This window comes from Magnolia sinica, chromosome 18 (assembly GCF_029962835.1).
Source record: "Magnolia sinica isolate HGM2019 chromosome 18, MsV1, whole genome shotgun sequence".
Taxonomy (NCBI): Eukaryota; Viridiplantae; Streptophyta; class Magnoliopsida; order Magnoliales; family Magnoliaceae; genus Magnolia; species Magnolia sinica.
Window position 1 is genome coordinate 37,126,403 of NC_080590.1, and position 72,089 is coordinate 37,198,491.

Below are 72,089 nucleotides of genomic sequence, written 5' to 3' on the forward strand. Positions count from 1 at the left end.
CGACAGCCTCTGTGAAACCCCATTCTCGGCTCCCAACGCCCATTCGCCAGGTTCCGATCCTGGGATGCTACAAGGAGAATTTTTCAACATCAGTTTGATTCGTAATAAACATAACCAAAGGCATAACCCATAAACAACAACCACAAACTCCATCACATTTCCACTATGATAAAAAAAACTTTACAAGTACAGTGAGCATAAAGGAAAATACAATGATGATGAATAAAACTCCAAAATAATCTGCCACGTGCTCAAGCCTCAGCGCTGCTGTGCATAAGCTTATAGAAAGCTTAGAGGATGGTGAAAGTGTGTGCTCAAGGTGGTAATGCAGTTAAGCAGTATCAGAGTAATGCAAAACATGCTGATGAAAGCCAAGAATACCATTAGCCGTACCAAGGCCATGCGGTGCAAAGCATGAATAATGTCGGCCATACCAAGGCCATGCAATGCGAAATGCAACTCAAGCATACAAATCCTCATCTAAGTCCACATGTCAATACGGCTCAAATCTAGAATATCACCGGGGTCTAGTACACTCCAAGTCAGATTGCCGCCCCATCGCGCGCAATAAGGTGAGTGGAAAAGACCTCACTATCCGCCTGCCAATATCGGGCTCGGCTCGTCAATAGCTGACCCATTCCTCGAGCTGGTCAGACTCAGCCTAGCATTGCCCCCTACTCTCGGGTGGGTAAGGCCGCACCCCCTTCCAACTGACCATGACATAGTGGAAAGCGCAACCGTCTGGTAATCGACACTCGACGCTCATGCACCCACTCGGTCTAAGCGTTGGAGCAACCTCTTGGTACCATAAGAGTTTAGGGACTTTCACCCAGGAATATCTATAACACCCCATGTAGAATAAGATTTTCGGTATCCAATCCTGCCAATCACGATACGCCTGTGGAGGCTACGACCCTGATGTCGCTAGGGCGTACAGTACCACATCACACAATGCGAATGCATGAATCACACTATCCAATCATGCAGCAATCCTACGCGTATCGTGCGCTCATGCAGGGCAGCACCGCCTATCCGGGAGCCCATAAACAATCTGCCCGAGGGCATATGCTATGATTAGTCACTCCTCATATCAAGCATACATATGATGCGTATGATCGTGAATCATAGGACTATACTAAGCAGGTTATATGGTAAAGGATGCAGTTTATAACGAAGATGGGCTTAGACGGCCTACACATTACATGTACGGGCCTATAATGAGCTCTAGGGAGAGTCATAATGTGGACATTTAACCAACACTATACTTTCAACGTGGACATCAAACCAACATTACTCCCAAGGCATAGCCCGTCATAAACATCATTGCATAAACCATGTTGGGATCACACATTGCAATGGGCCTTAGGTACATCCCATTGGGCCTTCAATATATCAAATGGGCCGTATCACATGGGCCTTACATTCATCAAGTGGGCCGCATTAATGGGCCTCACCAACGGCCTTATGTACATTGCAATGGGCCATAGCCCATGGGCCTTAAAATACATCACGGTAGACCTAATCACATGGGCCTTATGTGTATCAAATGGGCCACACCAATTGGGCCCCATATGTACATCAAATGGGCCTCAACCCATAGGCCCCAATACATCGAATGGGCCTCATAACATGGGCCTTACATCTACATCAAAGTGGGCCCCAATGGACTACCGCAGATAAATTAAGATGGGCCTCATCCACATACCAAGGTTGGGTCCACTTGAGCTATGGATCTGGCTCATTCTTTATGCCTATGCCATAAAATAAACTTTTAAAAAAAAATGGATGGACAGGTTGAATGCAGCACCTGCCTCATGATGGGGGTCCACATGAAGGCCCACCACCCAGTATATTATATATAATATAATATATATTTTAAATATAATATATACAATATTATACATATAATATAATATTATATATATATATATATATATATATATATATATATATACACACACACATATATATATATATATACGCCCATAAAGGATATGGTAGGCTTAGCGACGGGTCGTGACACCCATGACAGGTGGATAGTGCTTCTCATTTTAGTGGGCTCCACCGTCCAGGCGGACGGTGGAAATGAAACACATATATCACTGTGGGCTCCACGCGGGGCCCACCATAATGTTTATACACCATCCAACCCGTTGATAAGGTCACTCAGACCTGGATTGAAGTGGAAAAAACAAATTTCATATTGATCCTAAACTTCTGTGGACCCAAAAGGGGTTTCAATGGTAGAGTTCAATTCACATTGTTTCCTATAATGTGGGCCACCTGAGTCTTGGATGGACCTGAAATTTGGAGGGTGGTCCACTGCCCTGAGAGCCCACCATATGAATTAAACATCAAGGTGGGGCCCACGGCTGGAGCCGTGGGATCCTGTCCATCCGCCAGTTCGCTCGGGCGTGCACAGGCAACGCCTGCTGCCTTCTGACACAGCAGCCGACGCTGCTGTGTATAAATTTTATTTTATTTTTTATTTCAATTTTTTTGTGGTTTTCACATGTGGGGTCCACATCTAGAGAATCCACTCCATCCAATGGCCCTCCATGGCTCCAGACAAGCAAAACAAGCCCAATATTGGGTATATTTCGGCGTATAAAAATATTAGGGAAGGTTTCAACGGTGAAAACCACCATTTGCTACGGTATGGCCCGCCAGGACCTCGGGTTGACACCATTTTTCGGTTCAACGCCTAAAATGAGGTTGGGAACGGAATGGACGGCGTGGATTGAAGACATACATTAAGGTGGGGCCAAAATAAGTGGGCCTCCCCCATTAGCTTGGAACCAAGCTAATATTTGTGGTTTCCAACACACGTCCAGCGTCCCTGGACGCTGGACTTAGCAAATACATTAGAGGTGGGCCCTGCTTAGGTGGGCCACCTCATGGAGGATGGTGTGAATACTACACACACAAAGTGGGCCCCCCTTGTAGATGGTTTGGATAGAATACATGCCTCATGGTGGGGTTCATTTAAGTGGGCCATACAACCATGTTATGATCACACATAAAAAAATGAAACAGAGAGGGAGAGAGAGAGATAGAGAGTGGGACCCGCGTGATAGAGGGAACCCGGCACTATGGGCCCTCCCTTGCACTAAATCATACATCAAGTGAGTCCCATTACATATGGGCTCGTTAAATCAAAATCCAACAATGGAGATCTCTTCTCCACTAAATTGGATGGTCTAGATGACCCTAAGTATGCAAGGAAAATAAACATCATGATGGGGTCCATGGGGAATGGCCCCATCATAGAATGATCATGATGATCCAAGTGGGCCATCGGCCCATCTTAGGGTCCAAAGTGAGATCCAAACTATTGATCGGTTGGCCTCACTTGGCCTATCTTAAAAACATTAAAACTACCCTATCAAAGCACCTACCACTTAATCTTCTTGCTCCCTTGGCTTCCTTAACTCATTAGCTTCGATTCCAACAGAGGAGATGAGGTTTGGATGGTTGAGATGGGAGATGAAAGGGTAGGAAATGGGCCACACTTGAAGCTTGGGAGGAATGGGAGAGGCTTGGACGGATGGTGCTCTCGGGTTGCTTGGATTGTGATTTGAAAATGAAGGAGAGAGAGAGTTGTAAAGAGAGATGGGTGATGTGTAATGGAGTGATGGATGGGAGAGAGAGGGATGGGTGTGTAAGAGACTTTTTTGACTTTAGGGGTTTTTGGTGTAAGAAAGGTATGGGCTTGTAAGAACTTTTTAACTTTTGGGGCTTGCTTGGGAAAGGGTGAAAGGTGATATGTACTTGACATGTACTTAATATGATGGGATTGATTGATGTGACAAGTCGTAGAGATTCTCTCGAAATTCGCACGCGTGGCGTTTTCCTCGCACCCAACGCTGGCCCACATCTCCTGGCCAGAGTATCACATCGGCGCACGAGTCGCGGCATTGGAACCGCGGCGATGACGCGGTCGCTAAGGTACAAGTCTTGGGTTGAGTCGACTCGGGTTGACGGCATGAGAATCAAGGTCACGGGCAAATACCGGTTAAAGGTCGAAGGTTGTCGAAATTCGACCGGAAAGACCCCGAAAATTTATGGAACGGTACGGTCTAGGATACGGGGCTTACAGGTCGCTCGACTCAAAGTCCAGCGAGCTATATGTTTTAGAATCTCATGGTGCTCAACCGGTCGAGTGAGCCACTCAACCGGTCGAGCACCCTGCTCGACTAGTCGAGAGTTATGTAAATTTAGTTCGGATTTGCTGCGAACTGCATAAATTTGATGCGGTTTCGCAAGAGGTGCGAAAGGGAGTTGCCTAAACTATAAATTGGGGTCCTAGGGTTATTTTAGGGTAATGCAAAAGAGTTTCCTAAAGGGTTTAGGACTATCAAAGGTGTGAGAGAGAGAGAGAGAAGAGAGGAACCTTGTGGAAAGGAGATTCTACACGTAAAGGTGATCTACTTCGCAGTTGACGTCTCAGTGCTTCTACGTCCTCATGATCAGTGAGATCTCTCCTTTTTCATTATTCTATTATTGTTCATCCACTCCTGCGTAAGTGAAGAAGGTTTAATCCAAGTGGTGTATGCTTGTGATCGGTTGTAACGTTCTACTTCATAGTGAATTGTTGCTCTGGACGAGGTCCCGTGGTTTTTACCTCTTTGAAGGTTTTCCATGTAAAAATCTCGTATCATATGGTTTGTACTTTGATTTATTTCATTGCTTTATTATCCCATAATTCTGGTGTTTTGAGAGGCTAGATTCTAAGGTTTTGTGCAATGGCTCCCAACAAACAATTTAAATTTTACATGAAAAAACTCTCGTAAAAAAAAAATCACAGTACAAAGCGAAATAATACACTATAAAACCATAATTACCGGAGAGAGTCTTACCAATTCAAACAAGCGTCGAATCTACTTCCTCAAACCCTAGTTATACCTTTGGACCCTTATGAACAAATTAAAAAGCCCTAAAACACCCTCTCCATTCTCAAATCACAATTATACCTGATATATAGACTCACAATTAGAATAGCAAACAAATCCCACACTTATACAACTTTGCATGCACGCTCAATGGGACCTTTGATGGCATCAACACCCCATTGAGGATCTATCGATGGCATCAAATTCCTTCGATGTCATCGAATAGCAACACTTAAAATGTTGTAGCAACCAACATAGATTTTTCCGATGGGATCGAGCATCCATTGATGCTATCAACATCTGCTCGATGATATTGAGTGGTCTATCGATGACATTGATAGACCTTTGTTACTGACATATTTAAGACATCAACAACAATCATGACCATGTCTTCATTCTTCATTCTTTATAGCTACTTATCAATCATCATCTCTAATTCAGACTTTCATCATAGCTCCACCATCGTGTCTTGTGCACACTTCGTCTTCCATTTATATCTTCGCCAAGCCCAAAGAAGTTGCATATAACGTTAGCTTCTATGGAAACCACCTTTGTAAGCATGTAAGTCAGATTCATGCTTATGTAAATTTCTCTAGAGTCACACCTCCTTCCTCAAGCACCCGTCAAATAAAATGATCATGCACATTAATATGTTTAGTACGTGAGAGGTAAACAGAATTCTTAGTCAAATTGATCACGCTTTTGCTGTCATAATTGACTGACATAGCCTCCTACTAAAGCCCCAACTAATTTATGATTCCTCTCAACCAAATACCTTCCTTGAACACTTTTGTCACTGTTATATACTCAGCTTCGGTCGTAGAAAGAGCCACTACATACTAAAGCTATGACATCCAACTGATTGCTCCACCCGCTAGTACAAATGAGTAACCAGAAGTCGCCCTTTTATTATCCACACTGCCTGCGTAAGCTGAATCCACATAGCTAACTAACTTGTCCCATGATTTTTCAAATGATAAGACGTAGTCTTGTGTAACTTGAATATATCGAAATAGTCATTTCACTGCCTCTCAGTGTTGCTTGACAGGGTTAGACGTGTATCTGCTAACAATACCTATCACATATGAAATATTCGGTCTTGTACAGACCATGGCATACATCAAGTTGCTAACTACGATCGAATAAGGCACACAAGAGATAACCCATTTTTCTTCATCTGTTTCAGGACACTGTTCAGAAGAAAGCTTAAAATGAGCTGCATGAGGAACGTTGACCGGCTTCTACTTGTCAATCCCATACTTCATCAATACCTTCTCAGTCTATTCCACCTGAGATAACCATAACCTACTCATCTTCCTATTTCTATGTATGTTAATGCTTAGAACCCTCTTTGCAACATTTAGATCTTTCATCTCGAATGTCCCTGATAACTAAACCTTCAATATGTTCATCTCAGATATTTTATGAGTAGCAATAAGCATGTCATCAATATACAATACTAAGATAATGAATTTATTATCACTTAATGTCTTCTAATAAATACAATGATCATACTCACTCCTAGTAAACTTCTGACTCACAATGAAATAATCAAATTTCTTGTACCACTGCGTAGGTGACTGTTTCATGCCGTACAACAACCTCTTTAACCTACAAACCTTGTTCTATGTCCCTTGTGTTTTGAAACCTTCTAATTGCTTCACGTAAATCTGTTCTTCCAATTCCTCATGCAGGAAGGCAATCTTCACATCTATTTGTTCCATCTCGAAATCGTATTGAGCAACCAGTACTAACACAAATCTGATAAATACTTGCTTTACCACAGGCGCAAATATCTCAGTGAAGTCAACACCTCTCTGAGCATATCTCTTCGTTATCAACCTTTCCTTGTACCTATCATGTTTCTTCTTGAAGATCCACTTGCATTCAATCACTTTTCGATTGATGAAAAGCTCCACTGGCTCCCACGTCTCATTCTTATACATGAAGTTCATCTCATCATGCATTGCTACTTTCTACTTTTCTATATTTACATTGTCAAGAGCCTCATAAAAAGTAGATAGATTCCCCCCATCCATAATGAGGGCAAATCCAACATTCGAGTCATCCATGTATTTCATCGGTAACCTATGATCTCTTAGTGGATTCATTCTCATAGGTGATTGCTTCACCTGCTCATATACCTCATACATCTTTGCATCAGCCGTGTCTCATATCTGTCCAAATAAATGTCCACGACCAACTTTTCGGCTTCCTTATGCTCATCTTTATAGAACAAAGATCCTTTGTCAAATATGACATCACGATTAAGGATGAATTTCCATGTGACCCAGTCATATAGCTTATACCCTTTCACACCATTACCATATCCAACAAAGATGTACTTTCTAATCCTTTGTTTCAGGTTATCTCTCTCGACTGACGGTACATGAGAGTAAGCATCGCAACCAAATACTCGCAACCCTGAATAGTCTGTCTGTTGACCACTCCACACTTCCTCTGGAACTTTACATTCAATGGTCGTAGATGGAGATCGATTCACCAGGTAACAAGCCGTATTAATGGCACCAATCCACAATTCATTGCCCAACCCAGCATTACTGATCATGCATTAGGCCCTCTCCAAAAGAGTTTAATTCATCCACTCAGCCACACCGTTCTACTCTGGTTTGTGGTGCACTGCATTGTATCTCACGATCTCTTCATCCTTACAATATACCGATTGAATTCTCCACCATTGTTTGTCCTCAACACTTTCACTTTTTCACGTTGACTGTTTTTCCACAATCACCTTCCATTGCTTAAAGTCAGTAAAAATATCATATTTATTTTTCATTAAATAAACCCACACTTTTCTGGAATAGTCATCAATGAATATGACAAACCATGACGACCCTCCATTAAAAACCATGGGCCATAGCCCCCATACATTAGATTGTACATAATCTAGAACCCCCTTACAAACATGTTTTCCAAATTTAAAAAACAACCTCGATTGTTTACCATATATATAATGCTCGCATATATTAAAGTTTATACTTTTAAAAGCTGAAATTAAATAACAATTAAAAAGTACCTTCATGCTCCGCTCACTCATTTGGCCCAAGCACAAATGTCACATACGTGTAGACGTGGAATCCGTTACAGACGTTGTTGCTTCACTAGATGAAGCACTCTCAATCAACCTATAAAGGTTTTCATTCCTTTGTACCTTCATAACTATAAGTACCGCCTTTGAAACTTTAAGGACAGAATTAAACCCGGTGAATCTGCACCCTAGTGCCTCAAGTGCACCCAGATATAACAAGTTCTTTCTCAACTCATGAACATGTCTTACTTAAGCCAAGATATGCTCCATGCCATCAAATATCTTGATGCACACCAATCCAACACCAACCATGTCACAAGCAATATTATTGCCCATAAACACCTAGCCAGCACTCACTGTAATTGGTGAACCAACTCCTATAGGGGTCATGCGATACGAAACTCTTATATCCAAAATTCATTCATCGTCGAAATACCTAGGTTTTGATACAGTCAGCACGTCACTACCACTCGCCTCCTCACTGAATTCCACAGTGTTGGCCCCCCTAAAAGAACTCTCTGAATTCTTCTTTTTCCACTTAGGGTTCTAACAATCCTTTTTCATATGCCTGGTCATGCTACAATTCCAGCACTTCAATTTTCCTTTGCCATTGTCCTTAGATTTGGACTTTAATCATGAAGATTCATTATCCCGCTCAGAATTTCTCCCCTTCATAACCAGTGTATCTATAAAAGCACCCACGTCATCGTTTTTCTTTCTCATCGCCTTCAACTGAAGGGCTGTGATAACGATATCAACGCTAATGGTTATTCTACCAATGCACAGAGAGTCCTTGAATGAAATGTACAATGCTAGAAAAGAATTCAACAGTATACATATCTGATGTTCATCTTTCATCATTTCTTACACATCCAATAGCTTGCAAACAAGCCTATTGAAGTTACTGATGTGGGCCTCAACGTCAGCCCCCTCCGCCATCTTTAGATTGAACAACTGTAGCTTCTGATATAAACGATTTTCAAGAGACGTATTCACATAGATGTTCTCTAACTTCTCTCATGTATCCATTGCAATCTTCTCTCTCATAACATTATAGAGGACCTCATCTATTAGACACAACTGAATAGATATATTAACATTCTTATCTAACTTGTTCCATTCTTCTTCTACCATTGATTTTGGTCGCTTTCTAAGAAGAACTTTGTCTAATTCTTACTGAATTAGGATATTGTTCATCTTAACTTTTTATAGTTTAAAATTATTTTTACCGGAATATTTTTCTACATCAAACCTCATGTTAATGCCATTAATACCTTATTTTCATATTCAATCTGCTTCCCAACGTTATCTCTAATACCACTTGTTGGGGAACCGCAGAAGCACACAAACAAATCAAGCAAGGTACACACAATCGCACAACCCAAGCTCAAACAAGAACAATCTGATTTTACGTGGAAAAAACCTTGCAAGAAAAAAAAAGAAAAAAACACGGCACAAAGAGACGAGTAATGCACTATAAAAGCATAATTACAAGAGATAGAGTCTTATCAATTCAGACAAGCCTCAAAGCTACTTCCTCAAACCCTGTCTATGCCCTTGAACCCTTGGGAATGAATTAGAAAGCATTAATACACCCTCTCTATTCCCAAATCCCGATTACACCTGATATATATACTATCACAACTGGAATAGGAAACAAATCCCGCACTTACACAACTCGGTGCGCGTGCTCAATGGGACCTTCGATGGCATTAACACCTCATCGAGGATTTGTCGATAGCATCGAACTCCTTTGATGTTATCAAGTAACAACACCTAAAACGTTTCAACAACCAACATGGATTTTTCCGATGGGATCGAGCATCTATCAATGGCAACGACATCTTCTCAATAACATTGAGTGGTCTGTCAATGGCATCAACAGACCCCGTTACTTACAGATTTAAGACATCAACAACATGGACAACGTATAATCATCATGCTCGGCTCCAGGAAGGTTCCAATGGCGTGTTGCCCACCTGAGTTTTGGATCTCCCTGATTTTGGGATACCTGATCTATTGTGAGCTTCAGAAACTGATGCAAGGAGTGGAGTTCTCACGGGAATATCTGCCGGCCCCACATAGGTTCCCACCACGGGAACTTCCTGTGGTCTGTCCCAGGTCATTCTCACTCATCCCTCCGTCCGTAGTAATGTCGAAGAGCTCGTCTGCAAGAACATTCGGTTCGAGGTACTCAATTCACCACATCTGATTTTTATTTTATGAAGATGGTTGGTTACTAATCATAAGGCCCGGTTATGCGCGCCATTTGTGTACGTCAATCTAGGACATCTTATTATGGGCCCTAATGTGGATGGTGCACAAGCCATAAATTGCAATGATCGTGGGCCTACCTTGATCCCAACAACCAGGCTAACCGACTCCTCCTGTGGGCCATCATATGAATTTTTTGGAGGATTTAATGTGGTGTTTTCTATGGTGTGGCCCACCAGATTATGTAACATGATTTTCAGGCCATCCAATCAACATGGTAGGCTCACTAGCTTGAATGCCACACACAACACAGCACGCCCAGGTTTTTGGTTGTGCTCATTTTGTAACTACTATCGGAGTACCCTTGAATGAAAATACCCCCTTTCTGATGAACTAGGCCAGGGTCTTGGGCAGGCAAGATCGACTGAGAACCTTATGGGCCACATTACCACAGCAAGCAAGCATGCCATCATTGCGGCGATCATTTGAGCAGACAAGATCGACTGAGAACCTCATGCACCACCACATACAACCCTGGCAAGCATGCAACCCGTCATTGCGGATCAACAACACAGACCAGGCCTCAAAATTCCAATGAAAGACCTCTTCAGGCTACTTGAGCACGAAGATCACGAGCACTCTGTCATGACTGGCACATCCAAGCCTGCTGTGCCCTCATATGCAAAGGGCCATACAAACCAGCCCCAAAAGGCTACAACTGAAATCGAAGCAGTTTCTTTTTTCTTTTTTCTTTTTTCTTTTTGGAGAAATGGCCTTAACCATAGACAATTCGAGTAGCATTTGGACATTTTTACCTCCGAATAGTTTTACAATGCTGGGAACTCTGAATATCGTAAAAGAACTTTCGAAACATTTTAGATGACCTTGGAGTATTTTAATCACATTAAAATGCCGCAGGCCTCCATCTTGTGTGCTATCCATCAATATGTGTTATCCGTCCAGTGAGCTTATAAGAAAGTGAGAAAGAAGATTTTTTTTTTTTTTTTTTTTTTTTAATCTTGTGTTATCCATCAATATGGTTTTGTTTAATGAGAATATTGATACAATGGCCTCAAACAATGGAGCAAACGTTCTAAATTGGTGTACAAATATCAAGGAAGAGTCTAAAACAAGATGTCATTTGGAGCCCTGGAAACAAACGGCTAAGGCTGAATCAGGCCATCAGAGAATCCAACATCTGCAACCTTGCGATTCTTGCGGCCCTTCAAACCATCGGTCCCAAGATGGGTCTGCTGGGCCGTTCGTTCTGCAACAACAATGGATAGAAAAGGATTAGCAGAGCCCAGAAGCAGAAAAAATCATCCTGCACGCAGACCGCTATGAGCGCAAGTAGATTATTACACTGGGAGGAGCGGGTCCGGTCTGTTTTCAACATTCGGCAGCAATCTGGTGACACCAAACGAAATTCAGTCCCTAAAAATGGATAATAGATGCAATCAATCACAAAAGTACACGAATGGGTAGCTATCTATATACATATTCTCATACATACTCCTGACATGCAGCCGAAACCCTGTCCGTTCTCTCGAGCTCTTCCAGCTCACCCTGCGAACGCATTTATAAGCACAAGGGTTAAGAGGCATGGTCTAAATTTTCTAAGATACCATAAAGGCAGCAAAATGGATGACACCATAGACAAATACTTCAATTAGCAAATGTGTGTGTGTGTGTGTGTGTGTGAGAGAGAGGGGGGGGGGGGGGGGAGTGCTCTAGCTGATGAGTTGAACGGTTGGATCGAGCACCAAAAGAACCTACCTCAAAGAAACTGCATGGACAGTGTATATCAGTCTATGGCCATATACTCGAGGGATCTACATACAGTTGAGACTGTAATGGCAATAAAAACATGGAGAACCAATCAACTACAACGGGTTGTATGGTACCACCCATTTCTTCAATGCCCTCTGAATTTTTTTTCCAATTTTGCCCTCGAAAATATCAGATATTTTTTAGGGCAAAATGCTTGTGAAAGTGGGCTTGTAGCCTATGATCAGCTGTAGGTGGTAGTTCTCAAAAGCAAGTATGAGTTGGGTTGGGAAATTGAATGGGAAGGGCAACTACCACTTATGCAACTGCATCCGCACATCTCAAACTACTCTCAAAATGTTATTCAGCCTCTTTTGCACACCTACGCCGCCGTGTGTACTCTGGGGCTCTATCCGTACAGGATATGGACTCAGCTCTAGCCACAACAAGTAAACTATTTGACCACAGTTAACATTATTTAAATTGAGCAGGATGAATTCTTTGGCTCTGGCTTCCAACTCGCCTAGAACACATATCATCATTGTGTCCGTCCTAACCATTTGGGGTCAGCTTTACCTCTTATTGACGTCCTTTTAGGTCTTCCACCCATCCTCCTTTCAGACCCTTCAACCCTCGGTCATAGTTCCCTTCCTTTTCCAGTCCCATCTTGGTCAAGCAAGGTATTCAAAATTGGTTACGTAACGGTCATCACCGTTATGCGTTATGAGGTCAAAATGGCGTAACGGCTGTTACAGAAAAAACAGGCCGTAAAGGCCCAGTAACGGTCCCGTAACAGCCCCGTAACAATCATGTAACAGTTTTTTCAAAAATAAAAAAAGGCCATAACGGCTGTTACAGCCCGTATCATAACGGTAACGGCGGTGGCTGTTATGGCCAGTGTTTTAAATATCGGTGATATCCGCTGATATATCCCTCGATATATCTGGTATCCCACCAGTGCAATATGAAACGCACAAGTACTGCAATACATCCCACATGTTTGATCCGGTGAGCATTTTCGATTTTCGACCCTTTTTTTTTCTTCTGTAAATCATATTAAATTAGTGTCAAATGGTTACGAATCCATTATTTTTCATGTTTTGCATGAAAAAACATGGATTGGGAGCTTTAATTTCGAGATTTGGAGATGGCCGGGTTGCAGAAAATTCATATATATATATATATAGGGAAAAGGTACTATGCGCTCGACCTCACAAGTCCGTCCCATGAGGTCGAGCTGTGTGGGCCCCACCATGATGCGTTTCGAAAATCTACCCCATCAGTCAGATGCACCATTCCATCGTGGGCCTAGGTCTCAAAAATCAAGTCAATCCGTGACTTGTGTGGGCCACACCACATACAGAAGTGGGGAGGGGCCGTGCACCATTAAAACATTCATAATCATTTTTTGGGCCCACCGAGATGTGGTTTGCAAATCCAGCCCATCCATTATGTGTGTCCCACTTGAATGAGGGTTCAGACCAAGTTTCAGCAGCATTCAAAACTCAGGTGGGCCCCACCAAGTGCTTTTATATGTTTTAACGGTGTCTTCACATGATTTTAGATGGTATGGCCCACCTGAGTTCTGTATACAGCTGATTTTTGGGATATCCCATAATTTAGAGGGCACCCATCAAATGCACGGTGTTGATGGTCGACACGCATCACGTTAGGGCCCACACAGCCCGACCTCACGGGAGCTTATCGTGAGGTCGAGCGCATAGTACCTTTTCCCATATATATATATATATATATATATATATATATATATCAATTTCTCGCAAATCAATTGCAAATATGCGTCCAAACATAAAATCAAACATGTATGTAACCTGATTTAATGATTCTTCTTTTGCTTTTAAATGTATTTCTTGTGTTCCCACTCTTAACACGATACCGATATTTCGAACACTGGTTACAGCCACCGTTACCGTTTTGGAACACCTTGTGGTCAAGTCACCATCAAGTCATCTCCAACTGGGATGCACTCCCAGGTTGCTTCAAATGACCTCATCCTTATCCTAGTCCTATTTGGGGTCAGTTTTACCTCTTACCCAAGTCAGTTTCAGTCTTCCTCTTGTCCTTTTTACGGGCTCTTCAACCCCTCATCAAAGTTCCCTTTGTTTCCAGTCCCATCTCCAGTTTCCTGAGCATGTGGGAGAACCAGCTCAGTCAACTCTCCATCATGTTACCCCCAATTTGGCCAACTCCTAGGTTGCTTCGAATGACCTATTTCTTAATTATGTCCTCTGTCTTCCCACCCATCCATCTCAACATCCTCGTCTGTCTTCTTAATTATGGATTTCTTTTTATTTTTTAACATTCCTTTCTATGGATGTTAGTCATAGAATAACAACATATAGAACATAATTGCAAAAGGCATTAGCCAGAGAGAATTTGGGTTTGGCAGCAGCTGTTCTCAAATGTTAGGAATTAAGAATGCATAGGAAGCAGGAATGCGAGCAAGATTTTGACATATTACTATTGAGGAGTTGCACTCAATCCAAATAGAGGATTGGTGCAACAGCTGAAGACAACAAGTTCCCCATCTAAGTGCTTCCACCTTCCACATGATGTCTCCCAAGGGGATGAGCATACAACCACACCATGTTTTGAAAGTCAAATCAGATCGTAAAAATCGTGAGAGGATTGAAATCGTAAATCACAAAATCGTAGGATTTTCATAATCTTTTACATGAAATATAGAAAAACAAAAAAAAATTTATGAAATAATGTTCATAAAATCTAAAAAACTAAAAAGAGAATAAAATATTCATTATTCTATCATTCTACACCCATAATTTGTAGATTTTTTTTTTTTAAGGATAATATGAACCTATTAAAGAGAACAAGACACTACTGACAACAAGGCACTGAGCAAGAACAAACAAATTACTCACTTCAGCCACTCATACAGACAATGGAACAAGTAAAACATCAAAACAAGGAAACTAGACACCTCTGCAGAAAATTGTGGAATATCTTACTACCACACATTGTAGACATTATTTTAATAAAAATTGAGCTAAGTATTTTCATTTCATTAGTTCAAAGGTTTTAATAAAGTCGTTATCAAACCTACCTTAAAAGTTGAAAATTTTGACTACAAATTAAAGAATAACATTGTCAAGTTATTGAGATTATTAGAAGTCTAACAAGATTTTCCAAAAGGCAAGCCCTAGGGACTCAAAAAAAAAAAAAAAGGTTTTCAAAATTGTGCCCAATCATCAATGTCAAGTCTAATATAGATTATATTGAACAATTAACATATCAACTGAAACCCAAAAAAGTATTGCTACCAACGTGATGAATTTCAAAATAGCATTCCATTCGAAACATAACCATGTCATGTTTCAAGGTTGAAGTCGTAAAATTTTAGTTCCTAATGAAGCCTTCAAGACAAAGGAATCAAGTAAAGTTTGAGCTTAAAATCTAATAATGAAACCATGGAAAAACACAGCTTGAATTCAAGAAACTTGACAGACAACAGAGAAATTAAGTATAACTATATAAGTTGAAGTCAACTCCTAACCACCAACGCCACAATACATATAGGTCAACATGATCACAACCATCCATAAAAACATTCCAGATAAGTAATATATTGATTTGGTGTGTTAACAAATTAAGTAAGAAATCATAAAAAAGCTCCACAATTTAAGGTTGAAGAGAAGACCCATCATTTAATTTCTGATAAAAAAAAAAATTATAAAACAATTTGCCCCGTTTCAAAATATTCATAAAGCCCCAACATATTTAAAAACATAAAATGGAGGCCTAATAGAATTTTAAAAAGAAGAGAACAAGTATAATTTGAATTGTAAATAATAGAATCGTAGGATTAATCCAGAAAGGGATTCAAAGTGGGATTCAAATCGTTTTGCCTTAGACTTGACTTAAATCATAAATCACAAATTGTAGGATTTAACAACTATAGGTACACATGAAGAAGAAAGACACGGGGATAACAAAATTTCTTTCTTTTTTCCAATATTTGATCGATGGAATCACAAGGTATCTCCCGGTTTCTCTTCTAAAGAAAGATAATATGACTCCATTGAAGCGTGTATCATTGACCATTCCACTTCCAAGCTCTCCTAGAGATAAATATGAGTAATTCATATCAATGGTTTCCATATCATTATCGTGTAATGTATTGCACCCTTAGGATACGGATACATATTGGTTATCGCACAGGATATATTAGTTGTATCGCGTAATTTATCGTTGTTGTTGGGATACATGGGGAAACATTGGGAAATTGGTTGGATTTTTCAATGAAACTTCGGGGATTACTAAAAGACACCAATACACACTTAAAAAAATAAAAATAAAAATAAAAAAATCACAAAAAAAACAAGTGCACGTAATAGATTTCCTTTGTATAGGGTCCTAATCTATAAGTTGTCTGATTGAAACTAATGCAACTATATTCTAAGTCAATTCATAAAATTTATAAATGTAAGAAGACATTTATGGAAACACCTGCATTAAATTCAAAAGCAAAGGAAGAAGTAGAAAACTAGAAATATACTTGTGGATTTCGAGAAAAAATATTTTTTAACATTTCTAATTATTTTTTAATTAAAAAGTATTTTCTGAAAAAATCCCAAATTCCTAAAGAATTTGTACATTAGATTATATACATGCAATGTTGTCAAAATCGTTATCGTATCGCAAATCGTACTAGGGGTTGAATCATATCGTAAATCGTAAGATTTTTATTATTTTCTTAAAAATTGATTTTTTTTAATTTAAAAAATAATAATAATAAACAAATCAGAATTTTTTGAAAACTCATCAATCTTCCTTTTGCCATCAAATGTGCACTGAGTAATACCATGCCATAATAGTGTTAAAGGAATCTTATTCCTTTTTTTTTTGTCTTTCAAGAAATTCCCCTTAAAAATATATACGAGGGCCCTTTAATAATTTATGCTCTTGTTACCTTTCTTGAATGTAGAATCACGGTGTAAAAGCAGCCTTTGATACTATAGACCAACAAAAAAAGATATTTTTTATTTCGAAATATCTTTCCATAATACATATAAGTTAGCATGATCGTAACCATCCATAATAATATTACAGCAAGTCATACATCAATTTGGTGTTTCGACTAGTTAAGAAGTAAGAAATCACCCAAAAAAATAAAAAAAGCTACATGATTTAACGTTGAAGAGAATATATATCATTTAATCTCTTACAAAGAACAAATAAAATAATTTACCTTTTGTAAACGATTCTTAAAGCTCCCACCAATTTAAAAACATAAAATGAAGGCCAAGTGAAGCTTAAAATAAATGAGAACAAGTACTATTTGGATCGTAAATCGGGATTTAAATCGTAAATTGTAGGATTCAAATTATATAATCATAGGATTCATATGAAAAGGGATTCAAGGTTGGGATTCAAATCGTTTCGCTTAAGATTCGACTAAAATCGTATATCGTAAATCGTAGGATTTTGACAACACATACATACTTGATTTCATGTTTGGACACTAAGATGGTGACCCATTTGGGAAATTTTGGGGAAATTTCAATTTTTTCCCTAATTTTCCGCAACTCAGCCCATCTCCCTTGAAATCGAAGCTCCAAATCCATAATTTTTCATGCAAAACATGAAGAATCATGGATTTCTTACCATTTGACACTATTTATAACATATTAAAAAAAACAAAAACTAAAAAATATGCACTTTTTAGAACCCGGCCCCAAGAAACTTCCAATCACAATTTCGGAGAAATTTCGAAGATTTTCTTCCAACAAACTAGAGTAAACTAATCGAAATCACGTTACAATGGTGTATTAGGAAGAAGTTTAAAGGGAAAATAAATCAATTTTTGTGAATTTTTGAGGATTTTTCCAGACAAATAGAGCCAGTTTCCTTTAATCCCTTCTGATATCACACTCGATATCGATATTCGACATATTGTCCAATACATTAAGAATTCATAAAGGAAGTGTGGATATATTGTACAATATCAGGATATCATGCGATATATTGGACGATACTATAAAAAATAGATATTAAAGCTAGGTTTCATATCGCCCAGCTAAGATAATAGATATATCAGTGATATCACAAGATACCAAAAACACTGCTTCTCAGTAATCCTTATTGAATTTGACAACTGAACTTGTGAATCAACACCCTAATTCAAACTTTCAAAAGTGAAATCAAGGACTGACTAACAAATCAAGTAGAGAAGGAAAATACCTATCTACAACGAGGGAATTTACCACCAGAACTAGCGATGCTTCAAAGCTTGCCACACCAGAAAAGAACATCCTCTTCTATCATTAAGAATTTGTCCAACTCCAACCTTTCCCCTTTTATGTACAAATGCATATATACATAGTTCTATTCTCTCTCCTTCCTGTTTAAAATCCCAACTCCTGTCCAAATCTTTTCATCATCCTCCTTACACATCCAATGAAACTTAATACTTAAGGAGACTCTCTTAATCATGATCCACCCTTCCTTTCTTTTTTGATGTTAAGTTTTAATTTTATACCTCACACAGTTCTCCCATGGAAAGATCTCCAGAGTGGATCGCCAACTAGACTTGCTACCAGTGCCTTCAGGCCATGGGGATGTCGCCCGGCTAAGAGCACTTCATCATCGGAGGGGCCTACCAAAACTACAAATCCAAAGATGGTCCTACTAATAGTTGCAGTGAAGATGTCCAATTGACAGACTAATTTCTTACCTAATAAAAATCCTAATCTTTTTTGTAGTCCTGCTAAACTCAAACTCGGATTGTTGGAAGTTGGATTATGAGAGTTGGATATATAGACAAAGGTCAAGGATAAGGGATGACTTCCATTCAAGTGTGTAATTTTAATTAAGTTCCTTATATCTTCATAATCAATGTATAAGAGGATTCATCATTCCACAAATTTGACTAAATTTGGCATCAGAGCCAACCTATGCATCAATCATGGTGGATCCCTATATTTGAACCAATGTTAGAAAATTGTTTCTGTTATTTAGTGCTCTTATGTGATCGTTCACTCTTCAGGTTGATTGACAAAGTCGTAGTACTCAGTGTGAGGATTCATAATCTAAAAGTTTAGCACAAATGGGTAGACAATTTAGAAGATCCAAGGGCTCTAATTTTACCGTGTTGTCAATGGTGAAAATTGAGGTGGGATCATTTAAGGACATAGGGTTGATCTAATCAATTCAAATCCGTTGAATTTCATTGATTATTGTATATGTCATAAATGGTGTAGCTTGATAATGTCTATGGCTTGGTTTAATATTATATCAAGAATTCCCTTTTTTTTTCATTTTTATAGAGCCGACGGATTTTTTATTTTTCTCAAGTTGTTTGGAAATTCTCATTTAAGACGATAGATCTCAATTAGTTTAACCTCTTAAAAAGCTCTGATTATCCAATGTTTTGATCTAAATTGAAGACTTTGAACACACTATCTCAAGCCATTGAAGAGTCATCATGGACACCATTCAGAAATCACGTGGCAATATATGGATTGTTGGAAAGTGCTTAATGAGAGAGAGATTAGACAGTTGGCATCCCATTTGAATGGCCCATATGTAGGGGCATATACGAACCAAGTTAGCTCGCTCGAGTTGACTCGGTTTGAAGTTGAGTTCGAGCCAAGTCGAGTCGATTTCTTGAGCTTGAGCTCGACTCAACTCGGATTGAACCCCAACTCGAATCGAACTCAGATCAAACTAGTTCGGTGACTCGATTACTTTGATACTGATGTTGCTCACCAAGTGTTTGATGAAATGACTCAACAGCGTGTCGGCTAGTGGCAAGGATGGTATGTATATGAAACAAATATCATTTTTTTCTTGGTTTTGAAGTTGCCTACAAGGTGTTTGATGAAATACTTGTAAACAACTGTTGTTGTTTTACATCCAGTAAGATATTGAAAGTGCACAGCATGTGTTTGTGAAAATGCCGCAGAGGCTTGATTTTGGCTCGAACTCAGCTCGAACTGGCCCGAGCTGCTGACCAAACCAAGCCGAGCTGGCCAGTCAAGCTTGAAGATCGAGCCGAGTCGAGTTCGAGCTGGGGTCAGCTAGTGGACGAGTCAAGTCGAGCTGAGGCCAACTCAACTCGGTTCGACTCGATGTACACCCCTACCCATATGAGACCCACACATGGGGCAACATGTTGCTACGCCTCTTCCTCTTTTGATTTCCAACATACAACAAAAGGAAAGAGAGGAAGTGAGGTCATGCTGATGCACCTCTCTCTCTCTCTCTCTCTCTCTCTCTCTCTCTCTCTCTCTCTCGGGCATGCTCATTGAGATGAGGGCCCCACACAACCACATGAGCAGGACATGTGGCGCCACCACCCACCATGAGTGGGTTGGCAACACGCATCCCACACGTGTGGACGTCCAATCAAGTGGGCCACTTTAAATGGTTCCCACACACGTATAATTATGATCGGATGGGACATAAGGGGCATATTAATTTTAATAATTTTCAAATTGATTTTTTTTCCAAATTCTAATATTCTATGAACAATCATACTTGCATCTCTGTTTTCATTATTTAATATATACTGGAAATTTTCTAAAATAAAAATTATTAAGGAATTTTAATTGGTATAAGAATGAGAGAGAGCTCTTTCCTTCATACGATGGAAATCGGAAGAGAGGCAACAGCTGCCCCACACGTGGGCTCCACATGGACCATCCAAAAGGGATGTCAGGTATCCAATATCTCTTTCTCACCGAGCCCTTTACAATGAGCCCTATATTGCAACATAATCTTTGAAAAGTGTCCACAATATCTTTTCAATGACTTGAGATCATGGTGTGCCGTAAAGGCCGTTACGTAAAGGTAACGGTAGCAACCGTTACATGTTACGGGGTTGTTACGGCCGTAACAGCCGTCATGGAAAAAATGACTCATAATTGCCATTAACAGCACATTACGTCCCCTATAAAGGCCATAACAACCCCGTAATTGTCTGTTATGGGGCATATACAGGTTTTCCATACTTTTTAATTAACATTACGGGGCAAATATAGGTTTTTCAGAAGAAAAAAAAAATCAATTAAAAAAAAGAGAGAGAGAGAGACTGTAATGGCCATTACGGGGGCCGTAACAGCCGTTACGACCCATATCGTAAAGGTAACAATGGTGGCCGTTACAGCCACCGTTACCGTTATAGAACACCTTGCTTGAGATGGTGCATCCAAGATCCTCAATTTACATCAAAATCTCGAACTATCCGAGCTCTCTAAGAATTTAAACAAATTGAGATCTACCATATTAAATAAGAATTTCCAAACTAGCAACCAGAGAACGGCCAAAAACCTATCGCCTCTATTAAACAATATAAAAAACATGGAATCCTTAAATAATATTAAATCAAGCCATAAAACATCATCAAACCGCACAATTCATCACATAAACAATCAATCAAATTCAACATATTATAATTGATTAGATTGTCCTTAACGATCACACCTCCAATTTTTACCTTCGACAAAACAATAAAATTGGAACCCTTGGATCTCCTAAACTATATGCACGTTTGTGGTTTTTTATAGATTGTTTGCCCATCTGTGTTGAAATTTAGGACCATAAATCCTCACAACAAATACTACGCCTTAGTTGCCTAGCGCGAAGAACAGGTGAGCGCATAAGATCGCTAAAAAACAAAACAAGTTTTTGAACATTAGTTTAAATAGATAAATCCACGATGATTTATGCATAGGTTGGCTCTGATACCAATTGTTGGTCAAATTTGTAGAATAATGCATCGTCTTATGCATCAACTATGGAGATATAAGGAACACAATCATAATCACATACCTGAATGGAAAGACATTCCTTTTGACTGTTGATGAGGATGGAGCTTGATCTCTGCAAACTTGAAGTCGGATCAGATGTACACCAGTACTGGCCAGCCTATGAATATTGTTGGGAAATATTTTTAAACAAGTACAAGTTGTAATGAACTTGCCCGCATATTGAGAATTCAAGTTTTCGAGGATCCACAATACCTATCATTGACTCATCGTACACAATACATGTGCCCACATTTGGGCAGCCTAGCACCATCATCACCACAATCATCACAAACCTTGTCTTTTGGGGTTAGCTTTACAAATTCTATTTCGACAACGTGCGTTCATCTCCTTTCTCACCACCTTGACCCCATTAGGTCTCCTCTCATCCTCTGTCCAGGCCCTTCAAACCTGAAATATCTCCCACTAAAATTGAATTTAAATCCAGATTGTGAATCTTCAGCCTAATAAAGAGCTTACTGGCCTACTATAGATGCCAGCATGACATCAACCATATGGACAGCAGTGGTTCAAACTTCATGGGCTTTCCTTCCGCTTTGTGTTGCATATCATCCAACTGTTGAGCCCTTTTCAGCTGATGATGATGTATTCTTGTGGCTATACAAACTATTCCATATCTCACCCGAATTCCATTTGGTATTCCCATCAAAATATTTTATAGAACCGGTTAGAACACCTAACTACTGGGTGGATGGTCAGGGCAGCAAGAACTTGTAACACGTTTTGGACCAATTTGCCAGTTGTCGTGCAGCTATGGTACATCAAAGAAAGGTTGAAACAGGAACTTCTATACCAAACCCATAGCACATTCTAATCACACTTGCTACATCAAATTCCACAACTGTGAAAAAATAAAAAAATAAATAACATTCGTGCCAATGTAGAACTTCCAATCAACAAAGAGAAAATTTCCAAGGAATACCAACTCTTTCCGTAGCTTTTAATTTTCCCATGGAACATGAAACACTATAAAAGAAAAAAGGAAGAGAGAGAGAGAGAGAGAGAGAGAGAGAGAGGAAGAAAAAACTAGAGGATAGAGAATGCATCAAGATATAACAATCACATTTACATTTGAATAAAGAAGGTAGCCACTATATTCAACAACCCTTGTTGATAGCGGCACCCAATTGTTCCACTTCTGGAAAAACCATAGCACAAAGTTGGGGCGCAATATGTCAGTTCAACTCGACAGCAACAGCCATAATCAAATGAGTCAGATCTAGAACCTCTCAAAATCAACCTGAGCAAACCCAACTCCCGACTCAGGCCTGACTTTTAAATGGGTCAGATGTGAACCACCTAAAAATGGATCTGACCCAGCTTGGACCCAATCCATTAAAATTCCCAAGATACTCTGGATGTTGTTGCCTTTAATTATTTCTCGGCTTTTGTGAATTCACGTTCTAAAAAGGGTAGATCTAGTTTAAGCAGTGCTTTAAATAGCGGTAGCATATTGCATAGCAGTCAGCCCTCTATAGCGTGTAGCATCAGTACCATAGTGTGTATCGTAAGCTACATGATACTCCTATGTTTTAATTTAAAAATAGGAAAAATCCGATAAATAGTAAGAGAAAAAAAAATTTTAACAAAAGCCGAAAAGATGATTCATTTTTTCAAGTATAAGCCTGATCAAACAAGTTATTAATTATCATTTATCAAAAGCCAATCCACATATATAAACCAAATCAAATCATTATCACAGCAACAACTTTCTCAGCAAACCACATTAATTAATAATGTCTAATTGAAACCACAAGTCACAAGTATGAAAAGAAATTAAAATCCCATAGGTTGAGAGTATTAAGTAGAAATTGCAAAATATAACTATTATTTACAATAAATAAAAAATAAAAAATCATAGCGTATGCTATGACACTACATGCGCTACACGTACACGACAACCCCTGTAGCGCTACACCTACACATATGCTACATACACTATAACCCCTGTAGCATACGCTATAAGGGACTTAGGTTATTTGCTAACATTATGTAGCATGGTAGCTATGCTACAAGCGCTACCACTATGCTACGGATGCTATTCAAAACACCGGTTTTAAGTAGATTCTGTAATAAAGGCAATTAGTAGAACCAACCTCACAATTATTTTTTGTAACGATGCCCCACGAATTATTGATATGGTTCTTAATAGAAAATCTATATTAATAGGGAACTAGAGATTTGGCATACCTGACTCAGGCCTGACCGGTAGCTAAATGGGTCAAGCATGGATCATCTTAGTTTAAAAACCAGGCCGGTCAACCAGATATTAACCTAAATAAACCAGTCCAGGTCATTAAGGTGACTACATCAGGCAAGCCAGGCCCGTCCTATTTCAATGGCCTGGTTTTAGTGTGACTTGGCCAGGTTTCTTGGTTTCAGCATTACTTGGGATTCTACGTAGTTTTCCCAAAACGAGGAAGAAAAAGAAGAAGAATTTTATAATAAAAGTTTTTTATATTAGAAGTTATTTCTTGACCCCAATGAGTCTCGGCCCAGCCCAACCCAACCTAGTGACTGACCGAGGCCTGAGCTGAATCTTGGTTTGCAAACTATAGTTCAAACCCAAAACAGACCCATATGACCAGCTTATTTCGACTTGGACCCAACCCATGTTCTAGTCTCTGAAGGCTACATGATGAAGCGTGCAAAGAGCATATACGAACTGAATGGCAATATGCACAACATAAGCAATATCTGGCCTAAAGAATGTCGCATGGACAAGATTATCAACAGGCTTTCAACAATGTCCAAATGGGCCATACTCTCCTTTAGCATGCCAGAGTTCAACATTAAGCTTGGTAAGTGGCATGATCAGCCTCCATGTCAACCTGTCTAAGGTTTCCCCTTTAGACACCAAAATTCGCTTCAATCAGCCAATAGGTGGTGCTTCTCATTGTCTAGCAGTCTCAAGTTGGTGGTCTTTTTTCTTTTCTTGTTCTTGGATGAATGTTATCCTGGGTATCTATCCTTTCTGCACCCAATCTGCCAATAATTTGGCAATCTAGGCCATGGATACACCCCCAATAGATGGATGGTTCTCACAAGCATTTTGGGGATGGGACGTGAAACTACCCAAGTCTTTCCCATATCTTTAGGGATAGGATGTCCCTCTCACAAGCCTTTCTCAAATCATGCCATTGCCATCACTGTGGGACAACCCTCTCACTTTCATCTTCTCCTGGGGATGGGACGTGTCACTGTTGTGCAGCATCATTCCCTAGGGATAATAAATAATCCTAAAGGTTTCAAACTCAACCTAGAAGATACGATAAAGGCTACATTGCTTCACTTTTATAGGATTGGCCATGGATAATGGGAGTCTCAATGCTATGAGAGATTAATAAAAGATTTATAATTAAGAAACCATAATGGCAAAAAACTGTCATTGATAAAGTACAGGAATATTTAGGATACATTTGTGTCCTGTGATCAATAATTTGTAAGGATCTCCAATAGATATGAAGTTATTTGAGAATCTCTCTTAGATTTGGAAGCATGCATCTATGTCTTATCTAAAGGCATCGGGTCTAGAGAATTTCACATGCAACTCCACATTCAAAGAATTCTACTGTCCTTACACAACCCCATATACAAGGAATACCTGTGCCTAAATGAAATGTAATATTTATGGTTACAACCCCTGATTATACGATAGAGATGTCGAGTCTCGACCAAGATCCAGAAGAGACCACCTATACATAGTCTAGGAAAATGTTTATAAGTTTTCTATCTCAAAAGGATGTAAGGTTTATACATAGAAAAGAAAGAGATGGAAGAATTCTCAACATATAGGTTGTATGTGTGAAAATAGTCGAAGAATTGTTATGGGCATGGCACGGCGGAGGAGTTGGAAAGGACCGGCTGCTCATTTTAGCCGGTTTTTTGGGTTGTTTGGGGTTTCAAGAATGAGCATTGTTTCCAAAATGTGGAAGCGGGGGTGTATGAGGCGATTTCTAATGTTTTAAGGCTTGTCAAGGAATGGGCGGTTTATGTGAAAGCAGGCCCAGCTGCTTTCCCCCTCCAGTTGCCCTCATTTGAGCTTTCGGGTTTTGTAGCTTTGTGAGTTTCTCAATAAATTTCAGTTACCTCTCAAAAAAATTGCTTCAAATTAGAGTTGTACACGAGTCAAGTTAGATCGGTCAGCTCGCTTGACACAACTCGGAAAAGTTCGACTCACCTCGGCTCGAAATTGAATTCGGACCGAGTCGAGCTGGTTTTTGAAGCTCGAAAAAATTTCGAGCCGAGTTCGAGCTTGCCCGAGCTCGACTCGACTCGGATCGAACCGAAACTCGAATCAGCTCGGTTATTTTGATATTGATGCTGCTCAACGAGTGTTTGATGAAATGACTCCACGAAATGTTATTTCGGGTGCATACATTCTCTGCGGGATCAGCTGGTGGTGAGGAAGGAACGGATACGAAACAAATCACTACAGATATCTTGATTTTAATGCTACTCGCCGAGTGTTTGATGAAATACCTGTAAAGTGCCATTACTGTTTTGCATTATGTGAGAAATTGAAGATGCATTCTGTGTTTGAGAAAATGTCGCAGAGGCTCGAACTTGGCTCAAACTAGCCCATGTTGTTGACTGAATCGAGCCAAGCTGGCCAATTAGGCTCAAGGACCGAACCAAGCCGAGTTCGAGCTGGGGTTAGCTACTAGCCGAGCCGAGCCGAGTTGTGCTAAGATCAACTTGGTTCGACTCGTGTACAGCTCTTACTCCAGATCCATGCCCTTCTTACAAGGGAATAAATGGAGGTTTCTGAATCTTAAAAGAGACCTTTCTTTTGTTTTTCTTAAACAACATCATAACCAGTTGGGATATTAACAGATTGTCATTGCCAAGTTATTATAAATCTACCCCAAAACTTCAGCACCTTGTTAGTTACATTTTTACAACTATGCTTCCATAATTGTAGAATTGGCATTAACTTCCCACAGTGTTGAGGTACACTAATCCCCCGTGCTCCCTACTGACCATTACACTAGGCGATCCTCGTTGTGGGGTCAACCTATTGGAAGGGTTGAATGTCACATGCACGTTATACTTTGGAAGTTATTTTATAGGAGTGGACGTTATTTACCAATTCCTGAACGTTTTTTTAATATGGTGTGGACCACCTGATGCGTAGATAGTACTGACCATTGCACCAAGCGATCCTCGTCGTTGGGTCAACCTGTTGGAAGGGCTGAATGTCACATGCACTTAATACTTTGGAAGTTATCATATAGGTGGATTGTAGCATGTGGTCCAATCGGTTGGACTTAAGAATTCTTTTTGGGAATATCACTATTTTCTAGGAACATGTGCAAGACGAATGCCCACCCTTGATTTTTTACAGGGCCCACAATGATGAGATCCAATCCAACTATTAGAGATGCATAACCCAATGTTGGGCCCATAGCCAAAAAATCAAGCTGACCTGTGATTCAGGTGAGCCACACCAACAGAAACAGTTGGGAGAGAGACGTCCACCCTTGCTTTTTACAGGCCCACCATGATGAGTATGTGAATCCAACAATTAGATGCCATACCAAAAGATAGACCTGGGACTCAAAAATCAAGCCCATACATGATTCAAGTGGGCCACACACAAAGAGAATTAGTTTGGAGGGTAAGCTTTTCCATGTACAGTGTTTCTAATCGTGTGGTCCATTTGAACCACAGATGGGGCTGATTTTTGGGCCCTGGGTCTAACATGGATGACACACCTGATCGTCAGGGTGGATTTCACATTAACACCATGATGGGGCACACCCGAACCTCCAACCCCTTTTTTCCGAAGTGACATGAAATAACTCCTCTCCAAACATTTATTAACATTGATTAATCCCTAAATTTGGCAAACTAGTTGGATGTACAACTAATTGTGTGTGGGCATCTCTTATACACATGCACACATTTCTCTCACACACGCACATGCACACGTGCACAACATGCACGCACGCACAATGTTCTAGTAGGATTATTTTTTTGAAACGATGACAAAATTTTATTAAACAAATAAACAAATAGAAATAAAGCAAAAGCCGAAATAGTGACCCTTGTCACTCGAGACATGCAACCTTCACAAGGAGCAAAAAATCTCCATAGTAAAACAGAAGCCCCCAACAGCCACACTACCTCTGGCACCAGGAAAGCCAACTAAAGAATCATGATAACTAACCACAAGCAACAAACAAGATCACTAGATAATTCCACCACCAGATCCTCCAAACAAAATCCCTTTAAACTCTACACTTGATGGGCCCAATTGCCATCATAAAGAAAATTCTTCTTTTTAAGATTCCTTTAGAAGCAACTTTGCCTTCAAAAATTCATCTATTCCCTCCATCCACAAATCTTGGATAACCAAAAAAGATCATCTTCCACAAAGTCTTCTTTCAACCTTTGAAAGGTCCCTATATCCACTCAATTTTCAGCTTGCCAATGGAACTATTAACGATCCAAGGGACCCAATTCTATCAAGGAAGAAACTCCACATAATCCTTAACACTACAGTGAATCAACAGATGATCTATTGATTCCTCTTCTTTTCTACACATGACCCACATATTGGGAAAGGCCGTGTGCCATTTTTTAAATTATCCAATGTTAATATCTTATTTGCCATAATGACTCGCATAAACACATTGACTCTTGAGGGAATGGGAGCATTCCAAACTCTAGAACATGGAGGAGAATCTCCCTCTCTGAGATAAGGCCATTAAGAAACAGTTGGCTGAAAATTTACCATTAAGCTTCCACTTCCGAACTTTCCAATCTATGCTTGCCCTTTCAATATGGGCATCATGAAGCATGTTTAAGAGACTTGCAAAAAACCTTGTGATAGGGACATCACGCGCACACGCGCACTCGCGCCTTCCCCCCTACGCACGTACGTACGTAGAAGGACTCCACCATCGATTTGGCTCGATGACGACGTCCAGGGAGGGCCTCCTACCTAGAAGTCAAGTTTTGGTTCAGAAAAGTGGCCTGATAGTCAAGAAAAGCCCACCATTGGATCTCATGATCGTGGCCCACTCGTCGGATTAGTTTTATATTTTAAGTTTTGCTTATTGTTATTATTTAGAATATCGTGAACGCTTTAGATTTCCTTGTTTGGTTTTTATTTTAGTTTACTTCATCGCCAAGTAATAGGTGTCGCACATGGTGCGAGTTTTTGGGTATAGGATTCTCCCTGTAAATAGGCACCCCTTGTAGTTCTTTTCATTCATTTGAAGTTAATAAAAAAATTCTTGCTTTATTTTTCTGCTCTCTTCGTGAGTTGTGGAAGAATTCAAAAGTGGGTGCGAAGCCCTCCCTTTTCGAAGGGCTAACTACCGTGATGGGAAGTCATATCGATCCCAATTCACCCCCATCTTCCATCATCTTTTTTTCATCTTCCCCCACCATCCGTATTTCGAATTTGTTCTTTTCTTGCATCAAATTTCTTCATTACAGCAGGTTTTCAGATTTCGGCCCGCAGGCGAGCTGAAACTTCGGCGGAGCACCACGCATAAACCATACATCAGATCGAGCTGAGATTTGGGAGTTTTAGAGTCCATCCCTAGCCGACCAGAGCCAAGGTGGCCTTTTTCTGAATAGTGGGCCCCACACACGTGCGGCCGAGATCACACGCACGTCCGTCTGGGCCATTGTTGCTGTCCACACGCGGGATCATCTTTTGACTCAGGTTTTTATCCTCTTTTATCCTCTCATAGCCGCTTTTCATGAATCTTAACCCTAGATTACATGATCCCTAATTAATTTGCCCATTTTTATCATCTTAGGGTTCCTTGAATTGAAATTAGGGAATCCCTTGGATTAGGGACTGATTTTTATGCATGAGTAGTTGATTTTATTTCCCTTTGACATCGTTTGGTTTATAATTTTATTGGTCCAGTCTTAGCCTGTGTTGGCTTGGACCCGCATAGATTCCCCTTTTTAATTGAATGTTTGGATTTCCATGTGGGACGTGGAATTTGTGTGATTGTTTCTAAATTGGTAGGATCTAAGCCTGAAATTTTGCATATCATATTTAATTTTCCATGTCCTGCATCAAATTTGGTATCAGAGCCTAGGGTTCTTGTAGGGGAATTCATTACATGTTTAGGGTTTGGTTGTTTATGTCCATTACGCATCAATTCTCATCATATATGGCTGTTTAGAGGTCCATAAACCCTGAAATAAGCTGCTGAAATTTTCTGTTATCCCCTTATTTGAATTATTTTAGAAATTAACTTAGTTTTCTATTTCTAGGTTTAGAAACTTTCCTTTTCCGTTTTTTTTATAAACTAATTTTTTGGAAACTTTCTTAATCTGTTTTTAGAAACTAATTTACTTTCCTTTTTCTTTTTTAGAAACTAACTTACTTTCTATTTTTAGCAACTTTCCTTTTTTCTTTTTCTTTAGAAACTAGGTTGTTTTTTTTAGAAACTTTTCTAATTTGTTTTTTTTAAGAAGCTTTCCTAATTTGTTTCTTTAGAAACTTTCCTTTTTCGTTTTTTAGAAACTAGGTCGATTCTTTAAATTTTTTTATTTTTTTTAAAAAAAAGAAGAAAAATCTCTTATATTTTGACAACTATATTGCTGAATTTTGGTTGGCACCCTACACTAAACATGGAACAATTGCAAGAGTCGCTAAACAAGTTGTCGCAGAAGTTAGAGTTTATAATTAAGCGCTTGGAAATGGACCAATGCTTTGAGCAGCTTGATGAACGCATTGCCCGACTAAAGACCATTGCCAGGACAAACCCCACCATTGGGGTAGATGTCCAATCTCGGGCAGGTGGCCTGAAGGATAGACCAATAAATGGAGTTAGACAAGGAATCAGTTATGGACGTGCACCCGTGTACCCACCCCATGAGGGACATTAAGACCACTATTTTGAGGGGTACAACATGTACATCCTTGTGACTGGAGAGAGTGCACCAGATGTTAGTGTAGAGTTACCCACTGAGGTCATTCTGGTAGTGGATGAGTTTTGTGATGTTTGTCCTGATGATCTACCGGATGAGTCCCCTAGGAGGGATATAGAGCACACCAGAACATGGGACACCGTAATACCTACAACCGAGTTTACGTTCAATAATTTTGTCGATAAGTCCACAAGTCTAAGTCCTCGTGAAGTCGTTACTGATTATAAACCTAGGAAACTTATTGATCTTGTCCCTATGTCATTGTCCCATAGGCTGTTAGAGTCTGCAGAGTCTTTTGCGTATCACATTCATTCATGGCATCAAGAAATCAGGCAGAAGATCATGACTAATAATAAACATTGCACATTTTCTACAGACCACAATAAATGTTTCAAAGGATTCAATATTGGGGACTCTGTGATGGTCTGCATCAGGCTCGAGCGGTATCCTTCGAGGGTCATTCGTAAGTTACACGCGTGTAGCGCTGGACCCGTCAAAATTATAAAACGAAACGGTCTCAATGTGCATGAGGTAGATCTTCCACCTTCCATGGGAATTAGTTTCACATCCGATGTGGAGGATTTAGTTACTTTTCAGGGGACCACTGATACTTTGCCGGCCCTTCACCCACCCATCCTGATTCCCCATATTTATCCCTCGAACCATGGCCCCTTCCCAACCCATTTTTTCAGCCTCTACCTCCTATATCTACTTTTCCTAACCTTTCTTCCCAGCCTCTACCTCCCAGACCTACCCTTCCCGACCCATTTTCTCAGCCTCTACATCCCATACCTATCCGTCCCGACCCATTTTTTCAGCCTCTACCTCCCATATCTACCCTTCCTAACCCATTTTTCCAGCGTCTACGTCCCATACCTACCCGTCCCGACCCATGTTCTCAGCCTCTACCTCCTATACCTACCCGTCTCGACCCATCTTTCCAGCCTCTACCTCCTATACCTATCCTTCCCGACTCATTTTCCCAGCATCTACCTCTCATACCTAACCTTCATACACCCAAAAAGGAAATAGAGGATATCCTGGACTATCAGATAGTTTCAACGTCGGACGGCGGGTTTCAGAAGTACGTGGTAAAATGGAAGTCACGCTCAGCTTCAGACAGCACGTGGCTCACTGAGGAGGCACTTCAAAGACTTGATCCTGACATCCTGGAGCGGTTCAGGAGTTTTATTTCGCCAGTGATGAAATCTTTGCAGCCGGGGAGAATTGATGGGGACATCACGCGCACACGCGCCTTCCCCCCTACGCACGTACGTATGTAGAAGGACCCCACCATCGATTTGGCTCGACGACGTCCAGGGAGGGCCTCCTAGCTAGAAGTCAAGTTTTGGTTCAGAAAAGTAGCCTGATAGTCAAGAAAAGCCCACCATGGGATCTCATGATCATGGCCCACTCGTCGGATTGGTTTTATATTTTAGGTTTTGCTTATTGTTATTATTTAGAACATCGTGAACGCTTTAGATTTCCTTATTTGGTTTTTATTTTAGTTTACTTCATCGTCAAGTAATAGGTGTCGCACATGATGCGAGTTTTTGGGTATAGGGTTCTCCCTATAAATAGGCACCCCTTGTAGTTCTTTTCATTCATTTAAAGTTAATAAAAAAATTCCTGCTTTATTTTTCTGCTCTCTTCGTGAGTTGTAGAAGAATTCAAAAGTGGGTGTGAAGCCCTCCCTTTTCGAAGGGCTAACTATCTTGGTGCGAAGCCACATCGATCCCAATTCATCCCCATCTTCCATCATCTTTTTTTCATCTTCCCCCACCATCCGTACTTCGAATTTGTCCTTTTCTTGCATCAAATTTCTTCATTACAGCAGGTTTCCAGATTTCGGCCCGCAGGCGAGCTGAAACTTCGGCGGAGCACCACGCACAAACCGTACATCGGATCGAGCTGAGATTTGGGAGTTTTGGAGTCCATCCCTAGCCGACCAGGGCCAAGGTGGCCTTTTTCTGAATAGTAAGCCCCACACACGTGCGGTCGGGATCACACGCACGTCCGTCTGGGCCATTGTTGCTGTCCACACGCGGGATCATCTTTTAACTCAAGTTTTTATCCTCTTTTATCCTCTCATAGCCGTTTTTCATGAATCCTAACCCTAGATTACATGATCGCTAATTAATTTGCCCATTTTTATCATCTTAGGGTTCCTTGAATTGAAATTAGGGAATCCCTTGGATTAGGGACTGATTTTTATGCATGAGTAGTTGATTTTATTTCCCTTTGACATCGTTTGGTTTATAATTTTATTGGTTCAGTCCTAGCCTGTGTCGGCTTGGACCCGCATAGATTCCCCTTTTTAATTGAATGTTTGGATTTTCATGTGGGACGTGGAATTTGTGTGATTGTTTCTGAATTGGTAGGATCTAAGCCTGAAATTTTGCATATCTTATTTAATTTTCCATGTCCTGCATCACCTTGATTCATGATCAATAAAGGTTCCCTCTTCAATATGGACATCAAGTAGTAGTATGCGAAATTTTGAACTCGTTTCAATTTCCTCATTTGATTTTGGTTCTTTTTTATTTTCAATTGGAAGGGTATATTGAATTATTTTAGGAAAGCGTTATATGGGCCAACAAGAAATTAGTTAAAGGATCTTCTAGAGATTTCCTTTAGAAACTTCTTACGAGGGTTTATATGGGCCTAATTGGCCATGCATATGAACAATGAATGCTTATCAGTTATCACTTGAATATTGATTAAGCGAACATTATTTAGTTTCCTTTAGATTCCCACACTAGGAGAGTGGTTCTTCTACAATTTACTAGAATCTAGTGTTGTACTGCCTCTAGATCCCTTGGGGTGACTCCTTAGGGCGTCCTTTATAGTGTGACGATAAATATTTATCCTTATTTTCCCTTTTGTATTTTCCATTTTCTAATTCAACTGAAGAGATCAATCTGGTGGCATAACCTTGGAGGTTTACATCTTGTAATTGGAACATAATCTATCATGGTAGGGTTCAAGCTCATAACTCAATGGTTGGCAGGCATGTTTCAACATTGAGGTCTCGGGTTGCTGCCCAGCTTACCTATCAAAAAGAAGTAATCATTTTGTGACATAAGTAACCTTGGAGGTTTGCATCTTCTAATTGGCACATTATCATAGGGTTCAAGCTCATAGCTCAATGGTTGACAGGCATGTTTCAACATTGAGGTCTCAGGTTGCAGCCCAGCTTACCTATCGAAAAGAAGTAATCTATACTTCAATAATTTCAAGTCGTGCTATATCATGTGTTTTCCTATGCTAATGTGCACACTCTCTCAGATGGGCCATCGATCCAATGTGCCTCACCAGGGATGGGGAGAACTAAAATCTCTCAGACTGAAAGATCCCAGCCCTGTAATCTGTGGACTACTCCTCGTTTGATGTAACTATTATTGTACTTCTCTTTAACTATCCATTAGCAGGCCACTGATTGGGTGGATTTCAACCAGTGTTTTAAATAGCTATGCTTTGTAGCATATAGCTTACGCTACATAGCGTAGCATAGCCTTAATGCTACGTAGCTCATGAAAATAGCTTAAGTCGCATGTAGCCTACGCTACATCATAATTTGCATACGCTACACGCTATGTAGCTCACATGATGTTTTTTGATGATTTCTTATATTTTTCCATTTCCAATAAAAATTAGTTAACCTTTTTAATGCTTTTAGTAAAATAATATAAATAGCAATATTAAATCAGTTTTATTGCTCTTTCTTTACCTTTATACTTAATCATTGCCATTTCCTATTACTTTAGGTTGCATTTTGTTGCACCAAATATCATGAAATTTTGTTAAATTTCATTATTAATCAGTCTAATCTGGTATAGAACATCATAGCATTGGTGTAACCAAGCACCTTGATTAAAAATCTAGAAGTTGTGTGTAGCTTACGCCACACGCTTCAAAGGGGTGAACGCTATGCTACACGCTATTCGCTATTTAAAACACTGATTTCAACAGAGTGAGCCATTGATATATACATCATTGATGAGCATTTAGACTCTTCTGGAAATGTATATTGTTGATGTTGTTCTCTGTATCTCCCAGTTCTTATGTCTCTAATGGGCCATTGTTCTTTTAGGTCCCATTGCAGCATGCCCTGAAAATCTCCCAAACCATAACTTGGAAGATCCTAGCCCTTTGATCTTTGGACTAGTTTATATTGAATACAGTTTTGTTGTATTTTCTTCTTAACTGACCATTTGCAGGCCATGTCCACAGTCGAGGCACCTCCATCAATGGAGGGGTCCACCAGATCATTTGCTTGGACACGAAAACAATGACCCCCCATGTGCTATGGAGGAATATGAGTTCACTCTTCTTTTTTTCCTCCTGTTTTCTTGATGACTTTCATGTTAACAAAAAACATTAGTATTGGATTATAATGAAATAATGGGTCTCTCCCTTTTGTAAATTTCTTCTCTACAAAAATGGCTGGAGAACAGGATGCTTTTGTCAGTATGGGAAGCAAGGGGACCCAATGCTCTGTTGCTGTTTCTTTAGGGACCTCTTTCACATGGAACTAAACATTTTACCATTTGACAAGAGCCACTAAAAGATATAAGGAGAGATCAAAATGCGATGGGTTAACAACTGCTTTGAACTTCTAAGAGTATAAAATTTCCTTTCAAGGAGGTGATCAGGTAAAATTTCTTTTTAAGGGGTCGATTATATGGATGTAAGGATGCAACTTGGCTTTGGGTCAACCCAAACCCGATGGTCCAATCCGAACTTTACTCTAGGTTGAATTGGGCTTGGGCTGAAAATCCTCAACCCGACCCTAGGTTGGGTTGGGCTTGGGTTGAGGCCTAAGGCCAACCCAACCTCATATGCACAACGCATTACATATACATGTGAGTATGACTACTATACATAATATAAATATAAAATCATGTCTTGCATGGAAAATAGGCTTCATGATTGGAACCATTTGTGTTGTGCACTCAATGTCATTTAATGTTCATGATCGGGCCCATCCATGCATGGAAAATATGGCTCACGATTGGAACTGACCCAGGGCACACATGTTGGGTCGTCCGATGTATTTTAAATAGTCTCACATTAGTGAGTTCTTTATCTATTTCTTTAATTCCATTTGTTTATGAGTGGTGATTGTAGACTTTATTTTGCATATGTTATTTGGTACTTATAGGTATTACTTAACAAATATTATTTGGTACTTAGATGTTTGATTTTGAGTTAGTTTACCAGTTGCGTTAACCCAACCCACCTCAAACTCACCCGAGCCAACCTAATCTAACCCAAAGCAATTGTGTAAGGATTGAGTATTCAGTAACTAGAGGTTGGGCTTGGGTTGGGTAAATTGTATTGGGTCTAGGGTTGGATCGGGCACTCCTCAGGCCGACTCCTTGTTGCGCTTGGCTTGACCCTTAACCTAGCACGACTCGCCCGAGTTGCACCCCTAGGGGGATGATTATTGAGTCAATCAGCTTCAAAGGGGACTGTGGGGCCCCATTCTTTCATTCCTACTCAAAATACAAGTATAGGGCCACGACTACTTAGTGGATTAATAAAGATCACTGAAAAAGGGTACAAATTTCAGAAGTATAGTAATGGCCGATCTTAGAGTTCACTTATCAAGGCCTTCTAAGTTACAAGAGAGCTTAGTTTCATTAAAATCAACAGAACTGAGTACAGGCCTTGTTGCAATGGCAATGCTACAACTAACCTTCAAAGTAAGGTTTGTTCAGCTGAATACTTTATTTTGGTCTATGTTTAATAATTTGTCATCATTAAGCTAAAATTTGATTTTCATATGCATATGTTGTAAAATGTTTAGGACTTCGGTGGGTTGATGGGAGTTTTATGGGGGCAATGTCCTAATTGGAGCATTAAGTCAGTCGCATAGTGCTACAGCATATGAAAGAAAACTGATGCACAATTGAGACAACTTACACCAAGAAAAAGAACCAGCTTGACTCAACCATATTGCATTACTCATTTACTTGGTACATTATGAATGAATTTGCACAAGAAAAAGACATGAGGAAGAGCCTCCAAACTTTTGAAGATTTGACTTCATTAGACGATGAAGTTCACCCTTGACGGTATTGATAAAGACAACCCTTAAGTATTACATCCCATTGAAGATGAGTTTGAAAGTTTACAGAACTTAGATGCAAGCGAGACTGACGCAGAATAGGACCCGAAAACTGGATTTCCAGCACCTGTTGCATGTTGTGGTTGTAGAAACTAGAAATTCCAGCAACTCTTTCCTTCGGTTTTCAAACCACGCATTCGAAAAGATCTTTGTAATTGAATAATAGCAGGAAGTCTGTGTATTTGATTATCAGTAGGAAATTCACAAGCAGATGCAAGACCCGATCAAATTAGTGGGAAAGAATCTTACTGCCGATTGTTAGAAACTACAAATTGATCCAGAACGCAGGAAAAGCAGTGTATCACACCACTGATTGAAGATCCAGACATGGACTCTCACCCATATTCTTTTTGGGTGCAGTCTCACCACGAGTGGAATCTTTCCTCAGACATCCAGTCACAGGACAAAGTAGATGAAACTTTTCTTAATCACTGACTTTTCAGCGTTATGACATCTATATGTCAGTGTGTCTCTGTCTATATTCATTTACGCGCACACACCTGTGTTTGTGTGTGTGTTATACCAAAAGACTCCATGCAAGAAAGATAATTCACCCAAAATACTAACTGTACACACCATAGTTATTTCCCCATTAACTGTATATCATCCCATTCAAGATAGTTTTAGACACAAGTTTCTACAAGAAATAATCATGCTGACACCTAAGCACCAGCTTGGAAACTATCTATTTAAACAAATTAAGGACCCCTTAAAAATAATATCCCCTAGTCAAACATGACACATAGGAATCACACCTTAAGAAACTAACTTTAATAGTTTACCAAAACCCCAAAAGAGCTTGGACTCTATCTAAATGTATCACGCAGAAAACTGTGTATGTAAAACCCCTTTGTACCCCCAAAAAAGCCTCCAAAAGCAATCATTTAAGTCCCCTTTTTTAATTTGAAGACTAAAGGGTGCTTTCATTACGAAAAACAGAATTACAAGCAAGGGAGGAATCTCCACTTAAAAGAGATTGGAGTTGGATCCCATGCCTCACCAAGCCGTCAGCATCACCATTTCCTTATGGGAATGGATGAAAGAAACGAATAAGTATCCCTGATGTCACAGGCTTAGTAGTTTTGCCATGAGTCCATGACTTAGCCAATTTTGGTTTTCTTTGTACATGACGACACTTGCACATAAGATGTATTCTACAAGGTAGTAGAGTCGTATAGAGGCTCCTAGAAGGTTCTAGAAATCTCTACGAGTGTCTTGAGCTAGATTTATGTGGAATTATCTCGAACCTTTCTAGAGTCGTCTTGGCCGTTGGATGAGTGTCACTTAGCAGAATCTTGGCCTTAGATTTGAACTTCAAGATTCCTTTTAGGTCTATATTACGGAGAGACCCCCTCATTTGTAAATCAACCAAGCATTGTAAGCCTTCTTCTCTCTCTAGTGCGTTACAAGTTCCTTTTCACTCTTTTGTATCCCCTCAGCAATCTCTTGCATTCACAATAAATTCAGTAGCTCAAGTGGTAGGATGGTTGTCTTGAATAGCGTTAGATCGTCAAATATACATATCCATATGCTAGTTGACTCATTCCATGAGTGTGGCACATGCGTTGAAGCTAAGGAATTAGCAAGTCCGTGACACTTATCTCCATTATTTCCTCCATATAGCCATCAATTTCAAAGAATCACCTTCCATCTAGTCCCATTTTATCACATTAGAAGAATCTTCCTCTATTATTGTGGGCTGCACATGCAACCATTTCCCAATCATGGTTCTGAAAATCGATGTCCGGGGGCGTATCGGCCCAGCCAAAAAACGATGCAATGCAAGCTTAGCGCATCAATATCTGTCCGTATTGGACCATATCAGCCTGTATCGGTTGGAAAAAAAAAAAACTAAGCCAAATAATCATGGAAAATATCAAAAAGAGAGGGAGAGAGAGAATAACAAAATATTCAAGAATCAATCTTTTTCTTTGAATTTTGGACATGAATATGACGGTGTATCAAACCATTCTTTGATGAGAATATTGTCTGTAAATTTGACTTGTTGAAGGTCAACTAAATGGGCCCTAATTGAACACAAATCAAGCATGATTTGCTGAACTAGGGCCCATTGCATAGAAATACAACAAAAAGAAATATTAAAAAGAATGTGAAGGTTTACCCTTCTTTCTGATTTTTCCCACAATGATCAACTTCGCTTCGATTTGCCGAATCTCATTCAAATCATTTGTTTTGATCCCAAAATAGGTCTAGATCTAGCCTAAAATGAGTTTTTAAGCTTCTTCTATTAAATGAAAAAAAAAAAAGAGGAGACATGAGTGAAATTTTGAAAAAAAAAAAAAAAAGAAACAAAATTGAGCTTTTAAGGGCATATCAACCTGTGTTGGCCTATATTGGTGCCGATACAGGTCAGTTTTTTCATATCAGACCAATATAGCCCAGTATCACATATCATCTCGTGCCAATACAGACACGACACGGCTGTATTGGCTGATAAGATATTGATATTCATATCTACATTCCCAATAGCTCCTTCAGCCCCAACCCAAACGGCCCTCACCTCCACCTCATTATAAGTTAGAACCAAAGCATATCCCATATGGGACCCTTATGCCGACATCATCACCTCATGACATATAGAAATAGCCATGCGACCCTTGTTTGAATAAAAGAAAATCCATAAATATCAAACTTGACTCCCTTTAACCTTTAAAAACCCCTAAAACTTCTCTAATCTCAAAACATTTCTCTTACTTCACAATTTATATGTGGATCCCATGTACTATTAAAAACAACAAAAACACAAAAATCAAATAAATCTAGTCACTTAAACCAATCAAACCATGAGAACATTAATCTAACTTGAGTAGTGTTGATACCCATTAGATGAACCTAACAGTCCATTTGATCGTGGCCCACTCTTGGCCGTAACATATGCCTTTGACTTTGATGCTTAGCATCTTAGCTAATGCCTCTCCATATCGATATGATTCTGTATTTTGATGGTTGATGACTGGATATTTTACTTCTCATGAATCATGGATGATTTACATTGATGGGTTGATTAGTGCTTAGTAAGTTGCCTGAACCTTCTACCATGATGTTGTTCCCACTCCCAATCACACTTCAACACTTTCACCTCCCACTTCCTAGCTGTTTATACTTGTTTTCTTCTTCTTCTTCTTCTGAGTGGTTAGTTGTTTATACTTCTTAACATTTTGAAATAAACATTTCCCCATTCTCACACTCGAATATGTTGATGCTTTGTTCTCGCTTTGCACAACTATAGGTTAGGAGTTTGATACATAGATTGGTGGCAAATTTTTGTATATATAGTGATGTCATAGTACTAATTTTCGGTTGTGTAACTTATTTGTTTTGTTAGCATTTTCCTCCCAAAAGTTCTCCATTTTTTATTCTTTTTTTTTCTGAAATTTATAATCATATACCAATATTTTTGTTTTAGTTTTCTTAATATTTGATTTCCATGAGCTTCACCCAAAAGTATCCCAAGAAGACCACCAAACATCCCAAATCTCTCAAGAAATTCCCATAACAAAAATGTTGAGAACAAGATCACTTACGATGCTAAAAACCCAAAATATAAAACACCACCAAAAATATGACATGATACAGATTTCCTCTGGGTTTACAATCACTTAACCAACCCTGTGCTGATGTACATAGACATAAGTATAAATGGTGGGCGTAATTCTGTACAGCATTGCTTTCATTTTGTAGCCAAGGACAGCAATAATATTCTTGCAAAGCATGACCATAGTAATGCTCTGTCTGCTACCTAAATAATAACACTTCTAACAGCAATACCTTCCCAATCTTCTCCTTGGGAAGCTCAGAGGATAGCCATGAGAATTGAAATCTCTCTTTTTCCCTTCAACCACAACTGAAACACAAGTCAATGAAGGAGACAACAACGCAAAAGCTAATCAAGCCTAGATGACTAAATTGTCCAACCAAGTAGGGAAATAATGCCTACCCACAAAATACAAGTACAATGGGCTAATGCCGTCAAACTCATCCAAACCAGTTAGTCCCCCATGAGAATACCATCATGTGACTCCAACAACAATCGTTGCAGCTCTCCAAATCCATCCCAAAGAAGAAACCACCCTCGCCCCTGTAAACCTATTTAATGTGGATTGGAAATTGGAGTCCTACATATGAAAGTGCCCCAACATCCCAAAGATCCACCTATGATTAGTATAAAAGGGGCAATCGCCCTGCACATATAGAAAACCCCTCAAACTTCAAACGAACATAACTTCTTTCCTATGTTGTAGGTTTCCATTACTAATATGCCCCAAAAACACCTAGTTGCCCATAGTTACCTAAGATTACCCAACAATTGTACCGAATAATTATTTTCACAAATAGAAACCTTTCAAATTTTAAGATATGAGATGGCCCCCCTACTAAATCTGGACTTAATTTAATTCTTCCAAACCTCTTATGCACGTTAACATGTAGCCTATAAATCTAAAGGAATAAGTTGAACCCTCCAAAGATGACATCATCATTAAAAAAAAAAAAAGTCACAAAGCCATGCATAACCCTCAAGCAACATATTAATGCATGGATCAGGGTTCAACGGAGCACACATCATCCACCAACAAAAGCAATATGTTATCAGTTGATACTCTTTTGACTGTATAGGTGTGAATTTTCACCGATTTAGTCCAACATCGATTATGCATATGAAAAATGCAGCACTATTTTCAACAATAGCATGAATACAAAACCTTTTAAGTTCTAATTTCACAAATGCAGTCTACTTAATATACGCTTGAAGCTTGTCTTTCAAGCTTTTTATTCTTTTCTTTTTTTTTCACCTAGGCTTCAGCCTTCCACATGAGAGGGTGATGCTAACTTTGGGCACCAAAATATAAACACCCAGAATTAAATTGAAGCAAACAGTAACCCACCTTCACTCTCAACTTTGAACCGAGTTTAAGGCTTCAACCCTCTCACTATCATGACAATTCAATCTTGCATCCATCAAACCGGTAAAGCTCGGCCTGACTCCCCTTATAAATGTTCTTTCATAAGTCGTACATAAAATACTCAAAATTGTCCTCACACCACCAACCAAAATTTCCTTAATCACCCTCAATTCAGTTTTACATGATTCGCAATTCACTAGATTTTCAGTGAAATATGAAAGAGTTTGTTAATAAAGTCTGCTAAGTATAGGAGGTTTAGAGAGGACTGGTTAACTATCAAGCATACAATTTTGTTTATTTCTAAATTTATTAATGAAACTGATTTCTGAGCCGTGAAAAACTTAGTTTACAATTCTATCAATTTTACAAACTTCCTACCCTTGCCAAAGCTCTCAAATTGTGCAATTCAGATGGAGATATTAGGGTGCATTTGGATGCATGATCAAATCAAATTACGGGGAAAAAGGGGTCAAATCAAGTGGAATTAAAAAATTGCAATTCCTTCTTCAGCATTCATATTGAGACTTTGATCTCCAAATTGCAATTTCTTTACTTACAGGTTGGGATTCAAAACGAATATAACTGCAATTTAAGGGCTAATTCCTCAATATCAATATCAAGAAACATTGTTAACTTATCATTATTTACTGTCAACTAAGAAGATTTATATGATGAGTGGCCTGATTTCACCAGTATGCCCCGGTTCTCAATTCTGACAAGTGGGCCCCATGGTTCTGTAATCTAGACTGCGGGCCTGTTGTGTCCCACAGAGGATGGAATATGCCTCGAAATCTCCTCGATAAGACAATCTTCACCATTTGATTTCTGCCCTACAGAATTAGATGGTTAAGAAGAGAACTATGACAATGGTACACGTTCAACTGAAAAAGGCCCTAATGTTCGGCCATGGGATCTCTCAATCAATACTTTTGGAGGCACGTTCCATTAACGGAGAGACTCACCAGAACAATGGTCTGGATTACTGAGCCATGGGCTCCACTTATCAGAATTGAAAACCTGTGCATACTGAACGAATATGCAGGCCAAGCATCATATAATTCCGCCCTATTGAACTGAAGATCACAACCCAATTCACTTGCGCGTCCAAACGTGACCTAAAATCTGTTTCAATGTCCTCACCTTAAAAAGGAAAAAGAAAGCAGCATCACAACTCCACTTCAGAATTGAAGCAGAGATTATAAAAAGCTTAAACAAGACATAATCATCGATCACTACATCCAAAGGAATCAAGCAAACAAGAGAAAAGCTAACCTCAAGAGATCTTGCTTCCTGCTCCAACCGCTTCAATTCCGCGAGAATCCGATGCTTGCCACGCGTGTCAGGGGCGGCCGCCGTTGAAGGAATCTGCCCGTCAATCGACGACGATACAGAATCCGTCTCCACCGAAGCCGCCTGCATTTCGGCGGGCAGCTGACAATCCGCAGATTCGCAGTTGAATCAGCAGATCTCTACGCCATTAAAAGAGAATTAAAACCCCAAACGCGCTCTCATCAAAATCAGATTTCATCAGTTGTCAGTCAAGATCCAGATCCTGCAAAATAGAAACGGATTTGAATAGCTCAGAGACTACAAGAAGCAGAGAGAGAAAGAGAAAGAGGGTTTCAGTTCTGGTTTTTTTTTTCTTTTTCTTCTATTTGGACCTTTTGAAGGAGGGAAAAGGCGAAGGGATTTTGATATTTGCCGTTAGAGAGAGGGTTTTGAAAGCTGTCTTTTTTGGCAAGGTGTACTCTTTCTCTCTCTCTCTCTCTCTCTCTCTGTCTCCTCTCCTCTCTCTCTCTCTCTCTCTCTCTTGCTGCTTTTGATTGCTTGTCGCTGGGGGGTGTTTGGCAGAAAGTGAGGGTTGGGAAAGTGGGTTTTCTCTTCTTCTTTTTTTTTTTGGAGGCAGCCACATGATGCCGTTTTTTCTTCTTTCTTTTCCGCCTTTCTTTTGTTTTTCTCCTCGATATGAGAAGTTTCTAACAGTACATCCCGACGTATATTAATACGATACGGCGGGAATTAATTGGGTGGATTTGGGTGCTTTTTAATAATCCAAACCGTTTATTAGATATTTCAAAGTTTGGATGGGCGATTCATATAGAAAAATCCCTGATTTATTATTTAAGACATTTGATTATGTTAAGTAAAAATTAACCGTCTATATTGACAACAAAAGCGCAGAATTAGCTGGATTTGAAGTAATCCAACTTAATAGATTTTATTCGATTAGCATCTATCTTGCCAGCTGAGAACCATCAGTGGACGGTTTGGATCGTTGGAAATTATCGGGATTGAAAGGATAAATTACTGATGTATACGTAGGATGTAATCTTGCACGTATCCGACTGACTGCAATACGATGGTTGGAACTGGAGACTTTTGAATCTGGGAATCTTCAGATGATCCAGACCGTTTATCTGACAAGTCCCACCTTTTATGGTGGAAACTCGACAAATAAAAGCTCTCGATTGGTTTACTTTGGTCTTTTGATAATTTGGAGCTTTAGCTTTGAATATGAACGGCCACCATAACCCTTAAATAACCAGAAGATGGAGAGATTTAATCCGAGAGATTTTTCAGGTATCCTTCATATAAGGGGAGCCTGGTCAAGTAAACGGTTTGGATCATAGAAAAAAATCCAACGGCTAGAAATCCCACGCATGTAATTGCAATACGTTGGATGTATTCGCCTGTAACTGTAAGCCCCTCGGATAAAATAAACGGACTTTTGGCTAATGTCTTTTCCGGAGGAATGGATTGCGTCCTTTCTCCGCGTGGACAGACTCGGTCCAGATAAGGACTCTGTGGGGCCCACCGTGATGTATGGATATTATCCACGCCGTTCATATTTTTTTAAAAGATTATTTTATGGTATTAGCACAACATAAGCTAGATTCAAGCTCAACTGAACCACACTGTAGTAATAGCAGTGATAATGACGCTAACCATTTAAACCCTTCATAGGACCCATCGTAATGTTTATTTTCCATCCAACCCGTTCATAAGATCACATAAACCTGGATAAACACAAAAATATTAGTTTTATCAAAACTTCTACGGTTCCCGAGAATTTTTTTAATGGCCCATGTTCAGTCCTCACTGTGTGGTCCACATGATCCATGGATCTGTATCATTTGGATTACTACCTTAAAATGATCTGAAAAAATGAATTGACAGCATGGATAAAACACATACATCAAGGTAGGCCCCACATAACCCCTGCGTGGACTGAGCTGTCCAGCAGGGGCAGGACGCAATCCGCGTCCTTTTTACTGTAGTCTTTTCTGCTCCTGTATATCTCTGCTGTATAACGTATAGCCAGGCGGGAAATCCTCCAGGGAATGAGTTTTTAGAAAAATTCCAAAACTTTAGCCATCCTGTACGATCGTACGACAATGACCACACATATCTTCGACTTGTGTGGGCCCACCGCTCTGTATGAGTACCATCCGAACCATCCACTAAAATGCGCCAGAGAGTTAGATATAGATCCCAAATCCATCCTGATCCATTGACACACCGGATGGAGCAACGGCGGAGATTGGGTAGGTGATGCCCATCATAGACAGCTTCACCGCTAATGTGGGGCCCACCGTGTTGTTTACAGTGTTATTCCAGTCCGTCCATAGAAATCAAGGGATGCATTCAAAGCTCAGGTGATCGTGGAAGCATTGCTCGGATGATTCTTGCATGTACGGAAAGTATGAAAATCGCAGCGGGTGTGAAATTTGTATTCCACATACACTTGAATGTACGGTAATGCCAATGCGTTCAAACGTACGTAACATTCACCGGAAGCTAAAAGCTCTCTTTTACACGAGAAAAGCGTTTATACTCTGGAAAGGTAAGATAGTTAATACACAGTCACAATTTCAAACACCACAGACTTAATTAAACCGAACAAACCCTGGGTTTTCATTCAACGGTAGAATTTCAACGGGCATGCCCACCAATATTAGACAGATAAAAAAAAAAAAAAAAACTGCTGGCGACGCTCGTGTAACGAATGCATGACTGGCGAGTTTTAAACCGTCTGGTCGGTGCTGGAAAAGATATGTGGGCCCACCATGATGTATTGTTTTATCCGTACCGTCCATCCATTTTGCCAGCTCATTTTATGGCTTGATCCCAAGAAGGAAACAGATCGAAGTCTCAGTTGGACCACACCTAGGAAACAGTGGTGATTGAACACCCACCATTCAAAACTTCTTGGCAAACTTTTGTATCGAGCCGTTATTCGTATTTTCCCTTCTTCCAGCCTGCGTAACCTAATCAACGGCTTGGATTACAAATAAGTATCCTAGTAGGCCCTAAGAAGTTTTAGAACTATGGGCCCCACTAACCGTTTGTTACATGGTCAGTATGTTGTTCATACGGGACACCCTCACCCGATTCGGTCGGAATTTTGGGCCCAGACCCAACCCATTGAAATCCAAAGTTGGGTTTGCGTCAGGTCAAAGTCAAAAATAGACAAATTACTAATTTATTAGGTCAAGCCAAGGTCCTCTTCAATGCAAACCCAACCCATTTCTCACGGGGACGCGTCTGAGTCAGGTGGGGATCAAGTATGAGTCAGAGAAGAGAACAAAAATACAACTAGGTCTTCACATAAACAGAGTTTCATACCATACCATTTGTTATTATTTAATAAAAAAATATAATGGTGGATGATCTAATATTCGAATGGGTTAAATTAAATAATTAGGGTTGCTCAATTAGTTTGACTTTTGATATATTTTCTATCTTTCATGGTCTTGATTGACACTAAGGCCTTGTTTGTTAAATATGAAGTTTAAAGCTTGAATATGAAATTTAAAGCTTTAATCTAAAATTTGAATATGATGTATAAATATGAAGTCAAAAAACTTGTTTGGTAACTCTCGCTAAAGTCTGAAAATTAAGTATTGAATTTGAAACAATTTTTTTGTTAACAAATGTATGACATATCTCAAGTCTGTTAATTTAACACAATGGACTTTATCTCCTATTTGGAAATGTTTTACATTATGAATAAATTTTTTTAATTAAATGAAAATAAAATCATTCTATTTAATTGAAGTAAACTAAAGTGCTTAATCGAAATTTAAAATATTATTACTCATTAAAAAACATATAAAAAATTAATGATTTACATGTATAAGTATGGCGGTAATTTTTTCTCACATATTGAACATAATAGTTTATTTAAAGTTTCCAAATACTTTTTCCACTTTAAGTATATCATTATCTGATTCGATATTCATTTCTAAAAGAACATTTTCATCATTGTATTGTTAGGAGAATAGATTGGAGATGGATTGTTTTTATGTAGTTGCTTAGTGTCATGCATGCAATAACTACGTCTCTTTACATCGGGAAGGAATTGATGGGGATTTTCTCTTCAGGCTCGACCGCTCGAGTGCCTCGCATGACCGGTCGAGGGTGGTGCTCGACCAATCGAGTGGTGCTCAACTTAAAGTCCAGCAAGCAAGTGGTTTTGAAACCCCGTGACACTTGACCAGTCGAGGAGTCCGCTCGACCGGTCGAGGACCCTGCTTAACTAGTCGATGTTACGCAGATTCATGTCCGGATTTTGTGCGAACTGTGTAAATTTGAGGCAGTTTTCACAGAGGTGCGAAAAGGAGTTTCTTAAACTATAAATATGGGTCCCTAGGGCTGTTCTAGGGCATGCAAGAGAGTTTTCTAAAGCTTTGCAAGGGTTCGCTAAAGGGTTTAGGGCTATCAAAGGTGTGTGTGAGAGAGAGAGAGGAAGCTTGTGGAAGGGAGGTTTTGTTCGTAAAGGTGATCTACTTCGCAGTCAACGTCTAAGCGCTTCTACGTCCTCTTGATCGGTGAGATCTCTCTGTTTTTCTTTATTCTCTTATTGATCATCTGCTCCTACGTGAGTGAAGAAGGTTTGATCCAAACGGTGTGTGCTTGTGATCTGTTGTAACATTCTACTTCATAGTGGATTGTTGATCTGGACTGGGTCCTGTGGTTTTTATCTCTTAGAGGGTTTTCCACATAAAAATTCCTTGTGTCGTGTGATTTATGTTTTAATTTATTTCATTGCTTTATTATCCTATAATTCTGGTATTTTTTTAGAGGCTAGATCCTAAGGGTTTGTGCAACGGCCCCAACAAAGTGGTATCAAAGCGTCCAAGTTGGTTGAATGGAGTGGGATCGGTTCTGAATTATGGAAGGTGGCTCATCAAGGATGATCAGTCTCAATGGTTCTAACTGGATCATATGGAAGGCTAAGATGGAGGATTTGCTTTATTACAAGGACTTATATTCTCCAATTCAATACATATCAGCAAAGTCAAAGGATATGTTAAATGATTATTGAAAAAAGTTGGACCGAAAGGCGGTAGGGTTTATTAGACGATGGCTGGACAATTCTGTATTCCACCATGTATCTACAGAAACCTCAGTCGCTAGCATATGGTTGAAACTGTAAGGGCTGTATGAGAGGAAGATAGCCGCCAAAAAAAATTTCTGATAAGACGACTTGTGAATCTCAAGTTCAAAGCTGGTGGTTCTGTGGTTGAGCACATGAATGAAATCGCCAATATATTGAACCAGCTCTCCGCTATGAAGATGGTCCTGGACGATGAATTACAGGCTTTATTATTGCTTAGCTCATTGCCTGATAGTTGGGAGACATTGGTGTTATCTCTGAGTAACTTCGCGCCAGACGGAAAGGTGTCCATGGAATAGGTAACTAGTTGTCTCTTCAATGAGGAGACAGGGAAGAAGTCTCAGGGGTCTACTCAGCAAGAGGCTCTTGTGATATAAGAACAGGGAAGAGGAAAGAACAGAAAAGGCGGGAATGCCCAAGATAAATCAAGAGGCAAGTCGAGTACCAAGAAAGATGTTGAATGCTGGAATTATGATAAGAATGGCCACTATAAGCATAAATGTCGTAAGAAGAATGACAAGAAAGAAAAAGGAAAGGAGAAGGAAGATAAATCAGATTCTACTGTGATCACTTTAGATGGCGATGTTGTAGTTATTCTTTCAGTAGATCATGATGTTTATATCATGGCTACGAGTCAGGACACCGACTGGGTGATAGATTCGAGAACCTCATTTCATGTGACTCCACGCAGAGACTTCTTGACAAGCTATCAGTCAGGTAACTTTGGGACCGTGAATATGGAAAATTCTGGCATATCAAAGATCATAGGGGTCGGTGATATTTGTGTGAAAATCGATGTGGGCTGCAAATTGGTTCTCAGGGATGTAAGGCACATGCCAGACCTTCGCCTCAAATTGATGTCGACGGGAAGGTTGGATGATGATGGTTATAAAAGCCGATTTGTTGGTGGGTGTTGGAAGCTCATCAAGGGTTCATTGATCGTGACTAGAGGAAAGAAGTGTTGCACCCTTTATAAGGCAAGTGCCAGTGTAGGCAATGGTGGGTTGAACGCAGTGAAAGATTTAACTATTGACATGTGGCACAGGCGTCTAGGCCACATGAGTGAAAAATGGCTTCAACTACTAGCGAGGAAGCGACTTCTTTTAAACGTGACAGGTATACCTCTCAAAACCTGTATTGATTGTTTATCAGGGAAACAACATAGAGTTTCATTTGTTAAAACTGTTTCTCATGTTAATAAAGTGCATACATTAGATTTGATTTATTCTGATGTTTGTGGTCCTATGAGGACAAAAACCTTGGGTGGGGCATTGTATTTTGTCACTTTTATAGATGATGCATCTAGGAGGGTTTGGGTTTATGTTTTGAAATCCAAGGACGAGGTATTTAATGTGTTTAAATTGTTTCATGCTGTGGTCGAGAGAGAGACAGGTAGATCATTGAAGTGCATCCGCACTGACAATGGTGGTGAATACATCGGTGACTTTCATGAGTATTGTAAGCTCCTGGGTATACAACATGAACAAACGGTTCCTAAGACCTCCCAACATAATGGTATGGCTGAGCAAATGAATTACACCATTGTAGAGAGAATCAGATGCATGTTATCCCATGCGAAGTTGCCCAAGACGTTCTGGGAAGAAGCAATGCACACGGCAGTGTATTTGATAAACAGGTCTCCATCAACCCCGTTAAATAGAGAAGTAACCGAAAAGGTGTGGACTGGACAAGATCCATCGTACAGTCATCTCAGGGTGTTTGGATGCAGGGCATCCGTTCATGTACCAACAGACGAGAGGTACAAACTCGATATGAAGATCGGGCAATATGTGTTATTGGGGTACAGTGATGAAAAGTTCAGTTATAGATTGTGGGATCTGACTGAGAAGAAGCTCATCAGGATTAGAGATGTGATATTCTTTGAAGATCAATGTATAGAAGACATTTGTAAGCCAGGGAAGAACCAGCCTAGTTCAGGTGAGTTAGGAGACATGGATCCGGTTATTCCTCCCATGGTGCCTGATAACAAAGGAGTACAGTAAGGTGCAGAGGACAAAGAAGTTCTTACAGAAGATGAATCGTGAGAGTAACTCCCACTTGATCCACCTGTTGAGCCGCAGGTGAGGAGGTCATTCAGGGATAGACAGTTGAGAGATACTCGCCACATGAGTACATTATGCTTACTGATGGGGGAGAGCCAGAAGATTATTCTGAAGCCCTAACCGACGAGCATAAGGGGAAGTGGTTGAAAGCTATACAAGAGGAGATGAAATCCTTGCATAAGAACTATACCTATGATATGGTGAATTTGCCTAAGGGCAAGAAAGCTCTAAACAACAAGTGAGTGTTCATAAAGAAGATTGAGCAAAAGAATTCACAGACAATGTTCAAGGCCCGACTTGTAGTGAAAGGGTTCAGTCAAAGAAAAAGTATAGACTTCAAGGAGATATTCTCACCAGTGGTGAAGATGACATCCATACGAGTGTTGCTTGGGTTAGCGGCTAGCATGGATTTGAAGATATAGCAGTTAAATATTAAAACTACATTTCTCCATGATGACTTGGAAGAAGAGATCTACATGCATCAACTAGAGGGGTTTGAAGTCAAGGGCAAAGAGCATATAATATGTAGGCTAAGAAAGAGCTTATATGGGTAGAAACAAGCTCCACAACAATGGTACAAGAAGTTTAACTCGTTCATGTTAAAGCATGGATATGATAGAATGGAGTCGGACCAATATGTTTTCACGTGCAAGTTCTCAGATGGTGATTTCTTAGTTCTGTTGTTATACATTGATGACATGCTCATCATAGGAAAAGACATCAAAAAAATTGACAAGCTGAAACAAGAGTTGGGCAAGTCATTAGCGACGAAAGACTTGGGCCCAGCTAAGCAGATCTTAGGAATAGAGATAACTCGTGACGGAAGCAGTATGAAGCTTTGGCTGTCACAAGAGCGATATATTGAGAAAGTCTTAGAGTAGTTCAATATGAATGCAGCGAAGCTGGTCAGTACTCCACTGAATGGTCACTTTATATTAAGCGACAAGCAGTGTCCGAAGACAAAGGCATAGGTGGATGTGATGAGGAAGATACCATACGCGTTAGCGGTAGGAAGTTTGATGTATGCTATGGTGTATACGCGTCTAGACATAGCATATGCAGTTGGTGTTGTCAGCCGGTATCTTGTTAATCCTGACAAAGAGCATTGGACAGCAATGAAATAAATACTGCGGTATCTAAGAGGCTCATCTAGGTTGAGTCTATGCTATGGTGACAGAAAACCTGTGTTAGAGGGCTACATAAATGTAGATATGGCAGGTGACATAGACTCCAAGAAGTCTACATCAGGGTTCGTGTTCACGTTTGCAGGGGGACCGGTCTCTTGGCAGAGCAAGATACAGAAAAGTCGTAGCATTGTCGACGACAAAGGCCAAGTACATTGCGGTCATAGAGGCATGTAAAGAGATGTTTTGGATGAAGAGGTTCCTACAAGAACTTAGCCTGAAGCAGGAGCAGCACGTGATCTATTGCGATAGTCAAAGTCCTATACACTTGAGGAAGAATCCAAGTCAGCATTCCAAGTCAAAGCACATAGAGATTCGATATCACTGGATCAGAGATACTTTTGAATAAAAGTTGTTACAGCTTGAGAAGGTCCACATGGACGATAATGGATCAGACATGATGACGAGGGCATTGCTTAAGGGTAAGTTTGAGGTTTATAGAAACTTGACTGGCTTGAAGATGACAGATTTCTCCTGAGTCGAAAGGGGGAGATTTGATGGGGATTTTCTCCTCAGGCTCGACTGGTCGAGTGCCTTGCGCGACCGGTCGAGGGTAGTGCTTGACCGGTCGAGTAGCGCTCAACTCAAAGTCCAGCGAGCAATTGGTTTTGGAACTCCGTGGTACTCGACCAGTCGAGGAGTCTGCTCGACTGGTCGAGGGTCCGCTCGACCAGTCGAGGACCCTGTTCAACCAGTCGATGTTACGCAGATTCATGTTTAGATTTTGTGTGAATTGCGTAAATTTAAGGTGGTTTTCACAGAGATGCGGAAAGGAGTTTCCCAAACTATCAATATGGGTCCCTAGGGCTGTTTTAGGGCATGCAAGAGAGTCTCCTAAAATTTTGCAAGGGTTTGTTAAAGGGTTTAGGGCTATCAAAAGTATGAGAGAGAGAGAGAAGAAGAAGCTTGTGGAAGGGAGGTTTTGCTCGTAGAGGTGATCTACTTCACAGTCAACGTCTCAACGCTTCTGCATCCTCGTGATCGGTGAGATCTCTCCGTTTTTCTTTATTCTCTTATTGTTCATCCGCTCCTGCGTGAGTTAAGAAGGTTTGACCCAACGGTGTATGCTTGTGATCAGTTGTAACATTCTACTTCACAATAGATTGTTGATTTGAACTAGGTCCCGTAGTTTTTACCTCTTAGAGGATTTTCCACATAAAAATCCCTTGTGTCATGTGGTTTATGCTTTGATTTATTTCATTGCTTTATTATCCCATAATTCTAATATTTTTTGGGAGGCAAGATCCTAAGGTTTTATGCAATGGCCCTCAACAGGAATATGGTGGCATCCGCTTCAAAATTACAAAACTCGCCTTCAACATGCTAAAAGCCATTTCGATTACATTCCGTAACTTGCATTCATATGATTAAAAACCTTATATTTACTAGTAGGCGGCCCACTACTACGAAAGTCACCCAACTAATACCGAACATTATAGTATGATGCCATAAATCCTCTTATGTGAGTATAAGTAGCATCAACCAAATAATATTTATCTGCATAAAAATAAATGACATTTTTAAAGTTATAACAAACCAAGTTATATGAAAAAACGTATTAAATATTACCACCGTGATTTTTGTGAGAAATCTACTCCGTCCATCGATTTTTTGAGATTATTTTAAGTTTTGAGACCATCTAAGACTCAAGTGGACCACACGAAAGGAAAAGATGGATAGGGAAATTCCTACAGTTGAAACCTTCATGGGGTCGACAATGATGTTTAAATGCCATCCATATCGTTCATAATGTCATTCCTACTGGGTTGAACTCATAACAAAATATTTCCCTGATTCAAAACCTCTATGGCCCCCTTGAATATTTCAAATGTGGACATTCAATCCTCATGTGTTTCGGCCCTCTTGAATATTGGATCCAGCTCACTTTCGATCCCATATCCTAAAATAAACTCACAAAATGGATGGATAGGGTAGATTTCTTACAAATATCAAGGTGGGCCCCCCTATGTTCCAGCATAGGAACTTCTTGCAAAAGGCTTTCACTAGAAATCTCGTGTCCCAGCAGCATAGTGGATCTGGATGGGGATTGCTTACTGACGTTGCCACATTGAGGTGGCTATTAAATAGTTTTGTGTGTGCCCCCACCATAATGTACATGTTTTACCCACATCGTCCATCTATTTTTTCAGAACATTTTAGGGAATGATACAAAAAATGAGGAAGATTCAAATTTCATGTGGACCAAACCATATAGGAAATAGTGGTGATTGAATGCTTGTTATTAAAAGCTTTATGGGGGACAAAAACAGTTATAGATGAACCTAATATTTGTGTTTTTCCTTCATACATGTCTGTGTGATCTAATCAACAAGTTAGATGGTAAATAAATATTACAGTGGGCCTAGAAAGTTTTTAATGGTGTGTGTTCAATCACCACTGTTTTCTTGTGGTGTGGTCCACATTAGATTTGGATCTATCTCATTTTTAAGCCAACGCATTAAAATGATCGAAAAAAATAGATGAATGGTACAGATAAAACACATATTATGCTGGCACACAAAAAGCATTGCCCAATCCCTCCTCACCATTGACAGCGGTAGCAGGCAATCTGCATGGAAGCGGATTTCATGGAAAAGCGTTTTGGAGGAAGTTTCAGCGCAAGGATTTTGGGTGAGCCCACTGCAATGCTTTTGAGAAATTTAACTTGTAAATCCATTTTTCTAGCTAGTTTTAGAACATGCGACCGAAAATAAGGTAGTTCCAAAACTCAAATGGGCCACACGAGAGGAAACTGTGCAGATTTAGTGACCACCATTGAAATATTTATATGGCCACAAAGGTTTTGCATTGGTCTAAGTTTTTGGTGTTTTCACTTCATCTCAGTGAAAATGACCTTATAAGCAATTTGGATGGCATATAAACATCAAAGTGAAGCCTAAGAAAGTTTCAACGGGAGGCATTCCTTTTCCACAGTTACATTTCATATGGCCCACTTGAGTTTTGGATCCTCCTCATTTCTTGCCGCATGTCCTAAAATAAGCTCAAAAAATGGATGGACAGGTTGGATTTCTCATAAACATCACGGTGGACCCCACCTTACATCCCGATGCGGTAACCTTACGAAAAAGCTTTAGCAAGAAATCCGCATACATCCAATCCCATGCCGGCTGGAAAAGGGCGGCCCCTGTTAGGGCGTGTTTGGGCAGTGGGATTAGAAGGGATTGGGTGGGAAGGGATTCATCTGGTCATGTGTCAATTCCACCCTATGTTTGGGAAGAATGGGAAAGCTCCGAATTAGATTAGATGGAATTGCATTGGTCCGTGTGAATTTCACTAAATGTTAGCAAGTTGTGTATGTCCCACCATGATGTGTGGGCTATATATATCCATACTGTCCACCCATTTTTTAATAATGTGGGCTATATATATCCACACTGTCCACCCATTTTTTTAAGATTATTTTAGAGCATGAGCCAAAAAATCAGGTAAATCTAAAGCTCAAGTGGACCCCACCATAGAAAGCAACAGGATTGAATACTTACCGTTGAAAACTTCTTTGGGGCCACATAAATTTTGAATCTACCTCATTTTTAGACCCATGCCTTAAAATGAGGTTACAAAAGAAATGAACAGTTTAGATATAACACGTGTGTTATTCTCAGTAATTTCAAATGATGGTGGGTATATCTATTCAATATACCACCCTATTACCAACAAACCATGGCATTAATCTTATCCCATAGTAACAGGGGGCAATCCCTGCCATGGGTAATAATTATGCTTTTTGAATCCCATCCCACCTAATCCCTTATAATCCCACCGCCCAAACACGCCCTTAGTGACTCTGTGAGGCTTAGCCTGATGTATATGTTTTATCCACACCATCCATCCACTTTTCCATATTATTTGGGGGCATAAGATAAAAAAGCGGTAGATGTAAGGCTCAAGTGGGCCACAATGCAAGAAATAATGAAAATCGGGTGCTTACCGTTGAAAATTTCTTTAGGCCATAGAAGGCCATAAAGAAGCTAATATTTGTGTTTTTCCTTTTTCATCCAGGTCTGTGTGACCTTATGAAAAGGTTATATGGGAAATAAACATCACATTTGATTATAGGAAAGTTTCAACAATAGTTATTCATTTTCGTTGGTTTCTATGGTGTGGTCCACTTGAGTTTTATATGTGCCTCAAATTTGGGTTCATACTCTAGAATGATCTGAAAAAGTAGATGGATGGTGTGGATCTAATACATAAATCATGGTGAGGCCTAAAGAAGTTCCCTATGTTAAAAGTTGGGTTTTGTATTACGCAAACTACTCATAGGAGAAAAAATACCGGTCATAACTTGAAAGCAATTTTTTTATGTACAAGAATTGAAGCAATTTTTTATATAGAAGAATTCATATAGCTTATTCCATATTTACCATTAAGCCAAGCCCCAGTCGTCAAAATAAATCAATGAAAAATCAATTGGTGTTTTTCGAATTTGGCGTTAACAAACAATATTTAACACGAATCATTTTCTCATTTCCGCATTAAGAAATATTTTTTAGAGTTAACAAATATGCCCTAAATCAGGAATGGATGAGTAATTAAGAGGGATTATTTGTTAAATTTTAAATTTGAAGTCTAAGGTCATTGAATCTGAAATCTAAATCTGAAGTCTAAATATGAAGTCGGAAACTAGTATTAAATCTAGAACAACTTGTTTATTAAGTAGTATATGAAATGTTTGAAATATGTTAATTTGACTCATTTGCCCCAGTAAAATAGTCGTGATTGAATCCCTACCATCAAAAACTTCATGGATTCCATTGGAATATTTATTTGCCATCCAGCATGCTGATAAGGCCAAAAAGACCAATATGAAGAGACCACACAAATATCATCTTAATCCGAAGCTTTTGTAGCCCACAAGAAATTTTTAATGGTCATTTACTATTGTTTCCTGTACTATGGTCCATCTGAGATTTGGATCTGCTTTACTTTTTGGATCGTGCCCAAGAATGAGCATTTTAATACAGATGAACAGCATAGATGTAGTCACATACATCACAATGGGCCCCACAGTCAGGGGTCCCACCCACTTTAGTGGATCCAGATCGTGTACTTACGATGTCAATAGCCTCTTTGGATGATGTTGTGTAACCCCATCATAATGTATTTGTTTTACTTTTATCCATGCTGTCCATCCATTTTTCCAAACCATTCAGGGACCGTTCCCAAAAATGAGTATGATCCAAATGTCATGTGCCTCGGAACTTTCGTGAGCCCCCATTAATGGTCAATCACCACTGTTTCCTATGGTATGGCTCACTTGATAATTGGATTTGCTTCATTGTTTGTATAATGCCCTAAAATTGTTTGGAAAAATGGATGGATTGAGTGGATCTAGAATACATAATTCAAGTTGGGCCCCATGGTAAGTGCCGCACCATCTTGGGCGAGTCTCATTGAGCAGATTAGGTGAGACCTGAATCCACCCACGTGTGGGACACTGACTATGGGGCTCACAGTGATGTGTGTACCTTAAATCCACACTGCCCAACCATTTTGAAAGTTCATTTCAGGGCATCATCCCAAAATTGAAGCTAACAAAATTTTTAGGCAAACCAAGCTATAGGAAATAGTTGTGATTTAATCCTCATCATTAAAAACATCATGAATTCCACCAAAATGTTTATTTACAATCCAACTTGTTGATAAGGTCACAAACACCTAAATGAAGAGACCACACAGATATCATCTTGATCCAAAGTTTTTGTGGCCCACGAGAAGTTTTTAATAGTCAATCACCAATGTTTCTTGTACTATGGTCCATCTGGGATTTGGAGTTACTTCATTTTTATTTTTTTTTGGATCATGGCCTAAAATGAGCTTTCATTACAGATGGACAATGTGGATGTAGTCACATACCTCACAGTGGGCCTCATAGTCAGGAGTCTCACCCACCTTGGTGGATCCCAGGTCTCACATAATCCACTCCCCCCCAAATTCGAGCTGAGATTACATACTACCCTCACAGGATCTTAGCTAGAGACGAAGGTCCTGTCAAAGAGCTATGTGGGGCCTACCATGTGTATATGTTTTTATCCACATTGTCCATCCGTTTTTCCATATCATTTTAGGGAATAAGACTAGAAACAAGGCAGATCTAAGGCTCGAGTGGGCCACACTACAAGAAATAATGGGAATTGTGTAACGACCTCAGTTTTGGGCGCCTAGTGGCATACATTTGTATGTGTAGGAAAATAATGGATATTATCATCATCCTTAATAATAATAGAAGCACTGAATTTCGGGGACGAAATTCTCTTTAAGGGGGGTAGATTGTAACACCCCGTACTTTCAAGTACTCGGGTGTTACTGTATAACCAAGCTTAGCATAAATACAACCCAGACCTTAGTAAGCACTTACGTTCATCCTAGTTTAAATCTGACCGTTGAAAAATAGTCTGCACCTATATATTTAATGTACATAAAGTATTATGAAAATAATATTATATTAACTAAGCATAATGGATAATAATTTTACGATGTATAATTGAATTATAAATATCAACGTAGAATTAAATATTTTATACAAAAATTGTGAGATATTTTAATAAGATGGTATATTATTTAACAATGAGATTTTAAAAGAGATATTGTACAATTTTCAATCCATACACATGTGTAATAGGATATTGTATGTTAGGAAATTATATATTAATAAATACATGATTAATAGCATGTTATTATTAGAAATTGTAATTATATATATATATGTATGAGATTTTAAATATTCTAAGTATAAGTAATATACGAAAATAATAAAAAAATTATATTAATATTAGTCTATGGTTAGTCACTCATTACAAAAGATATACAAACAGCCAATAGGACCCTTTTTAACCGTTGATATTCGATTCCGGGATGATCTGGTCATCGGATTGATGAGAATCCACAAGTAAAACTCAAAATTCAAGTTGTATGGGTCACCTGAGCCTTGGAGCCATCTGATGTCCGGTCAAGGGCTCTTATTGGGCCTTACAAGTGGGATGGACGGAGTGGATTTATCACAAGCATCACGGTGGACCCCACTTGATAGGGTGCGTGTGCACCTTAGCCAATGTGCTGGATGTGGACCGTACCAGCAGGAGTGGTCAGAGCTCCTTTGACCGAAATTTCCTTAAGAAGAGAGGTTCTCTCTCTCGCTCTTCGTTCGACACAGGGACGGACAACGTCCATTTTCGTCCGACCATGACCCACCAAGATCACCCACCTAGGGGATCCGATCCGTCCATCAGCTTCAGAGGGTGGAGCTGACCAAAATACAACTGTTATGACGAATTTTCTGGTGCATTTAGGCACACAATCCTCGATGTAAAGAGGCCCTACAAACACTAGTTTTCAAAAATAGAAACTGTCTGCTCCCTTCCTTTCTTCCAGCTCAGCGATCCGCGTGAGCTACTCCTATGCTATCTGAACACTCCATCCTAGAAAGATCCCAGCCGTCCGTTGATTGCTCACGTGAGCTAGGGTTTCTGGTAGAAAACCGAAGCCAAAAACCACCCTTCCGCCGACTGTTTTCCAGAAAACCAGATAGTGGGATCTGATCCTGGCCTTCCATCCTCATCTAACGGTCCTATGAACGTTGGAGCTGCTATAAGGGAGGGATGAATGGGACTGTAACTACGTTTCTCTCCCTTTCTTGCAAAAACCCCAGAGGATAGTCGTTTCCTTTCCACCAGCGAACCCACCGCCTAAACCTCTTTAGAGCTTCAATCTGACCATGCTCTAAGCTCCCATAGATCCGTCTACACCATTCCCATGCATCGTTTTGGAGAAAGTCATGGGTGTTTGTGATCTGCCATTAATGGCGGGTCATCTCCCTCATCAAGAAGAACGACCACTAGCCCTGTTACAACCGTTAACCCTTGATCAGTTTCGTTCACAAGGTGGGCCATGTCTACAACAACCCATGCAGGAGAAAAGGATGAAAAGGAGGAAAGAAGAAATGGAAAGAAGGAAAGTGAGAGAGAGTGTGTTGCTGCACGAAAATTTTGTGAGCCCGGTTTTCGAGTTTGGGGAGCGACAGGTCGAGTCCAGAAGTTTTTAGACCTCTCTAAATGAGAAGACAGAGAGCGTCTGAGAGAAATCTGAGCACCACATTGCTAGTGGAGGGTGCCGCACTTCGCTGACTCGCCCAAGCCACAGAATCTGGGCCAAGCTAGGCCATGGTATGCTGCGCCCATTGTTGGACGCTTCCAGCAGCAAAAGGAGAGGAGAAAAGAAGAAGAAAGGAAGAGAAAAGAGAGAGAGAGAGAGATTCAAAGAGAGAGAGAGGAGAGAAAATGAAGGAGAAGAAGACGGGTTGTCCGGCCCAAACTGAGTCAACTCATCAAGTCTGAGCAAGTCGAGCTAGGTTGGTCTATCCAGACCCATTGCTGGACATCCGAGCAAGGGAGAAAATAATGGGAAAAAGAGAAGAAGAAAGATAGAGAAAAAAGGAGAGAATGAGTAGGGTGGGTGAGTTGTGTTGGGCCGAGTCAACTCGGTTCGATCCGAGTCATCAAGGTGAGTCAACCGTTCCTCCCCATTCTAGCCTTGTTCCGATGCACTCTTATCATTTGTTGCCATTGTTGTTATTAGGATTATTAATATTAGCCATGGTTAGCCATTAGTAGATCATTATGCTAGGGCTAGTTGTTAGAAACAAATTTTAATTATTAGATATTTGAATAAAATTTTATATTACGTAACAATGTGATTTTAAATAGGATGTACAATTTCTAATTCATATATATATGTAGTATGATAAAAGATATTAGGAATTATACACTAGTAAATGCGTGGTCAATAGCATGTAAATAGTAGTATGTTAATATAAAATTTTTATTTATATAGGTTTAAATTATTTAATCAATGTAACTATAGGTAATGCGCAATAGTAATAAAATTAATATTGATATTAGTAGCTGACTAGTAATTAAAAGAGTCATTAGGATCATTTAGTCGTTGACGTTCAATTTCGGGACAATCCGACCGCCAAATCGTTGAGAATCCACAATAGAGCCCAAATCAAATTGTGGGCCCCACTCAGGCGTCCCATCAACCTGATCCTTAATCAAAGGCCCTTCTTAGGAACCCCCAAACGGAATAGATGGTGCAGATTACTCAAGAAGTGCGTGGACCCCACCTTTTAACCCATGCCCGTACACGAACCTATGAACACCCACTGTGCACTGGTCGGCCTAGCACAGTCAAATGGGTCTGACCCGTGACTTCCCGCAAATGGAGAGATTCTCTCCCTCTTTCGTTTTTCTTCCTTCCGATGGACGACGCCATTGTTCGATCAGTGTGCCCACCATCTATTGTCACATGCGAGATCCGAGTCGTCCATCACACTCAGAGCATGGCTCTGACCAAAACCAAGGAGTTTTATACAGGGTAATGCGCATACAGATGAACATTCACGGGCGCAAGCGGGCTGCATACAACCATGTTTCCTAAAGGGGAAACTGCCCTCTCCCAGCCAGCTCAGCGATCCGCGCGGTGGGAGGCATCCTCCAATCCCAACCCTTCGCTGAGACAGATCCCAACTGTCCGTCCATTGCTCGGGTGCTAGGGCTTTCTATGCAAAACTGACACCTATCCTTCCCATAGTTTTAGAAAACTGGATGGCAGGATTGCATCTGAGCCTTCCGATCCAATCCGACGGTCCCAAGGGTGCTGAAATCCCTACAAAAGAAAGAGAAACGCCCTATTACCACCATTCCTGTGGCAACCCGAGAAAACGGCTTTTTCCGTTCTACCTTCGAACCCACCGACCTTATCACCTCCAACCTTCGAAGAAGCTCATCTACAAGCTTCGTAGGGTCCATATGGACCGTTTGAAAGAAGCAGATTGAAGGAAGAAGCTCTCATTTGCAAAACACCATTAATGGTTGTCTTCTTCTCCACCGAGAAACAGGAGGTTGCTGTTGGTTTTAGCCTTCGTCCGGCCTCATCCAGGCCTAGTGGGATAGGTCTAAAAAGAAAAGAAGAAAAGAGAAGAAGGAAGAAGTAGGTGCGTGGGTGCGGTCCGCCGCACTGCCTCAGCCCAACCGAGTCACTGGCCATGCGCACGGGTTGCTGCCGACCTCGAACTGAGTTGGGGGTTGCTGTTCGACCTCTCGCTGCACCAGCTCGAGTCAGGATGACTTACTCCAGGCATTTTTAGAAGCAGACAGTAGAAAGGAAGAAGAAAATAGAGTAGAGAGAGAGAGAGAGGAGGTGGGTGCAGCCGTTGCACCACTTCACGCTACTCGCTGGTGCGAGTTGGTGTCTGGGTTTCGGCCCAGCGATCTCGCTGAGGTGAGGAAATGAGAAAGAAAAAGAGAGAGAGATAGGAAGAGAAGAAAAGAAAAGGGTAGAGAGGAGACAGAGAGGGTGAGATGGAATATAATGGATATTATCATCATCCTTAATAATAATAGAAGCACTGAATTTCAGGGACGAAATTCTCTATAAGGGGGGTAGATTGTAACACCCCGTACTTTCAAGTACTCGGGTGTTACCATATAACCAAGCTTAACATAAATACAACCCAGACCTTAGTAAGCACTTACGTTCATCCTAGTTTAAATCTGACCGTTGAAAAATAGTCTGCACATATATATTTAATGTACATAAAGTATTATGAAAATAGTATTATATTAACTAAGCATAATGGATAATAATTTTACGATGTATAATTGAATTATAAATATCAACGTAAAATTAAATATTTTATACAAAAATTGTGAGATATTTTAATAAGATAGTATATTATTTAACAATGAGATTTTAAAAGAGATATTGTACAATTTTCAATCCATACACATGTGTAATAGGATATTGTATGTTAGGGAATTATATACTCCAAAAAACACCTCATTTACTATATAGGATATTGTTTCCATTTATACTGTATGAGATTTAAATTTTGATAAAAACAATATGCATGCAAACTTTTACTTTAGCCTTATTAAAAATAAATAAATTTAATTACCTTTTTCAACTTAAACTAGTTCAATGTGGGGAATGGTTGAACACCTTTTTCCTAAATTTTAATGCCAACCCAAAACTCCTTTGACCGAAATTTCCTTAAGAAGAGAGGTTCTCTCTCTCTCTTCGTTCGACACAGGGACGGACAACGTCCATTTCCGTCCGACCATGACCCACCAAGATCACCCACCTAGGGGATCCGATCCATCCATCAGCTTCAGAGGGTGGAGCTGACCAAAATACAACTGTTATGACGAATTTTCTGGTGCGTTTAGGCACACAATCCTCGACGCAAAGAGGCCCTACAAACACTAGTTTTCAAAAATAGAAACTGTCTGCTCCCTTCCTTTCTTCCAGCTCAGCGATCTACGTGAGCTACTCCTATGCTATCTCAACACTCCATCCTAGAAAGATCCCAGCCGTCCGTTGATTGCTCACGTGAGCTAAGGTTTTTAGTGGAAAACCGAAGCCAAAAACCACCCTTCCGCCGACTGTTTTCCAGAAAACCAGATAGTGGGATCTGATCCTGGCCTTCCATCCTCATCTAACGGTCCTATGAACGTTGGAGCTGCTATAAGGGAGGGATGAATGGGACTGTAACTACGTTTCTCTCTTTCTTGCAAAAACCCCAGAGGATAGTCGTTTCCTTTCCACCAGCGAACCCACCGCCTAAACCTCTTTAGAGCTTCAATCCGACCATGCTCTAAGCTCCCATAGATCCGTCTACACCATTCCCATGCATCGTTTTGGAGAAAGTCATGGGCGTTTGTGATCTGCCATTAATGGCGGGTCATCTCCCTCATCAAGAAGAACGACCACTAGCCCTGTTACAACCGTTAACCCCTGATCAGTTTCGTTCACAAGGTGGGCCATGTCTACAACAACCCATGCAGGAGAAAAGGATGAAAAAGAGGAAAGAGGAAATGGAAAGAAGGAAAGTGAGAGAGAGTGTGTTGCTGCACTAGCAAAGCTCGAGCTGAGCGGGGTCTGGGCCGAGCTGAGTTTGGTCCGTGCTGGGTCGAGTCCAGAAGTTTTTAGACCTCTCTAAATGAGAAGACAGAGAGCGTCTGAGAGAAATCCGAGCACCACACTGCTAGTGGGGGGTGCTGCACTTCGTTGACTCGCCCAAGCCACATAATCTGAGCCGAGTTAGGCCATAGTATGCTGTGCGCATTGCTAGACGCTTCCAGTAGCAGGAGAGGAGAAAAGAAGAAGAAAGAAACAGAAAAGAGAGAGAGAGAAGAGAGAGGAGAGAAAATGAAGGAGAAGAGATGGGTTGTTCGGCCCAAACTAAGTCAACTCATCGAGTCTGAGCAAGTCAAGCTAGGTTGGTTTGTCCAGACATGTTACTAGACATCCCAGTAAGGGAGAAAATAATGGGAAAAAGAGAAGAAGAAAGATAGAGAAAAAAGGAGAGAATGAGTAGGGTGGGTGAGTTGTGTTGGGGCGAGTCAACTCGGTTCGATCCGAGTCATCATGGTGAGTCAACCGTTCCTCCCCATTCTAGCCTTGTTTCGATGCACTCTTATCATTTGTTGCCATTGTTGTTATTAGGATTATTAATATTAGCCATGGTTAGCCATTAGTAGATCATTATGCTAGGACTAGTTGTTAGAAACAAATTTCAATTATTAGATATTTGAATAAAATTTTATATTATGTAATAATGTGATTTTAAATAGGATGTTGTACAATGTCCAATTCATATATATATGTAGTATGATAAAAGATATTAGGAATTATACACTAGTAAATGCGTGGTCAATAGCATGTAAATAGTAGTATGTTAATATAAAAAATTTATTTATATAAGTTTAAATTATTTAATCAATGTAACTATAGGTAATGCGCAATAGTAATAAAATTAATATTGATATTAGTAGCTGACTAGTAATTAAAAGAGTCATTAGGATCATTTAGTCGTTGACGTTCAATTTCGGGACAATCTGACCGCCAGATCGTTGAGAATCCACAATAGAGCCCAAATCAAATTGTGGGCCCCACTCAGGCATCCCATCAACCTGATCCTTAATCTAAGGCCCTTCTTAGGAACCCCCAAACGGAATAGATGGTGCAAATTACTCAAGAAGTGCGTGGACCCCACCTTTTAACCCATGCACGTACACGAACCTATGAACACCCACTGTACACTGGTCGGCCTAGCATAGTCAAATGGGTCTGACCCGTGACTTCCCGCAAATGGAGAGATTCTCTCCCTCTTTCGTTTTTCTTCCTTCCGATGGACGACGCCACTGTTCGATTAGTGTGCCCACCATCTATTGTCACATGCGAGATTCGAGCCGTCCATCACACTCAGAGCATGGCTCTGACCAAAACCAAGGAGTTTTAGACAGGGTAATGCGCATACAGATGAACATTCACGGGCGCAAGCGGGCTTCATACAACCATGTTTCCTAAAGGGGAAACTACCCTCTCCCAGCCAGCTCAGTGATCCGCGTGGTGGGAGGCATCCTCCAATCCCAACCCTTCGCTGAGACAGATCCCAACTGTCCGTCTGTTGCTCGGGTGCTAGGGCTCTCTATGCAAAACTGACACCTATCCTTCCCATAGTTTTAGAAAACCGGATGGCGGGATGGCATCTGAGCCTTCCGATCCAATCCGACGGTCCCAAGGGTGCTGAAATCCCTACAAAAGAAAGAGAAACGCCCTATTACCACCATTCCTGCGGCAACCCGAGAAAACGGCTTTTTCCGTTCTACCTTCGAACCCACCGACCTTATCACCTCCAACCTTCGAAGAAGCTCATCTACAAGCTTCGTAGGGTCCATATGGACTGTTTGAAAGAAGCAGATCGAAGGAAGAAGCTCTCATTTGCAAAACACCATTAATGGCTGTCTTCTTCTCCACCGAGAAACAGGAGGTTGCTGTTGGTTTTAGCCTTCGTCCGGCCTCGTCCAGGCCTAGTGGGATAGGTCTAAAAAGAAAAGAAGAAAAGAGAAGAAGGAAGAAGTAGGTGCGTGGGTGCGGTCCGCCGCACTGCCTCAGCCCAACCGATTGCTGTTCGACCTCCCGCTGCACCAGCTCGAGTCGGGATGACTCACTCCAGGCATTTTTGGAAGCAGATAGTAGAAAGGAAGAAGAAAATATAGTAGAGAGAGAGAGGAGGTGGGTGCAGCCGTTGCACCACTTCACGCTCTTCGCTGGTGCGAGTTGGTGTCCGGGTTTCGGCCCAGCGATCTCGCTGAGGTGAGGAAATGAGAAAGAAAAAGAGAGAGATAGGAAGAGAAGAAAAGAAAAGGGCAGAGAGGAGACAGAGAGGGTGAGATGGAATATAATGGATATTATCATCATCCTTAATAATAATAGAAGCACTGAATTTCAGGGACGAAATTCTCTATAAGGGGGGTAGATTGTAACACCCCGTACTTTCAAGTACTCGGGTGTTACCGTATAACCAAGCTTAGCATAAATACAACCCAGACCTTAGTAAGCACTTACGTTCATCCTAGTTTAAATCTGACCGTTGAAAAATAGTCTGCACCTATATATTTAATGTACATAAAGTATTATGAAAATAATATTATATTAACTAAGCATAATGGATAATAATTTTACGATGTATAATTGAATTATAAATATCAACGTAGAATTAAATATTTTATACAAAAATTGTGAGATATTTTAATAAGATAGTATATTATTTAACAATGAGATTTTAAAAGAGATATTGTACAATTTTCAATCCATACACATGTGTAATAGGATATTGTATGTTAGGGAATTATATATTAATAAATACATGATTAATAGCATGTTATTATTAGAAATTGTAATTATATATATATATGTATGAGATTTTAAATATTGTAAGTATAAGTAATATACGAAAATAATAAAAAAATTATATTAATATTAGTCTATGGTTAGTCACTCATTACAAAAGACATACAAACAGCCAATAGGACCCTTTTTAACCGTTGATATTCGATTCCGGGATGATCTGATCATCAGATTGATGAGAATCCACAAGTAAAACTCAAAATTCAAGTTGTATGGGCCACCTGAGCCTTGGAGCCATCTGATGTCTGGTCAAGGGCTCTTATTGGGCCTTATAAGTGGGATGGACGGAGTGGATTTATCACAAGCATCACGGTGGACCCCACTTGATAGGGTGCGTGTGCACCTTAGCCAATGTGCTGGATGTGCACCATACCAGCAGGAGTGGTCAGAGCTCCTTTGACCGAAATTTCCTTAAGAAGAGAGGTTCTCTCTCTCTCTTCGTTCGACACAGGGATGGACAACATCCATTTCCGTCCGACCATGGCCCACCAAGATCACCCACCTAGGGGATCCGATCCGTCCATCAGCTTCAGAGGGTGAAGGTAACCAAAATGCAACTGTTATGACGAATTTTCTGGTGCGTTTAGGCACACAATCCTTGACATAAGGAGGCCCTACAAACACTAGTCTTCAAAAATAGAAACTGTCTGCTCCCTTCCTTTCTTCCAGCTTAGTGATCCGCGTGAGCTACTCCTATGCTATCTCAACACTCCATCCTAGAAAGATCCCAGCCGTCCGTTGATTGCTCACGTGAGCTAGGGTTTCTGGTGGAAAACCGAAGTCAAAAACCACCCTTCCGCCGACTGTTTTCCAGAAAACCAGATAGTGGGATCTAATCCTGCCCTTCCATCCTCATCTAACGGTCCTATGAACGTTGGAGCTACTATAAGGGAGGGATGAATGGGACTGTAACTACGTTTCTCTCCCTTTCTTGCAAAAACCCCGAGGATAGTCGTTTCCTTTCCACCAGCGAACCCACCGCCTAAACCTCTTTAGAGCTTCAATCCGACCATGCTCTAAGCTCCCATAGATCTATCTACACCATTCCCATGCATCATTTTGGAGAAAGTCATGGGCATTTGTGATCTGCCATTAATGGCGGGTCATCTCCCTCATCAAGAAGAACGACCACTAGCCCTGTTACAACCGTTAACCCCTGATTAGTTTCATTCAAAAGGTGGGCCATGTCTACAACAACCCATGCAGGAGAAAAGGATGAAAAGGAGGATGGAAGAAAGGAAAGAAGGAAAGTGAGAGAGAGTGCGTTGCTACACTAGCAAAGCTCGAGCTAAGCGGGGTCTAGGCCGAGCTGAGTTTGGTCCGTGCTGGGTCGTGTAAGCCCCGTATCCTAGACCGTACCGTTCCATAGGCTTCCACAGTCTTCCTGGTCGAATTTCGGCAACCTTCAACCCTTAACCGGTATTTGCGCGCGATCCTGATTCTCATGCCGTCAACCTGAGTCGACTCAACCCAGGACTTGTACCTTAGCGACCGTGTCGTCGCCGCGACTCGCGCGCAGAGACGATACCCTGGTTGGGAGATGTGGGCCAGCGTTCGGTGCGAGGAAAACGCCGTGCATTGCAAAATCCGAGAAAATCTCTACGAGATGTCACATCAATCAATCAACTCATCAATCCCATCATGTCAAGTACACATCACCTTTCACCCTTTCCCAAGCAAGCCCCAAAGTAAAAAAGTTCTTACACAAGCCATACTTCTCTTACACCATTAGTCACAAAAGTCAAAAAAAGCCTCTTACACCCATCACCACTACATCCATCACTCCATCACCCATCACTCCCTCTCTCTTTACAAGTCTCTCTCTCATTTTCAGACTCTCCTAAAGCAAGCAAAAAAAAAATCCATACATATGAGCTCTCCAACTCTTCCAAGCTACAAGTGTGGCCCACCTTTCCATCCCTAGATCTCCCATCCTAGCCATCCATTTCTTATCTTCCTCCATCAAAGAGAAGCACAAGGAGCTAAGGAAACTAAGGGAGCAAGAAGATCAAGCGGTAGGTGCTTTGATAGGGTAGTTTTTGATGTTTTTAAGATGGGTCAAGTGAGGCCAACCGATCAATGGTTTGGATCTCACTTTGGACCCTAAGATGTGGCCGATGACCCACTTGGATCATCATGATCATTCCATGATGGGGCCATTCTCCATGGATCCCATCATGATGTTTATTTTCCTTGCATACTTAGGGTCATCTAGATCATCTAATTTAATGGAGAAGGGATCTCCACCGTTGGATTTTGATTTAATGGGCCTATGTGTAATGGGACCCACTTGATGTATGATTTAGTGCAAGGGAGGACCCATAGTGCCGGGGTCCCTCCATCATGCGTGTCCCACTCTCTATCTCTCTCTCTTCCTCTCTATTTTCTTTTTTTATGTGTGATGATAATGAGGTTGTGTGGCCCACTTGAATGGACCCCACCACAAGGTATGTATTCTATCCAAACCATTTATAAGTGGGACCCACCTTATATGTGTAGTACCCACACAACCCATCATTTGGTGGCCCACCTAAGCAGAGCCCACCCCAACGCACGTCGACTGCCAAATCGTCCAGCGTCCCTGGGCGCTAAACAAAAAGGGTAATAAAAAAATATTAGCTTGTTCACAAGCATTTGGGGTGGCCCACTTATTTTGGCCCCACCTTGATGATTGTCTTCAATCCACGCCATCCATTCCGTTCCCAACCTCCTTTTAGGCGTTGAACCGAAAAATGGTGTCAACCCGAGGTCCTGGCAGGTCATACCATATCAAATGGTGGTTTTCACCATTGAAACCTTCCCTGATTGTCTATACGCCGAAATATGCCCAATATTGGGCTTGTTTTGCTTGTCTGGAGCCATGGAGGGCTATTGGACGGAGTGGATTCTCTAGATGTGGACCCCACCTGTAAAATCCTCAGAAAAATAAAAAAATAATAACATCACAGCAGCTGCTGCTACTGTGTCAGAGAGCAGCAGGCACTGCCTGCGCACCAGCGCCCGGGCAAGCTGGGCGGACGTACAGCCACCCATGGCTGTAGCCGTGGGCCCCACCTTGATGTTTATCTGTCATCTAACCCGTTCATAGGGTGGGCCACTCCCTGACGTGGGCCCACTCCAAAAATCAGCCTGATCCAAGACTCAGGTGGCCCACATCATAGGAAACAGTGTGAATTAAACTCTACCCTTGAAACCTTTTTTTGGGTCCACAGAAGTTTTGGATCAGGGTGAAATTTGTTTTCACCCTTCATCTAGGTCTACTTGACCTTATCAACGGGTTGGATGGGGTATAAACATTATGGTGGGCCCCACATGGAGCCCACAGTGATATATGTGTTTTGCTGCCACCGTCCAGGCGAACGGTGAAGCCCACTGTAATGTTTGTGTTGAGCCCACAGTGGGTGTGTCCCTGTGCGTGCGTGTGTGGGTGTGTACGTGTGTGTATATATATTTATATATATATATAAAATATTATATTATATATAATATTGTATGTACTATATATATTATATTATATTATATTATATATAATTTACTGGTGATGGGAGGCCCATCTCAGTTTACTTGTGGCCCGTGGTCGAGGCCCACATTAATATGTATTTAAGGCCCATCTCAGTTTACTTGTGGCCCATGGTTGAGGCCCACTTTGATTTATATATAAAGCCCATGGGTCGAGGCCCATTTGATGTATTAGGGGCCCATGGGTTAAGGCCCATTAAGATGTATTGGGACCTATGGGTTGAGGCCCATTTAATGTACATATGGGGCCCAATTGGCGAGGCCCATTTGATACATATAAGGCCCATAAGATTAGGCCCATTTGATGCATTCTAAGGCCCACGGGTTATGGCCCATTGCAATGCACATAAGGCCCATTGGTGCGGCCCAATGATGTGGCCTATTTGATGAATATAAGGCCCATATGATATAGCCCATTTGATGTATTTAAGGCCCAATGGGATGTACCTAAGGTCCATTGCAATGTACGATCCCAACATGGGTTATGTAATGATGTTTACGTCGGGCTATACCTTGGGAACAATGATGGTTTGACGTCCCCATTGCAAGTATAGTGTTGGTTAAATGTCCGCATTATGACTTTCCCTAGGGCCCATACTGTAATGTGTAGGCCGTCTAGGCCCATCTTCATTATGAACACCATCCATCCCATATAACATGTTTAGTTCCATGATTCATGATCATATGCATCATACGTATGCTTGATATAAAAAATGACTGATCATAATATATGCCTTCGGGCAGATTGTTCAGGGGCTCCCGTACAGGGGGTGTTGCCCTATATGAGCGCACGATACGTGCAGGATTGCTGTATGACTGGATAGTGTGATTCATGCATTCACATTGTGTGATATGGTTACTGTATGCACTAGCGACATCAGGGCCGTAGCCTCCACAGACGTATCGTGGTTGGCAGGATTAGATACCGAAAATACTGTTCTACATGGGGTACTATAGATATCCCTGGGTGAAAGTCCCTAAACCCTTATGGTACTAAGAGGTTGCTCCAACGTGTAAACTGAGTGGGTGCATGAGCACCAGTGTCGATTACCAGACGGTTGCGCTTTTCACTGTGTCGTGGTCGGTTGGAAGGGGGTGCGGCCTTACCCGCCCGAGAGTAGGGGGCAATGCTAGGCTGAGTCTGACCAGCTCGAGGAATGGGTCCGCTATTGACGAGCCGAGCCCGATATTGGCAGGCGGATAGTGAGGTCTTTTTCACTCACCTTATTGCGCGCGATGGGGCGGCAATCTGGCTTGGAGTGTACTAGACCCCGGTGATATTCCAAATTTGAGCCGTATTGACATGTGGACTTAGATGAGAATTTGTATGCTTGAGTTGCATTTCACATTGCATGGCCTTGGTATGGCCGACATCATCCTTTGCACCGCATGGCCTTGGTACCGCTAATGGTATTCTTGGCATTCATCAGCATGTTCCTCATTACTCTGATACTGCATAACTGCATTACCACCTTGAGCATATACTTTCACCACCCTCTAAGCTTTCTATAAGCTTATGCACGACCGTTGCGTGCAGGTGACGTTGGATCGCAACAGCGCTGAGGCTTGGGCGCGTGACAGATCATTTTGGACTTTTTGTTCATCCTTATTGTATTTCCCTTTATGCTCATTGTACTTGTAAAGTTTTTGATCATAGTGAAAATGTGACAGAGTTTTTGGTTGTTGTTTGTGGGTTATGCCTTTGGTTGTGCTTATTATGAATCAAACTGATGTTGAAAATCCTCCTCGTAGCATCCCAGGATCAAAACCTGGCAAATGGGCGCTGGGAGCCGAGAATGGGGTTCTACGGAGGCTGTTGGCACTGAATTTGGTGATCGAGAATTTTGTGAGCTCGGTTTCTGAGTTTGGGGTGCGACAGGTTGAGTCCAGAAGTTTTTAGACCTCTCTAAATGAGAAGACAGAGAGCGTCTAAGAGAAATCTGAGCACCACATTGCTAATGGAGGGTGCCGCACTTCGCTGACTCGCCCAAGCCATAGAATCTGGGCCGAGTTAGGCCATGGTATGCTGCGCCCATTGCTGGACGCTTCCAACAGCAGAAGGAGAGGAGAAAAGAAGAAGAAAGAAAGAGAAAAGAGAGAGAGAGATTCAAAGAGAGAGAGAGAGAGGAGAGAAAATGAAGGAGAAGAAGGCGGGTTGTCTGGCCCAAACTGAGTCAACTCATCGAGTCTGAGCGAGTTGAGCTGGGTTGGTCTATCCAGACCCATTGCTGGACATCCCAGCAAGGGAGAAAATAATGGGAAAAAGAGAAGAAGAAAGATAGAGAAAAGGGGAGAGAATGAGTAGGGTGGGTGAGTTGTGTTGGGCCGAGTCAACTCGGTTCGAACCGAGTCATCAAGGTGAGTCAACCTTTCCTCCCCATTCTAGCCTTGTTCCGATGCACTCTTATCATTTGTTGCCATTGTTGTTATTGGGATTATTAATATTAGCCATGGTTAGCCA

The 72,089-nt window shown here is 40.5% G+C and overlaps 1 protein-coding gene across 6 annotated transcripts; it reads right to left on the reverse strand.

Moving 5' to 3' along the window:
* Positions 1 to 11,134: 11,134 nt before the first annotated feature.
* On the reverse strand, positions 11,135 to 43,596 carry LOC131232466 (guanine nucleotide-binding protein subunit gamma 1). Of its 6 annotated transcripts, none has more exons than XM_058228701.1 (6): positions 43,352 to 43,569; positions 42,963 to 43,242; positions 21,733 to 21,828; positions 11,669 to 11,721; positions 11,518 to 11,562; positions 11,135 to 11,422 (listed from the first exon to the last, which is right to left on the reverse strand). In XM_058228701.1, the coding sequence occupies exons 2-6, from the start codon at positions 43,107 to 43,109 to the stop codon at positions 11,338 to 11,340; spliced, it is 426 nt and encodes a 141-aa protein (XP_058084684.1). In that variant the 5' UTR covers positions 43,110 to 43,242; positions 43,352 to 43,569; the 3' UTR covers positions 11,135 to 11,337. The 6 variants fall into 6 exon arrangements, 5 of the variants coding, with proteins under 5 accessions (XP_058084684.1, XP_058084688.1, XP_058084685.1 ...); XM_058228706.1 differs by having other exon boundaries at positions 11,236 to 11,422; positions 11,665 to 11,721; positions 43,352 to 43,594; XR_009164858.1 differs by having other exon boundaries at positions 11,354 to 11,422; positions 11,518 to 11,589; positions 43,352 to 43,591.
* Between the last annotated feature and the right edge of the window lie 28,493 nt (positions 43,597 to 72,089).

Bases quoted from the DNA above. Each gene is read 5' to 3' on its own strand.
- LOC131232466 (XM_058228701.1), bottom strand. From the start codon at position 43,109: ATGCAGGCGGCTTCGGTGGAGACGGATTCTGTATCGTCGTCGATTGAC. The intron at 11,722-21,732 runs GTATGTGATTAT...ATGCGTTCGCAG, and splicing joins AGGAATGTCTTTCCATTCAG to GGTGAGCTGGAAGAGCTCGA. The intron at 11,563-11,668 runs GTATGTATGAGA...TGGTGTCACCAG, and splicing joins GTTTCGGCTGCATGTCAGGA to ATTGCTGCCGAATGTTGAAA.